This window comes from Podarcis liolepis (genome assembly GCF_965112155.1).
Source record: "Podarcis liolepis genome assembly, chromosome: 8".
Classification (NCBI taxonomy): Eukaryota; Metazoa; Chordata; class Lepidosauria; order Squamata; family Lacertidae; genus Podarcis; species Podarcis liolepis.
Window position 1 is genome coordinate 50,544,529 of NC_139560.1, and position 72,089 is coordinate 50,616,617.

The 72,089-nt window shown below is 42.2% G+C and overlaps 2 protein-coding genes across 3 annotated transcripts; one reads left to right on the plus strand and one right to left on the minus strand.

Annotated features, from left to right (window-relative positions):
* The first annotated feature begins 14,174 nt into the window (after positions 1-14,174).
* On the plus strand, positions 14,175-30,182 carry MC5R (melanocortin 5 receptor). 2 transcript variants are annotated; one of them, XR_014529483.1, is made up of 3 exons: positions 14,214-14,409; positions 15,220-17,749; positions 18,099-30,182. XR_014529483.1 is itself a non-coding variant. In XM_083518810.1 (2 exons), exon 2 carries the CDS (start codon positions 15,306-15,308, stop codon positions 16,281-16,283), a length of 978 nt encoding a protein of 325 aa, XP_083374936.1. In that variant the 5' UTR covers positions 14,175-14,409; positions 15,220-15,305; the 3' UTR covers positions 16,284-30,182. The 2 variants fall into 2 exon arrangements, 1 of the variants encoding a protein (XP_083374936.1); XM_083518810.1 differs by having other exon boundaries at positions 14,175-14,409; positions 15,220-30,182.
* MC2R (melanocortin 2 receptor) lies at positions 28,957-48,474 on the minus strand. Its single transcript, XM_083518811.1, has 2 exons — positions 47,930-48,474; positions 28,957-34,004 (listed from the first exon to the last, which is right to left on the minus strand). Exon 2 carries the CDS (start codon positions 33,896-33,898, stop codon positions 32,909-32,911), a length of 990 nt encoding a protein of 329 aa, XP_083374937.1. The 5' UTR covers positions 33,899-34,004; positions 47,930-48,474; the 3' UTR covers positions 28,957-32,908.
* Between the last annotated feature and the right edge of the window lie 23,615 nt (positions 48,475-72,089).

A 72,089-nucleotide genomic window follows, 5' to 3' on the forward strand; every position in this document is an offset into this window, starting at 1 on the left:
GGTTACTTATTAAACTGGGTTTTTTTTGTTGGGGCGGGGAGCTGTGCCCTTATATCCTTCTCCCCCCCCCCATTTTAAATATGGAAACCTTATGCAAACCTTGGTATTTCCTGAGCAAGTTGATACTTCCCTCTTCTTTCTCAGTGCCCCCATTTTGGTTAAGTAGCTGTTGCCACTCAGCACCTGAGTTTATACTGAGTGAGGGGGTGGTTTAATCATTAGAACAAGCTAGAGGATCGTCTCACACATTTGTAACATACCCTTTCGCCTATTGCGACATTCTGTTTTCCTTGTTGCACAGGAGAAACTAAAAATTAGGGAATCATGGTTTGATTTCAGTTTGTAACTGCCGAAGTAGACTCCGTTAGAACAAAAAGGAGCTCTTCCCCTGGCCCTCCATGATTCTTCCAACTTCTGCATTCACATTAATTCCAGAATACGTATAAAGCCATGTACTGCCACAGGAGCATAGCCAGTAGCCTGCAAGATAGGCCCTTAGCATGCTTTGCTGAGCACTCAGGGAGAAATGGCAGATATATATATGGTCAATGAAGAATATCGTTGCATTGCTATTTCCCTCCATGTTTCTATAGAATTTTCCAGGAGCCTTCCAAAAAACAAACAAAGGAAAATAAGCTAATTTAGTTCACCCTGACCTAGGGACCTGGGATATTGTATAGGCCAGGGGTGTCTCTTTTGCTGCTCTCCAGACGTTGTTTAACTACAGTTCCCATCATCCCTGACCATTAGCCATTCTGTCTGGAAGAGAGTGGAGCTGTAGTGCAACAACATCTGGAGGGCAGCCCATTGGCAGAGGAGAGGCAAAGGGTTTCAGAAAAAAAGTGCTGTCCTCGTCCACTCTTGTGCTCCTGTTCAATTTCTTTGTCTTTTAAAAATCCTAGATGTGGTTTACAGTTTGTCTGGATGCCATTTTTAACCCCTTGACAGAGTGAGCAAGCGTGTGAGGAATGACAATATAGTATGCTTGGATTATCTGAAGGCTTTGTGTTGATGAAAATCAATCATCCCTGGCTTAGGAGAATGAAATAATCATTTGGCAGCACATCAGCCGTTTGTGATGACATCCAGTGTGTACAAGACGTGAAATCAAAGTCTAGGGATAAATGGTCCATTTCAACTGTGGGGAAGGTTAAATAGTGAGCTCCCAAAGGACTTTCACATTTTTTTAAAAAAGTGAAAGAAGTCTTTAGTGTAGTGCCAAGATTTGCACACATGAATTATTCAATCCAATCAATTCCTCTTCCTATTGTGAAGTGTTACAAAAGAATCTTGCAAAATTAGGTGAACAGATAATGGGGGGGGGGGGGAAGAATCATACTTATATATGCCAAATAATATAAGTGCAGTTGATACTGGGCAGCAGAGGCGGTTAGTTGCTTTTAATTTTCTTTTAAATAAATCAATCCCATTCACTGGTGTAGTAGAGTGCTGAGAGTTTTTAGGAGAGCCCTATTCTCACAGAGCTACAGTTGCCAGAATTGTTTAATAATTAGTCCCTCTTCCCAGAATTGGAGCTGGAATAAACTGGAAATGGAATAAAATGGCATGATAATACAGCCACATTTTTGCATTTTTCCATACTTCCGCATCAGTTTGCACTGAAACCAGGAATAATAATAATAATATTTATTTATTTATTTATTTATTTATACATACATACATACATACATACATACCGTGCCCATCTGGCTGGGCTTTCCCAGCCACTCTGGGCAGCTTCCAACAAAATATTAAAATACAGTAATCCATCAAACATTAAAAGCTTCCCTAAACAGGGCTGCCTTCAGATGTCTTCTAAAAGTCTGGTAGTTGCTGTTCTCTTTGACATCTGGTGGGAGGGTTTCCACAGGGCAGGTGCCACCACGAGAAGGCCCTCTGCCTGGTTCCCTGTAACTTGGCTTCTCGCAGTGAGGGAACTGCCAGAAGGCCCTTAGTGTTGGACCTCAGTGTCCTGGCTGAATGATGGGGGTGGAGACGCTCCTTCAGGTATACTGGACCGAGGCCGTTTAGGGCTTTAAAGATTAGCACCAACACTTTGAATTGTGCTTTGAAACGTACTGGGAGCCAATGTAGGTCTTTCAAGACCAGTGTTATGTGGTCTTGGCAGCTGCTCCCAGTCACCAGTCTAGCTGCCTCATTCTGGATTAGTTGTAGTTTCCGGGCCACCTTCAAAGGTAGCCCCACATAGAGCTCATTGAAGTGGTCCAAGCAAGAGATAACTAGAGCATGCACCACTCTGGCGAGGCAGTCTGCAGGCAGGTAGGGTCTCAGCCTGCGTACCAGATGGAGCTGGTAAACAGCTATCCTGGACACAAAATTGACCTGTGCCTCCATGGACAGCTGAAAGTCCAAAATGACTCCCATGCTGCGCACCTGGTCCTTCAGGGGCACAGTTACCCCATTCAAGACCAGGGAGTCCTCCACACCCGCCCACCTCCTGTCCCCCCCATAACAGTACTTCTGTCTTGTCAGGATTCAGCCTCAATCTGTTAGCTGCCATCCATCCTCCAACCGCCTCCAGACACTCACACAGGACTTCACCACCATCACTGGTTCTGATTTGAAAGAGAGGTAGAGCTGGGTATCATCTGAATATTGATGAACACCCAGCCCAATCCCCCTGATGATCTCTCCCAGCGGCTGCATATAGATGTTGAAAAGCATGGGGGAGAGGACAGAACCCTGAGGCACCCTACAAGTGAGAGCCCAGGGGTCTGAACACTCACCCCCTACCACCACTTTCTGAACATGGCCCAGGAACAAGGAGCAGAACCACTGTATAACAGTGCCCCCAGCTCCCAGCCCCTCTAGACAGTCCAGAAGGATGTTATAGTCGATGGTGTCAAAAGCCACTGAGAGATCCAGCAGAACTAGGAAACAGCTCTCACCTTTGTCCCTAGCCCGCCTGAGATCATCGACCAGTGCGACCAAGGCAGTTTCAGTCCCATGATGAGACCTAAATCCCGATTGGAAGGGATCCAAATAGAAGAAAAATGCTTTTCATTTTCCCTGTATTAATGTGACTTCCATTAGCAATGGATCACTTTGAGAGCTGGTGTTAAACTGCAGAAGGTGATAAGACAAAATTAGCTTGACATCCTTTGGGAGAAAAATGATTCCTTCAACTTAGGTTCTTATTAAGCTTATTCTTCTCTATTTGGCAGAAATGAAAAAGAATGCCTAATTTTCATCTCATTCTTTGACGGAAGGTTTATTATTCTGTTCTAATAGAGAATGTGTTCTCTGAAGTGCAAATGACTTAATACTTTTCCTATTGATGAGAAACGTCTGGATACTTTTGCATATGAGCTGTGTGGCACTATTATACTGAAATCAAGATTTTATTGTATCATTTTCTAGGTTTACTATCACATACTCAAGTTTGTCAGCCAATCTGGTTTTTCTTTTTTTCTTCTTAGTTCCCCAGAAAATTTGAGTATTTGATGACACAGCATACACATTAAAATAATTTCACTTGCCACTTTGAGATGTGAATTGAGACCAAGTTCTCTGCTGGTATAATACATACTAAGGGACAATTATTTAATCTTATAGCAAACTGCTGTTCAATTCTATTTTTTTAAAAGCACTCTATAAAGTGCTGTAATTCATGTACTTAGCTTAAAGAGTTCAAATAGCACTGAAGACTTGACTGGTATTGCTCCTGTGCTTATCATGAACTGTTTTCATAAGTGTTCAGGACACGAGGGCCTTTGTTTAAACTGATTGTTGAAGATTACCCTGCAGAATCGAACTGCAGGTCAAACTTTTATTATTACTGTTCTATATTTATGACCTAGAGAAGTGAAATCTGCAGTATCTCCTCTAATTTATTTTAATAACTTCACTCTGCTTCTCTGCAAGAAGCAAGGTAGTTTATGCTGCAATCCTATGTCCATTTAATTGGGACTTCTGAGTAGAAACTTATAGGCAGGGCTTTCTTTCAGCCGGAACTCGCTGGAACTCAGTTCCGGCACCTCTCAGGTGGGTGCCATTGCCATTCTAAGAGAATGAGGGAGGTGTTAACAGTGAGTTCCGGCACCTCTTTTTCTAAAATTGCACCTCTGCACAAAGGAAGGAATTTCAGCAGGTGTAGTTCCCATGTCACCATCTGAAATTCTGTTCCTCTACACAACAGGGACATATTGCAGTCTCCTATGCACACCCATCTGTGAGTATGTCCCATTGAACCCATATGGGGCTTGCTTCTATTTATAGGATTGTGCAGTTACACATTAAAATTATGTGTGCATGTGCATTCATCAACCTTTGTTACTGACTCAAAAATGACAAAATGCTATTATTATTCTGTACCTAGATATTATTCTTGAACACACACACACACACACACACACACACACACACACACACAGCAGGTGGTGAAACTGTGAGTCCCCAGTTGTTGTTGGGCTACAGTTTATATCATCCCTGATCTTTCGCTATGTTGACTGGAGCTGATGGGAGTTTGAGTCTGACAACGTCTGGAGAGCAGCAAGTTCCCTACTCTGATTAGAAATACACCAAAATAGAACTATGTTAAAACACAGTTGTAACAAATGGTGCCAGCAATATATATATATATATATATATATATATATATATATATATATATATATATAAACAGACAGCAGCATGAAGCTAAAGCTTAGCAACAATAGTGTTGAAACAGTGTAGGGCAGTCCAATGCAAAAGAGGACAGAGCTCGTGAAGTTTTAATAATTGTGTAGAAAAGGGACCCTGAGCAGTACTGGGAGTGCATACGTCAAGGAGGCAGTTTGCACTATGTGGGAAGCCGCCACTAGTTCCTTCCTAGTACAAATAGCAGCTTCAGAGGTAGGTTAGGATGTTGGTACCATGGCAAATGGGAAAGGGCTAAACTTTTCTTCCTCACCCTCTGTTGTCCTGATGCTGTTCAGGGACCCCACAGTTGCTATTTGAAAGCCTGCACATTAATTATATTCATTCAGTTAACCTCATACATCCGGTTTATCCTGATGTTTTGACAGCTTTGAGGGAAAACTCTCTACCTGTGTGTTTCTCCTAGTCTGCACACGATTATTTTTTTGTTTCTTAAATCCGCCCCCCCCCAATAAAGTTGATTTCCCTTAATCTGTCTCTTTTTGTGGGGCCGTGCTGACTGCATGGTAATAGCCAATCTTCAGCCTTCACATCTGGCTGTGGCTGGTGTAGAAAACTAATGACTCCAAGCAGTAAAACTTGTCTGAGTTTCAAAACAGGTTTGTCATGGGGAGATGATAAACAAGAGCTCCTATGCCACCTCCTGAGCCCTGGAACTAATTGTGTGGTTCTTTGGTTCAGGGGCTTTATTCTTCTATGTTTTTGGATAGTAAAGGTGATTCCTTTGTTGTAAAAAAGGGTACTTTTAAATGCCCTGTAGGAATCCTATTATTCACAATCAGCCTTTGCCAGACTTCATTCCTTGCCTGTTAGCTCAGTTCTACCCCTGAAATGTAGTGTGTGTTTGGGGTGGCAGTTTAACATTTGTATATTGCTTTCAAAGGAGAAATGACTCCTGTGGAAGCACTTTTTACCAAAACGATGACACATTCCGTGCTAGCAGTTGTTTGCCAATGATGCTTCTGCAGTGGTGACGTGTCCTGAGCTTAGTCAAAAGTAAATTTGTCTAAATATATGCTAAGACACCCAAATACATGGCATTTGAAAATTAGATAATTACCCATGCTTTAGGCTATGAACCCATACAAAGCGGGTGGGGAAACTGAGGGAAAGGCAGAACATTACAACACCTTCCTCAAACTATAAATGAAAATATTTGCCATAGTAGTTGGCTCTGGCCCTTCAAAGATTATAATCAGTCACAGCTGGGGTTGCCAGTAGCCAGGGCTAGTGGGAGATGTCAGAGATAAGCTGAGTCACCTCTGATTTACTTTCACACATTTTTCACTGCCCAATCCTATATAATCTATGCTTAGAGGGCCTAGTGTGAACTCCTCAATTGTTGCTAAGTAACAGCAGAGTTTGTGCCCCCCCCTTTTTTGCACAGCAGCAACCAACAGCAAACAGAACAGGATAATGAACTGTTTCAATGATATTTCTTCATCAGCTGGCAGTAGTATAAAGGAATAAAAATGAAATGCATTACATTAGATACAGTACAATAATTGAAAGGACATGCCTGCATATTCACTACCAAATTATGATACATTAATTATTACATTACCAAGTCAATAGTCCCCAAAGGTACATAAAGTGATCGTGGATCAATTCTCACTCAAAAGTGTAGTAGGCTGATACTGTTAACAGAAACCTGGTAGTATCATAAAGGCTACCAGCAGGTGCAATGAATAAGGAATTTTAAAGGTACAAATCCAGAACGTACAAACAGCAGCCATCTTCCCAAGAAGCTTAAACAAAATGAAGGTTATCCACAGGTAATATAATTGTACAATATCCAGAGGATACAAACAACAGCCATCTTACCAGAAAAAATATTGAACAATTTTAAAACAAAACAGTTATAATCTAGTTCGGTATTCAAACGCCCAGGGTGCAGTGATTTAAACAAGTAAATTAATCTGGTTTCTTGTTGGTGCAATAATTTGATATAGTTTCTCCTCCTCCCAGGTGTTCCCAGACTCACCCATAGGACTGTGTACAGCAGATCTGTGTCCGAGTGATGATGTTTTAGAAAGTTCTCAACCAAAGGAGCCTCCATAACTCGATTCCTAATATGGGATCGATGCTCCCCTATACAGTGGTACCTCTGGATGGGAACGGGATCCGTTCTGGAGCCCCATTCGCATCCTTAGTAGAACGTAACACAAGACTGCTCGTGTTACCACTTCCGTGCATGCGCGTGATGTCATTTTGAGCGTTTGCGCATGCGCGAGCGGCGAAACCCGGAAGTAACGGAACGCAGAGCATAACCTGAAAATGCTCACCTGAAGCACATTTATCCCGAGGTATGACTGTACTGACACTGACAGCCCATGTGGTGGATCCAATGTAAAATAAATTACAAGGGCATCTTATTAAGTACACCACATCTTTGGTCTGACATTACTAAAATTACGGATGGTGAATCTGAAGTTAGAATGAGCATCATAGATCTCTTTCGTCTGTAACACGAAAGGGCAGGAAACACATCTGCTTACAGCACCACCCAGCTCCAGTTCATTCTCAACCAAACTTTGATATAGATATGAACTGTGGAAAGGCTTTCTGCCTCAACTTCAGTGTTTCTTTGTGGTTACATACCATTCTAAGCGTTCCTGTTGATGGAATATTTATTTGACTTCTATTAGTTCGTGACTTCTTGCACGTATTATATGGCTTTTGTTTATGAATTAAGAAGCAATTGATAGTGTTTCATAAATATTGCCAATACAGTGGTACCTTGAGTTACAAACACCTTGGGTTACAATCACTTTGGGTTACAGACTTCGCTAACCTGGAAGTAGTACCTTGGGTTAGTACCCAAGATGAGAACAGAAATCGTGTGCTGGTGGCGCAGCGGCAGCGGGAGGCCCCATTAGCTAAAATGGTTCCTCAGGTTAAAAACAGTTTCAGGTTAAGAACGGACCTCCAGAACAAATTAAGTTCGTAACCAGAGGTACCACTGTATATTATTAGCCCATGTGTTGCCTTTTGTTGATCAAAGTAACAACAGAGGTCAAGAGTACTGGTAGCTGGACCTGATCCAGGCCTGGCCATGGAGACAAGCACCCCACTGTTTCTCATCTACATTCTGCAGTTACACTGTGGAAGGGCCTTTAAAATGCCTTAGGGGCAAGCAATATAAAATCTTCAATTTTTGAAATATTTCAGAAAGGGAGGCAATATAATCTATTACTGTGGGTTCACTAGAACTTGATAAAAAGCATATCTTGCTGAAGTCTACATTGTAGTAGACTTGGAACAAGGACTGAACAGTTAGCTGCTGGGAGTTCTGCTGCTGTTGGTACATGAAACAATATTCCCATATGTCCTAAGATACTTGAAAAGTATGGCTGTGTTTCTGGCTGACTAGTTGGTAGACAGTTTGATATATAGATGTAACAGCTGAGCTATAGCTCACCTTCCACCAGATCATTCCTTCTTTCCCCACCTTAGACATTATTAGTTAGAGTTGTAGTTTTCTCTAGTTTGAGAATAGGGAACCTATGGCCCTCCAGATGAACCCAGCGGTGCTTATGTCTGAATAAATATGCATAGGATTGCACTGTTACTCACTGAAACTGAAATGGTGAAAGTGTGAGCTTCCAGATCTTGTTTTACTGCAATTCCCATAATCCCTTGCCATTGGTCATACAGGTTGGGGTTGATGGGAGTTGGAACCAACAACATCAGGAAAGCTACAAGTTCCCTATCCCTGCTCTAGTTTTTCCATGGAGGCCTAATGACATAGCACTGTTGGTTTCATAATACAGAGAATTGTTTTATTCATTCATCGTTATCACTCATTTTAAAATGGGCGATGGTTTTCTAGGTGACCAGTTTAGAAATGACATAATGTTTGTTGTGATGCCCTTATCGTCAGGCTTACTCTGTTTTCCACTGCTCACGTTGCCTCTCTCTATTAAGATATGGACAGGATGAAATCTTGTTTTCAGCTTTTATTGTACCATGGCTGGGTCTATGCAAAAATAAAGCACCGCAGTGTCTCTGGATACAGCAAAAGGGATACTGAAGTTATTAATTAAGCTAAGCTGAGCTGTAAGGGAATAAACAAATTGTGGAGAAGAATTTATAAAATGGGTAAGATTATGGTAGTTAAACAAGAAAAAGTAAAAAAAAAAAAAAACCTATTAGAGAACCACCCCAACCCTCCTGATCTGTACTTAAAAGAATACATTGTCTACCGTGCTAAAAGACTTTGTACATAATGGGAAAACAGTGTTGCCTGAAGGGGGCTTATTTTCTAGGGCTGCGGATAAGAAAATATGGAGAAACACAGAACAAAAAAAGTACCTGCATTGTACATGAAGAGTTCGAAGGAAACTTCAGGTGGTGGACTTTGTTGTTCTCTGCAGGCGAGAGAATGTGAACTGAAAGTACTGCCCAGTGAAACAAATAATGCTTTCAAAAATCCTTGTTATGCAGCAGTGAAGCTGTGCTAGGTGTAAAAGACCATGAGAACTGTGCTTCATTGTGGCTGCAACCAAGAGGGGCTAGGAGCACAGCTGGATGGATTGCTATTTTGCTTCAGTGCACTTTTCATAATACCAGTTACATCTAAAAAGATGTATAAAGAAAGGATTCCCATTGTGCTATGTCCTCATCTACCAGGCATGAATGACATATGTGCTGAGGGATATGTTCTGCCTGCCTGTTAGCTACTAAACTAGCTTTAAGGTCTTGTTAATTATGTAGGCTTGGGGAGTCAGGCTGCATGATGCCCTGAGCCCTGTCAAATTCTTGGGTTCCTGTATCTGTGTGGGGTAGAAGGTATGAGAGCAAGCTTGCTGAATCAGTCTCTTTGTCTAGCTAATGGTTGTGGCCAGCACCATGATAAGCATCAGAATGAACTAGACTGCAAGAGCTACAACTAAGTGATGGTGTTGTCTGGGCAAATGAGTGTGTCTTCCCCACTCCTCATCTGGCTGGTAGGTGAAGAACAACAGGAGTGTCGTCGTGTATGAGCTGAGCTGGAAGAACAAGTTGAAGCTAGAGAGCCAGGCACATGTTTGCTCTATGCTGGGCCCTGGGGCTCTTAACGGGGAAGCAAGATCTGTTGAGCTAGTAATGCCGTGAGCCCCTCCACTTTCGGCTCAGGTTGCATATATGTGTAAATAAACCATATATCCTAACGCACCACAGTCTCCACATAGGAAACTGAACCCTGGGCAAGTGCCCGGAACCCCTGGAGTCTCTCACCACTCTGAGATTGGGCTAGCGTGTAACAATGCAAAGCCTGGAACAGGTTACCTGAAAGACTGATCAACAAATGGAACACAGTTAGTTTTTCCACAAACCAGGTGATTATCAGTTTATGGTCACATGGATGGGGCTTTTTCATTGGTGGTACTGGTGTGATGGAATGCACTCCCTGCTGATATATGATCTCATTTGTTTTGGCATCTCACTGGCTTTTGACGATGCAACTATTTGCATAGGCCTTCTACTGTAATCCTAGTCTCCTCTTTTAACTGCTGTGTTTTAATGGGATTGTTTTATTGCATATTCTAATTGTGGGTGTTTATTTCAATGTTTGCTTTTTATATTATGTAAACCTCTTAGAAGCCTATTTTGGCATTAAGTGGCAAAAGAACGAATAAACAAACAAACAAAAGGTGGAGGTAATTTGTTCTCAGCCAGTCAGTTTATTAATGCTTGGGCCATAAGCCATTCACGTATAAGATAAATAAATGCAATACAAAACCCAATACTGCATAAAATCACATTGCTGCCTAGAGTCATATATAAAATCTACATCTCTGAAATACTACATAAATTTGTTCTGCCCCCAAAGCTGTGGGAGTAACTATTGCCATTCTACAAATGCACTCCAAGGAGCAGAGATTTTCTTTTTTGGCCATTGTATGTGGAAGTAGTTACATTTTACATAAGAAGGATCCCAGTGGCTGATGAAGGCAAAGAGCATGGCATTTCTCAAACTGGTAATTAAATCCACTCTTTCTTTAAACTTCAGGCTATATAGTTCATGCTCTCTGGAACCACTTTTAATATAATGGCAGGGCCATTTTCCTCTCTAAATTGCTTCTGATTAGCAAGTCATTTTTATATTTCTTAACCTTTAATGTCTTGATATTAATATTCTCCTTTAATAGTTCTTATTTTAAAGAAAGAGAACTTGCTAGGAAATTGAGAGTGTTCACAGTATCCCCACCTTTAAGAGAGACAGCTGGCCTGCATGATCCTTGCTATGGTGTTTTACCATGTGGCCTTTTCTACCTCCATCAATGATTCTGCATGTGTACAAAAGTAAGACATATTTCTGTCTTTAAGCGAAAGTCAAAGTGCATCAGGACAGTAACTGGGGAACCTAGGTGGGGCTATAGTGCAGACTCAGTAGCTGAAGATAGGAGACTTACAGTCCACAGTCTATTAAAGAAACAGGAGGATTACAGGAAAAGATCATCTCATCCTCTGCATATCCAACCAATCGCTGTGCTCTGTAGGAGAGGGCATCCTGCAGACGCTATCCCGTCAGGAGGTCCATTCTGCACATTGCCAGAATCAGGTCTTTAGTGTGACAGCACTATCAGACAGGTGGTTTATTGATTGTCCTTTGCCTGTTGAATATGTTCCTCTTTCAACAAGCTTTCTCAGTGGAGACTTTTATTCCAGCTGGTAACTCTCTCTCTCTCATTGTGTGTGTATGCGTGCGTTGCTTTTATATACAGTATGCAGTTGTTCTGCGCATGCTTTTATTGTATTGTAAAACACTTTGGGATGCCTCATGGGAAGTGATTCATTCATGAAATAAATAAGAACAAAATAGCATTCAAATGAGATCTCCAGTAACTTGAGTTAATCTTTAGAGGAGGGTTAGGATGGAGGAAAATGCTAAATGAGAGGGAGTGATGTACATAGGTTTTGGACGGATGGAAGAGGAGGAGGAGGACTGATATCTTAAAAGGACATGGGAGAGTGGTAGTTTGTTAAGAGTTCTGATCTACAGAGCTACAATTCCCAGCACCCTTAACAAACTACAGTTCCCAGGATTTTCCATGACTGGAGAATCCCCACAGAGTGATATAATAGTGCTTCAAATGTATGGTGTGGACGTGACATTAGTTCTGTGGCGTCCTGCTCACTCCCACATGTTGTAAACAGTTACAGAACAAGATAGCTTCTTTTCAGCAGATGGCAATACCCAACCAGCTTTTTTATAGTGTGCTGTCCAAGGTCCTGACAGACTCTACCATGTCTAAGCCAGGCTCTGCCATACCTGCTTTGGGGTTGGGTTTCAGTCCTCAGTTATGCTTTCTGTGGATGGAGGACGAATTGAAACAGAGAAGAAATCTGTGACTTTTGAAAGATAGTTTGTGAAGCCCTATTGGCATTTCAACAGCTTATTTGTTTCTTTATTATAAAATAGTCACCTAGAAGGGATAAGTGACCAGAGACCAAATTGCAAACATGCGCTGTATTATGGAGAAAGCTAGAGAGTTCCAGAAAGACATCTACTTCTGCTTCATTGACTATGCAAAAGCCTTTGACTGTGTCGACCACAGCAAACTATGGCAAGTTCTTAAAGAAATGGGACTGCCTGATCACCTCATCTGTCTCCTGAGAAATCTCTATGTGGGACAAGAAGCTACAGTTAGAACTGGATATGGAACAACTGATTGGTTCAAAATTGGGAAAGGAGTATGGCAAGGCTGTATATTGTCTCCCTGCTTATTTAACTTATATACAGAATTCATCATGCAAAAGGCTGGGCTGGATGAATCCCAAGCCGGAATTAAGATCGCCGGAAGAAATATCAACAACCTCAGATATGCAGATGACACAACCTTGATGGCAGAAAGTGAGGAGGAATTAAAGAACCTTTTAATGAGGGTGAAAGAGGAGAGCGCAAAATATGGTCTGAAGCTCAACATCAAAAAAACTAAAATCATGGCCACTGGTCCCATCACCTCCTGGCAAATAGAAGGGGAAGAAATGGAGGCAGTGAGAGATTTTACCTTCTTGGGCTCCATGATCACTGCAGATGGTGACAGCAGCCAAGAAATTAAAAGACGCCTGTTCCTTGGGAGAAAGGCGATGGCAAACCTAGACAGCATCTTAAAAAGCAGAGACATCACCTTGCCAACAAAGGTCCGTATAGTGAAAGCCATGGTTTTCCCAGTAGTGATGTATGGAAGTGAAAGCTGGACCATAAAGAAGGCTGATCGCTGAAGAATTGATGCTTTTGAATTATGGTGCTGGAGGAGACTCTTGAGAGTCCCATGGACTGCAAGAAGATCAAACACATCCATTCTTAAGGAAATTAGCCCTGAGTGCTCACTGGAAGGACAAATCGTGAAGCTGAGGCTCCAATACTTTGGCCACCTCATGAGAAGAGAAGACTCCCTGGAAAAGACCCTGATGTTGGGAAAGATTGAGGGCACAAGGAGAAGGGGACGACAGAGGACGAGATGGTTGGACAGTGTTTTCGAAGCTACAAACATGAGTCTGAACAAACAGCGAGAGGCAGTGAAAGACAGGAGTGCCTGGCATGCTCTGGTCCATGGGGTCACGAAGAGTCAGACATGACTAAACGACTAAACAACAACAAGGGATAAGTGATGTTGCATGTACCCCTATAATTGGTGTGTGGTTTCATATTAATCATGATATTTATTCCTTCTCCCTCCCACCATGAGTTTCTTATTTTCAGTTTCAAGTTTGCCTGATTAGAGTGTTGTGGGCTTAGTCCTTCTCACCATCTTGGAGCTGGTTGGCTGTCATTGGTGGAGGGTTGGACCCAAGTCCCAGGTTTATCTGTTGACTGGAATAGGCACATGGCAACTAGGTAACTGAAGCTACCATTCTTGTAAGTATCCAAATGGAAACTAATTACCATCTACATAGGGTTAGACAATATGGTGCCCTCTGGCAGTTGGTGGAATACAGCTCACACCATCCCAAACCATGAGCCATTTTGACTGGGGTTGATGGCAGCTGAAGTCCCACAACATCTGGAGGGCATCACAATGACTGTTCCTAACACAGAACACAAAGAGTCACATCTTACACCTAGGAATGATATAATAAAAAAAATTATCAACATGCTACACATGCATTCCCCTTAAAAAATTTCACTGAGAACAGGTGCAGAGGCTAATGAGCTCTGGTTCAAATTAAGCCTTATACAGTAAGTCCATATCTCCCCCTCAGAGGAAATCAGTGATAGTCTTTTGCTGCAAAAAAGGAACCTCGCTGCTTCTAAAGAATTTTCAGTAAAATGCCAGGTCATATTTCAGTCCGTTTAATATTTGGGAGATTAAATGGAGGCAAAATATTAAAAACAGCATGGGAATTATATCATACAAATAATGTGTAAAGCAGGAAAAAATTGCAGTTTATAAAGATGGGGTGCATCACAAATATCAGCCACTAGGTGATGCTAAAAATTCAAGTCTTTGCATCTTATTGAAGTCTATGAGAAATTGGGTGGTAAGAAGGCGGGGGTGGGGGTGGGGGTGGGCAGAGGAGGAGCTGGAAGCCGAACATTGAAGTCATTAACTCTGAGACTATAAAAAGACAGCTCCACAGTAAGTAATTTATAACAGCCTTGTCTCTTTGGATGTGAATAGTGCTTTTCTACTGTTATGGCACTGGTTCCTGTCAAAAGTGTACAAACACTTGATGCTGAATAGACAGGTGACCAGAAACTTCTGACAGCCGGAAGAACATATGCAGGACCTGAAGAGAAATAGGAAGGAACAGCACTGGGTAAATAGCTACATTTTTTCTTTAATTGTAAATGGAAGCTATTAGGAGCCTTCAAAAAATGTGTTGTATTCATGAAGGGTTTTGATTGCTTGCAACATCTTTCATAATGCAAACATTCAGAAACATCTCATTATTCAGACGGAACAGAAAAACCATACTGCACTTTAACCTTGAAGTAATAGTGATCAACTTAAAAAAATAGCAGCACCAAACCTGCTGTTATAGCAAACCCTTGAATATCAGTATATCTTTGGGGATGTGAGATTTTGCTGCAAGACGGCTGGCTAATGCTACAGTCATTTGCTGTTTGTGTCACAGTACTTGCAAACTTGAGAAGTACAAAGATGAAGGAGAAGCTTTGAAAGCTTAGCTTGTAATTCTTGCAGGAATTCAAACTTTTATGTAAATCTGATTGGCTGGGCTAATGAAATCTGGTCTTATAGCTGTTCTGTTCAGTGGGGTTCTCAAGACTTGTTCAGACTGAACATACTAATTTTCTGCGGAGGTTTGCTCAGTGTATTTATCTTCTCTGGGATATATAGAAATGTGTCAATCGTGAGAAAAATAGGTGGTATAGGAAGAGAGATTTTGCATGGGTATAAGATACGGGGTGGGGGAGTTCATCACCCTATCTCCTTCCCGTTCCTATGTTTTAAATTGCTCCTGTGCTCCTTGTTTTATTTGACTTTGGAAGCAACCCACATCACAACTCTTGGGTCTGCCATTTACATATCTAGTTTCCCCTTTGCATTTCATTCCTTTTGTCACCATCAGCTCTGCTTTATGTCATGCTTTGTGATCGTTTGGCAGGATCTTCCGCCTTTCCGAAGAATGCACCTGCAGGACTGTTTTACAATAAGTCTCCCAGACTGAAAACAGCACCTTCTTCAACCAAGATGAACTCATCTAATCAACCCAGCATTCCAGACCTTAACTTGAGCGCTCTTGGGAGCAACCTGACTGTGCCCACCGTCAAGACCAAGGCATCAACATGTGAGCAAGTGGCCATAGCAACGGAGGTGTTTCTCATACTTGGCATTGTAAGCCTTCTTGAAAACATCCTAGTTATTTGTGCCATAGTTAAGAACAAGAACTTGCACTCTCCTATGTATTTCTTTGTGTGCAGCTTAGCTGTTGCTGACATGCTGGTCAGCGTGTCAAATGCCTGGGAGACCATAACCATATATTTATTAAACAATAGGCATCTAATTATTGAAGATGTTTTTGTACGTCACATAGACAATGTTTTTGATTCGCTGATATGTATATCTGTTGTGGCTTCCATGTGCAGTTTGCTAGCTATTGCAGTAGACAGATATATCACTATCTTTTATGCCCTCCGTTATCACAACATAATGACGGTGAAAAGATCAGGGCTCATAATTGCATGCATTTGGACCTTTTGTACTGGCTGTGGGATCATCTTCATCCTTTATTATGAATCAAAGTACGTTGTCATGTGTCTCATCACAATGTTCTTCACTATGTTGTTCCTCATGGTCTCGCTGTACATACATATGTTCCTTCTGGCTCGTACTCATGTCAAGAGGATAGCAGCCTTGCCAGGATATAATTCCGTTCACCAGAGGACCAGCATGAAAGGTGCCATCACCCTGACTATGCTGCTGGGCATCTTCATTGTCTGCTGGGCTCCATTTTTCCTCCATCTCATCCTGATGATATCCTGCCCTCAGAATCTCTACTGCATTTGCTTCATGTCACACTTCAACATGTACCTCATCCTCATCATGTGCAATTCAGTTATTGATCCCTTGATCTACGCCTTCCGAAGCCAGGAAATGCGAAAGACTTTCAAGGAGATCATCTGCTGCTACAGCATAAGAATGGTCTGCGGACTGCCCAGCAAGTATTAGGGGAAATGTGAATTTGGGTTAAAAGAACAAAACTTCTTAAGAGGCTCTCTAGATGTTGTTGGATTTGAACCTCCCAGCTGAATGGTTAATGGACTGATGGAAACTGTCGTCCAACAACATTTGGATGGTCACATGTTCCCCATCCCTCTTCTAAACATTTTATTGTTCCATATGGAATGCTTGTGATAGTGATCATTTCAGTGCGGGAACCTGAAATTTCTCTCACTGAAATTACTCATTTTGGACAGTTTTCCATGGGCTCCCATAAACATGAGTGGCATCTGTTTACTATAGGAAAGCACTTAGGGTGGAGGAGATAACCCAGCACTGATACTGACACACACACAGACACACACACACACACACACACACACACACACACACTAAATAACTGTGCAAGTGGAACTACTTCTACCCCATTCTCCTTACCCCTAAATTTTCTCGGAGGGTTCCCCCAACATCCTGGAGCAGATTTGAGGGTGGCACAGGGCACACGGGGGGGGGGAGGGAGAGGGAGGGATAGTCCTGTTGTGCAAGTGGAAGTCATTTCACTCACACAATTATTTAGTTAAATATTGACATCTACCTATCTTATCTATGGCATGTGTGTGTATACACACCAGTGTGCAAAGGAGCAGAGTCTATATTTTTTATTTTCCTAACTAGTGACTGTAAATATATTTGTTTCATTCCCTTTGCACTGCATGAAACCCTGGTGAGTTTTAAACCAAACAATGCATTTGTTGGCATTCTTTAGTTCTGATAGGATCTGTCAGGTACAGAGTGAAGAGTTTCCTTCACAGGCTCTGATTAATACTAGGTGACAAATACAATTTGCAAATGCCAGGCTCCACATGCCTCAGCCTCTATGAGGATGGCCAAGAGATATCAAGACAGACCCACACAGCTCTTCATGATTTTAAAAACAAGAACAGCACAACAGATGAATGTAACCAAAATATTTTCTTGCGTGGAATGCAAATTCTGAAGACGTCCATTTTGTTGTGTCTGTTACTTGTCGATAGAAACGTGGCTAAAAAGCCTGCTGTAGAACTGTGATAGAAATAACTAGTCAGAGTAGACCACTGGTGGGTGAAGGAGAATGGATGGTCCAACTCTGTGGCCCAGTCATTTTGGTTTACACAGCCAGCACTGCTGTTGTGTGGCACAGGGAAGCAGGATGGGATAGAAGAAAGTCCAGGAGCAGCTCCGCAAATGGCATCTCAGTGCTGATCATTGGCTTGCAAATAGCAGCGGCTGTGCCTCTTGTGTTGCTGTATCATTAAAAAAGAAAAGTGGGTGGAGCAAGACCTCTGTCTCCAACCTGTCAAGCATAGGAAACAGCTCTAGCTTCTGCAATGTGAATGTATTTTGGTATTATGACAGCTAAATTTCATTTACAGATCAGCTGCTCATCCGGTGCCCACTGACCTGTGCATAGCCCACTTGTTTTGATGAGATAACCTGTGCCCATGTTTACAAATGCACTTGAAGATACGCAAGGACACTTTTCAGTGAGGAAAAATGGTGGACTTTATGAGCCTTTCATATTAAAGATGCGTTAGAAACAGGGATGGTTAGAAACATTGTGGAATTGTAGAGTTGGAAGGGAGCGTGAGGATCATCTAGCCCAACCCCCTGGAATGCAGGAATATTTCATCCAACATGGGGCTCAAACCCACAACCTTAGATTAAGAGTCTCATGCTCTACCAACTGAGCTATCCCATTTGAAAGCCCAAATCAGAAAGAAGACCTGCAAACATGGGGCTCATCATAGGCATATACAATACCGCAAGTCTCTGGTTGCAAAAGAGCTCCAATTTTCTTTTTTGGGAGGATGACAAAGGTCCTATGATGTAGGGACCTTGACCCTATTTGCACGAGCCTATTATTTCCTATTGAGAGTATCAACAATCAGTGTCATTAAAAACTCCTACCATGCTCAGAGTAAATGGGGCATGAATTAAGCACCTTTAAATTTCCGCTGATTTCAGCGGGAGAGTTAAGCATATGCTGAAATCTCTTTTGAATTAAATAGGATTTAATGTTGCCTAGATTAATGTCCTAGGTGTTTTTTTTTAGCACTGCAGGAACTGAATTCCAGAATCTATAGAACACATCCATTTCTTCACCCTGAGTGTGTATTTCAATGTCAAATCAAGAGGATTATTACCTTTGTGATTGTTCCAAGGTCAATACTGAGAAGCATTAAAGCACATTCTCATCTACACAGCAACTACGCAGTCAGCCTTGGGAAGTCATTTTAGAAAAATGCGAAGGAACAGACATACCTGTAGGCTCCATCATTCTCAAGGAACAATTGCTTTTGGAAATTATGCTTTCGGGGAATTGCAGTGTTTAGGAAGGTGAGAGGTGGGTTGATTTCAAGGCATTAGTCTTCCAGAAAATATAGTGGATTTGCAAGATACCTTTTTAAAATTTTTTTTATGTGTGCATTCATACATAAAATGCAGTAACATGCAATTAATAGTTTTCTAACATATACTTGAAATCCTCTTGAGCTTTCAGTACAAAGTATAAATCTCAAGGTTTCAGCAGTGAACTTGTTTTAGGGCAAAGTTTTTTCAGGGCCAAATTTAGTCTTCAGACTGCTTGTTGGTCTTGGAACCAGGAAGCAGTATAGTGTGGTGCTTGATGTATTGGAAAGAGATAATTCTTTTGGTAGGGCTTTTAACTTTGGTTAAAAACTAAGTGATGGAAACTGTGGAAGAAACATGTGCATTATTGAATTGTGCATAAGCAGATTTGCCTTTCTGTTGAATAATATTTTCACGTTTACCTAAATATCTGACTATGCCTTCCATCACTGTGACATTGGGAAAATGATAACATTTTCTTATTTTCATCCCTGCAACATCTATATGAATCAGGGTGTTATCTCATTCTGCTGATGGGACACTGAGGCTAGGGGATTGCGACAGCATAATGTGACAATAACATACTTACTGAACCCATGACAGCATAATGAGGTAATAACTGAAGTAGAATTTGAACTTATATGGATTTCCTTATGCTCAGGTTCAACTACACTAGAATTGTGTAGTGGATTTGAATTTAGATGAATCACTTTCCATGATTTTTTTTTAATGACTGGACTTAGTTAATTCTTACCATACAGTCGTAAGGGTGGCTAAGGGGTCAAAAGTCAGTTAAACCATGTCCTCCTTTGTCCCTTTCCCAAATCTTTCTTTTTTCTACATTTCCCTCCCATATTTCCAATGGAAGGGAAATAAAAGGGTGATATTTACATTATCTCCTGAGCTGGTATAAAATTCTTCTAGGTTGGGGGAGTGGGATGGATCCAGATTCTTTAACTACAAATCTTTCCACAGTCTTCCCCAGCACATCGCCAACTCTTATATCATCTGCTTTTTGACCTTAGTGATTTTGGAGTTCCACAGAAGTTGCCACAGCTGTGGAGGGGTGATGGGGTCGGGCAGAATCTAATACTAGATCTTCCTCTCTCTTTCTTCAGCCCTGGTCATAGGATTGTAGCCTAAAACCTACACAAATGCATTGTGGTAGAGCCCAACACTGATGGTATTAGCAGTCTGAACTGCTGTGCCATGGTGAATTTTGTTCGTAGCATTAAGAATGGAGAGTTGATATTATTTATTGTTATATTGTAAAAAGCACAAGATGCATCCTATTTGTTCCATAAGGAAATCACAGTCTTTAGTGGGCATTCCATTTAAACATGATATAGATAATATTGAAAATTGAAAATTTCAGCTGGATAGTTTAAAAGATTTTGTTGAAATGTACATAATCTCATTTTCTCTGGAATTTTACTTGAAATAAAAATACACGTCTCTGATGTAGTTTTGAAATGGGTTGAAATGGAATTATAGAACTTTCCTGTGCTTGCCTGTGAATGATAGCACATCTCTGTCATTTTTAACAGTACAGTGGTACCTCTGGTTGCGAACAGGATCCATTCCGGAGGCCCATTTACAACGTGAAAGGCCCGCAACCTGAAGCATTGTATCTGTGCAGGTGTGCGGTGTGATTTGGTGCTTGCACGCATGCGCAAAGCGTGATTTAGCGCTTCTGCGCATGCGTGAGCAGCAAAACACAGAAGTAACCCTTTCTGGTACTTGCGGGTTGCCACGGGACGCAACCTGAAAAAATGTAACATGAAGCAAACGTAAAATGAGGTATGACCATATCAGTAAGACCGCAACTGGCCTATTTTAGTAGGCTTGTCATCTAGAGTAAAATCACACATTTTAATTTCTCAGTTTAAATGCATGTATTAACTGCATTTTAAAAATCAATTTTATTCTTGATTGCAAAAGAAATAGGATTGTCTCCAAATTTGTGTGAGTAGAAGGCAGTTCACGCAGAAGGCTTTCCCTTCTGCCCTTCTCCCACGCAGACCCAAAAAGTCACTCGCTGAGGCAGGGAGCATCTACCAAACAGTGCAGGATATTCTCAGGGACTGGCTGGATGACAAGGAGTGGTGCAAGGCCCCTGCTGGCGAACCCCTAGGAAAGCCTCAGAGGAGGAAGGTTCAGAGCACGAGGAATGGTAGTGGGACACTGAGGACAGGTCAGAAGATGAAGGAGGGAGGAGAATGGTGGGCCACTGAAGAAGCAACAGGCTTGGGCAAGAGGGAAGAGCCAAGGGCAGAAAGCTGTTCAGATTCAAAACATGAAGCAAGAGTCCTGTCCCACTGTGTTTATGGCTACGTGAGCAATCACCAGAAGAGGAGGGGTCTTGGGGGCAAGTGTGAAGCAGGAACCACCAGTCTTGGAAACTGTGCTATGGAAGCTGGTCCTGCCTTGAGACTTCTCTGCGTCGTCTGCTGTTTTCTTGAATAAAGAATTAAACTTCCTGCTCGTCTCCATGTTTGAGTGCTGACCTATGTCTGAGCCAGCCCTGACTGATATGTTGTGTCATACAGGGCTGAAGTGGGAGGGTGTCCTAAATTGCCCAAAATCAGGCAGAGAAGTCTCATCCTCACTGTCTCTTTTCCCGATGTCATTCTGGAAGGTTAAATGTACACTGATAGTGTGGAATAAATGCTAAAAATAAAGAAGGGAAGCCATTGTATGCACAGATATCCATGTATGGATGCAGGACAGTGTACTTCGGACCATGTTCATTGTGATTTCAGAAGCACAATTCACTTAACATTAGAAAACATATTGTGAATAAAATGATTGAGCAAGTCCCTGTACGGACAAGTGTATTATTTATTATTTATTTATTTCATAAACTTTATACACCACTAGATTATGAAAACCCTCAAAGTGGTATACAAAAAGATAAAACAAAAGAATCAAGAAAAATTAACAACCATATGCATATTCCTGTACATATTTGTCTAGACTGTATTTACTAGTTATGTGGATATTCCTGTAATGGTAAATTAATGTTCATAATGCAGAAGAGTGAAAATGCACAAACCGTACCTCTGCATTATTTGTAGTATATAACTTGTAGTTTTAGATTGTATGCACACACATTCTATTTATATGCGCACAAAATCCAACTCAAGGTTCTGCACCCTAAAGCCCACTGAATTCAGTAGGTATAAACTAACAACTGTGTGACTCATTATCTGTGTCCATGTGTGTGTTATATTCTCAAACTCCATGGTGTGCAAATATAATTGGAAATTATATTCCTATTTAATGAGGAGGAATATGAAAGGACTAAGTTACAGGTGCCAGGAATAACTTCTCACCTGAAGTGAGGGTTGAAAGTGCCATGTGTGAGCTAATGAGCAAACACATGGCAGGTGCCATTCTCTCTCTCTCTTTTTTAAAAATAATTTTTACTGGAATTTTATTTACAAGATAACATAAACCCCCCCACCACCCAATACACAATCCACCCTCATTAAACGTGAACATAACATACAGTGAGCATAACATACAACAATGCAAACAATGAAATAAAAGACTTCCTTTATCCCGTATCTGGCCTCCTTATTTACTGCTCATAAACTGTTTCCTTTATGAATAATTATTAAGATTTTTCTAATTATAACTTAAATATCCACAAAGTCTCCTGCAGACATTAATTGAAACAAGTCCAGGTATGTATTTTAGGGCACTGTTTTGTGAAGTATTCTCTGCATTTCCCCCATGCTTTTTGAAACTCTTGTCTAGTGTGATCTCTAACTGCCTCTGTTAATCTAGCCAGTTCAGTTTAATCTAATAGTTTGTCTTGTCATTCCTTTTTTGTTGGCATAGTTTCTTTTTTCCAGTTTTTAGCAGTTAGGATCCTTGCCGCTCCTGTGGCATAGAGGAATATTTGCTGATCTTCTCTTGCTATACCTGTGTCCATTATCCCTAGTAGAAAAGCGTCTGTGTTTTTCATAAAGTTATACTTAAACATTTTTTAAAGCTCTTCATATACTGTGTTCCAGAAGCTTTTGATTTTTTCACAGGTCCACCAAACATGTATAAGTGTCCCCTCTGTTTTACCACACCTCCAGCACAGATTTGTTTTTGTCTTATACATTTTAGCTATTTTGGTGGGTGTTAAGTACCATCTATAAAACATCTTGATTAGGTTTTCCCTCAATACTTCACAGGCTGTAAATTTCCAGTTCTTTCTCCATAGTTCTTCCCATGTTGTTAAGTGATTGGTTTTCCCAATATCTAAAGCCCACTTGATCATTACCTCCCTGACCTGTTCATCTTTGACCTCCCACTCCAATAATGTATCATATATTTTTGATATTACCTTGGTTTTGTTTAGTAATAACACTTTTTCTAATAATGAAGGTTCGTTTGAGAAACCTTTTTTCTTATCTGTCCTGAACACTTCATGCAATTGATGGCATTGGATCCAACCCGTAAGGTGTTGTTTAATTTCCTCATAATATTTAATTACCAATTTATTGTCTTTTTCCTTAATCAGATCTTTATCAGATCTTCCATAATTTTTTTTTTATTGTAATTGTTTCTAGAGGTGATGCTCACCATGGTGTTTTCAGTTCTAGGAGATCCTTATATTTTGTCCATGTTTTATATAATGATTTCCTTATCCTTATGACATGGTTCATGCCATTCTCATCCCCCGGAGTTTTTGCACCACAAACCTTTGATGAAAGATGTGCGACGCCTCTTCAGTGACCTTTATCTGAAAATGTCAGTCAGAAAAGAGGGCTGAATGCCTAATGAGGATAACAACAACAACAAGCATCCAGAGAGAGCAACGAAAGGCAATGGAGTAAGAAAGGAAGCAGAACTGAAGAGAGAACTTGATACTACAAGGCATAGAAGCTGGGCTGATATAGACTGCACCTTCAATCATAAAATTAGACACATTGCTGTGCAGGGTGGGGGAATCAAATAACCTAGTCCCCCCCTCAATGTATGCACTGACATTAGTCTAAAAATCCCAGTGATGTGGTAAATTGCAAAGAGACCTGGCCTTACAATGGACCATATGGGCTTCAAAGTGCTGTATTTGATCATGAAAGAGCATGTAAAAGTCAGTGCACAGAATAGGAACACTTTGTACTTCTTTTACTTTGTTTATCCCTCCTAGGTATTTTCAGAAGCAGATGTTTCCATGGGTAACTGATTAAAAAGTAAACAGATCTCAAGGTTATGGTGGGGCAAAGCACACAAGCCCCCCATTTTCCCACAAAAAGGCTTATTTATAGATGGTTGAATCCAGCGCTGCTGTTCCACTCATGTAAGCTTTTCACTTGCACAGTGGAACTTCCCCTGCAGTGCCCCTTTCACCCTCTAAATCTGGTCCAGAGGTTTGGAGAACCACCAACCCTAATCTCAGATGCTGAGTCACCACACTACTGCAAATTATTCCAGCAAGTTGTATTGTGTCCCAGATCAGGTTTTTCTTGTCAGGTTGCAGGAGATGGTGGGGTGGTGGAGGCAAAGGATCAGGCCCCTTTCTTCCCAGGCTGAAGCCCTGATCCCATTGCTGCCTTTTTGAGAAATGAAAAGATGCCGGGAACTCCAAACACAGAAACTCCTATGGCATGTCTAGTTTGACCCTAGAGGTAAAGTTTAATACTGTCACTCGGCAGCCCTAATGGGACAGCTTATCCATGCACAGTTAAAAAAAAAAGCAAAACACCAATAGACACTAACAAAGCAGATACCCATAGGAAAGAAACAATGGATGTGCACATGAGGCTCAGGAGCCCATCAGAGATAATAAATGGGGCAACACTTGGAGCAGCCCCCTATTCTGCCCTTCTCAATGCTCCTATTCTACTGTTCTTGGTGATTTGTTAGAACTAGATGAAAACTTGTGAAAATTACGTTAGAGACTTAAATATGTCTTTAGGATTTTGGCTACTCCTTAGTCAAAACCATACTTCAACACTGTACTTATGTTTGGTGTTCTGCCTCCAAACATTTGCTGGCATCTTTCTGTAATAGCTGATCTCTGATTTCATTTTTTTCAAAATTTATTTTTTAGAATAAAGGTTAGATGTTTTTTATTGTCTAGTTTTACGTATGATTGTTGCAAACTGCTCTGGTTTTTTTAAACGAATAGCGGTATGTAAATACCCTCATAATAAATAAACGAAACATACTGCTAGAAAACAGCAAAATACTGAACTTCACATCTCTTTATGTACATGTTGGTACAACGGTCTTTTTTTTTTAGAAGCTTGGTATCCTAATGAATAATTTCACAGAGCATCTGAAGACATGTTGGGTTGCTTATTGATTGGATAATTATTCTAGTTTCTTTTTTCCTCTGAGAACCTAATTAGCAGATGGATCTCAGGAGACAACAGCTAGCTGCAAGCAAACAAGCGGAGAAGAAGCAGAGGGATTGGCTTAAACTGAAAGATGAAAAGAGTTAATAAAGTCTGGTTCATCTAAATGACAACGTGGGGAGAATGGAAGAAAACTGATTTGGCTAGAATCTGATTTAATAGTTAGTTTCTAATTGATTTTATTTATTTTGTATTTGCTAAGCTTATTGCACACATAAGCTTGTTTCACATAAGCAGTGTAAAAATTGTTGAAATAATTAAGTATATGATAAAAGTTGTGATGAAATCTGGAAAGTGCAGAAATCTGACCTGGGTCTTGCTACCATCATCCATGGCTTGGAAACTTCCCCAGTTGGATCACTGTTACAGTGGTACCTCAGGTTACATATGCTTCAGGTTACATACGCTTCAGGTTACAGACTCCGCTAACCCAGAAATAGTGCTTCAGGTTAAGAACTTTGCTTCAGGATGAGAACAGAAATCGGGCTCCCGCGGTGCGGCAGCAGTGGGAGGCCCCATTAGCTAAAGTGGTGCTTCAGGTTAAGAACAGTTTCAGGTTAAGTACGGACCTCCGGAACGAATTAAGTACTTAACCTGAGGTACCACTGTAATGTATGTAACAAAGAGCTGCCTCTCATCCCAAAGTTGCCCCTGTTTTGAAGCGACAGCACTGGTTTCCATCTCTAGGGCTGCTTGTTACCTTTTGTCATGAACTGGTAGGACAATGGGAAGGAGGAAGAAGATCCCAGCGAGGGGTTTAGCTGGGACTGGGACACACTGGGGCAAGCATGGGATGGGAAAGGAAGTACTCACAGGGTGATGGAGGATGGTGAGGGGATGGGGTTCAGTGCACAGGAACCAGAACAGCAGGACCCATCACCAGAGCCTGGAGGGCCCTGTCCCCATGAACATGGTGGGCTCTGAGGTTTAGAGACTAGTAGGAGACACACTATAGGAGACTGAGACAGGCAAGGGCCCACAGCCCAGCTCCCTAGCTTGCTAGGTGGGGCTCGCTAGCTCTGGGTGGAGGGGTATTATTCCTCAGCTGGAGTAAGCTTGGAACAAATGAGAGTCTCATGCCTCATCAAGCCCAGATGCTGAAATCAGCAAAGTACAAAAGGGAAGCAGAACTGAGGGGCTGTGTCTGCTCAGCTGCCCATGTTGGTGGCCCTTGGCTTGGATCTCTAGGGGACTGTGCTTCAGGTTAACTCTGGACTGTATCCTGACAGCTGGATTTCAGTGTTGGCTACTTGGATTAACCCTGGACTGTGTTTCCTGGACTTTGGCTGTATGGATTGACCCCCGGACTTCAAACTTTGGACTTGACATACTGACTTGCTGCCATGTAGGCCAGGGGTTCAGGACACCTTTAAAATGTATATGTATTATACATGGAAATTTAGGAATAAATACTATAATTGGAATGAAACTATAACTTTCCATGCTGGGGAGGACTGTGACCCAATGCTCAATGTTCTTGCTCAGTCTGCTGTCCATGCTGTCCCCCTGCCTTATGGTTCTTTACTAAACTGGACTTGGACCACCCTTTAAATTAAACAAAGACTCCTTCAAATGGAGGGCTGCCCTCTGATAGACTTGCAAATGGAGAGCTGTCCTCTGTACAGCAGGACACATGGCCACTCTAGCTCAAGAGTCCATATTACTTTGGCTGCATACACACCATACTTTTATTCCTGGGAACTGCAGTTTATCCCCCACAGAACTACTATTATCAGCACCCATAACAAACTACAGCTTCAAGGAATCTTTTGGGGGTGTTGTGTGCTTTAAATTTGTGGTGTGTATGCGGTCAGAGAAGTCAGCTCAGTGAGTGAAGCTTTTCCTGTGATGGTGCCTTGTTGTGGCTTGCTTTGAAAATGCACAGGTTTAAGAGCTTAAGGTAATAGCATGCTTAATAGCTGCTTTGGGGTAGTGTGGGAGAGCCTGGCAAAGTTGGCATGATAATTAACCACATTGTTAGTGCCATTATGTGGTATCCTGGAGTGATGTGAGATGGAATCCTCCACAGTAACCATGGTAGCCCTGCCATTTCGAATGGAACATGTCACCTTAGAGATCCACTCAGCTAAGAATGAAGACTGTTTAGATTTGTAGCACTGAGCTGTTCGAATTTAAAAAAGGGTGCTGGATGATACCAGCAACCTCACAACTTTCACCTAGCCTGACCACCACCACCTTTATTGTATGTAGCATACAACTTTTGTTATCGAACAGAAATGGCAAACTTTGCTTCAGCGTCGAGAAAATAGCTTACAAAAGCACACAAAGCTCAAGTGACAGCTCCGTCGGTCCCAACAATTCACAAGTAAGCCACTGTTGCCAAGGATGCAGGACTGAGGGCTTTTGTCTCTGGCTGAGGGCGTGTTTAGGGCTGAACGTATGTTGAGAATAGCTGGAAATCCTACAGCACGGTGAATGCTAAAGCTAAGGAGATAAGTACAGGCATTTGTATTCTACAGGTAGGTTCGCAAACAAAAGCCTCAAATGGCAGTGAGGGCTTCAATCTTATTTGTGGAGGCGTAAGTTCTCCATTAGGAACCACTGCTTCTTATAAAACCAACAAAGAAAAGAAAGAAAAAGAAAGCAATTTTGTGCCATCATTTTTGAACAGCTCCCCCCCCCCCATGTTTCAGTGTTGCTCAGGCAGTTATACAAACAGATGAAGGGGATGGAGGCGTGTGTGTGCAGGTCCAGGCCCAGGCCCAGGCCCCAATATCCCCTACGTACATGGCCTGGCACCACTTCAGACCTTCATTCTCTCAGTGCAGAGATCCAAAGTGGAACCAGTGTGTGTATGTGTGGACTCAGAGGGAAGGGCTGTGTCCCTCACCAGTTTAAGCCTTCATGCCATTGCTCAGATGTTACAAAATGCATATATTAACCCATGTATGAAAGTAAAAAAAAATAAATGTGGAAAATCTGACCACATTCACGCTATACTTTTAAAGCACTATGATATCACTTTAATCTGGCATGGTCTCCCTTCCCCCTCAAAGAAATCTGGGAGCTGTAGTTTAAGAGTTCTGAGAACTGTTAGGAGGACCCTGATGCTCAGAAGTCTTCCTTTGGATGTAAACAATTACAACATTTTGCTATAAGGAATTATTGGAAGTCTGTTGGGTGTTTAGGGACATACTGCCTCCATTCAGATGTAAGAGAGAACGGGCATGATTTATTTATACTATTATTTCCAGTCTTCATTCTTAGATGGTAACCTATCCAAGGATGAACTTAAAGCAGTCAGTTTATAGAGCAGGCTCTATGGAGTTATGGAAGGTGATAGACTTTATTAGCAAGGACTAAATAGACAAAGTTCCTTTAGGCTCAGCCAACAGAGTTCTGTCGCCTGGATGCTCTATGGATGTCATGATGGCCACAGGATGTAGTGATGGCCACTGACTTGGAAGACCTTAGGATAGGACAAGTTCATGGAAGATAAGGCTGTCAGTGGTTACCAGTCAAGATGGCTATGTTTAGCCTTCACTGCCAGCGGCCTCTGAATGCCAGTTGCTGAGGAACACAAGTGGGGAGAGTACTATTGCATCATGTCCTACTTGTGGGCTTTCCATTGACATCTGGTTGGCCACTAGGAGAATGGGATGCTAGGCTAGATGGAACTTTGGCTAATTCAGCAGGGCTTTTCTTATGTCTTTACACAAGAGGATGGCAAGACTAGTCGGAGGAACCTAAGTGTACCTGCTACAGAAATTAATGGAATGCTGATAGCCACACTTGGTCACACAATTTGGATGCACAGCGCCTATGTGAACAGGTCCACAAGTCTATAGTTTCATTTTATCTAATTGCAATTCTTTGTCTGTCACTTAGTTAATTACTTTGATTGGTGTACTCCTGCTTGAAGCCAGGCAGAGGTTAATTACTTTGAGTCGTCCATAATGAATTTCCAGAACTGAGTGTAAAGACAATTTAATTATGCAATCCATGAGGCACAGTCAATAATTACTGAAAGACTCACAAAATTATGGTCATGGTACATAAAACTCACACGGCCTGAACCTTCAGGTACAACCTGGATGCTTTCATAATTAATTGCTATCAACATTCGGTGCAAAATTCCTCCTTTAAGGAGCCGAGAAGTGGTTTCTGTGGTGCACTAGAATAAAGTGGAGGATTTGATATTTGGTAAATAAGGCCATCATTCATAACCTTCAGTAAAGGTTGCTGTCAAAGTCATCAAGCAGCAGCTTGTTCACCTTTTTCATTTCCACCCTTAGAATGCAACAGAAGTTTTCATTTAGATATTAAAAGATTCTCTTCATCACAGCAAGGAATGAATTGGGGAACCCATAGCTGCCTGAGTTTTTACATTTGCCATGAGGATCAGCATACCTATGGGCAAGTTATTCCAACCCCTACCCAGAGTCCTGTCTATTAGGAATCATCTGAGAGTGTTCACTCTCACATAGCTTAATGTCACTATGTGACGGTCCTGATTTCGCAAGGTTAGTTATAGACAGAGGTGAGAAATTTGCTTAAAGTATGCAGATTGCTAAAGTGAATGAAATGCCTGAACTTGCTTTTACTTTGCGATCTACAGCAGATTCTTTCTCTCTCTTTTTGCTCTGACTCATCAGTGACTTCTAATTTTCCAAGTCAATTATATTGACCTCTCCTCATGAGCCATTTCAGATTTCTACACTCTTTTCTTTCTTTCGTTCTTCTTTTCTGATTTCTAACAAAACCTTAACTAGTTCACATCTCTTTCTATATAATAGGAGCAGCATGACATGGAAAGATAATAGGAGCTGGCTTATTTTGAACAAACATTGTCTCTTTCATCCTTTCAGTGTCATGTAATCCTCCTACTCTGTGCAGAAAGTATTTACTGCAGCCATTTGTGGATTCATTGAACTATGGTGTGCTTTTTAATTACTTGTTTTGTAAATCATCCTCTGTAATGACTTATGACGAATTGTTCCAAAGCAGTCAACATGATCAGTGGGAATGGTGTGGAAGCACCTTCCATACTGGGAATGGCAAAGGTACTAAAGGTTGCATTTAACTAATTTTAACCCAGAAATTAATGGATGCAAGCAATGGGCATTAATTTCAATGGGTCTGCTCTGAGCAAAAGTTCTTTGAAAACAACACTAGAAGTCTTTCATTTTTAGAAATGAGATGACTATCAGGCTGCACAGAGGTTTTATTATGCATTGTGTGTGGAAGAAGGTGCCTGGAGAAGTTCTTCACTGATTCTCATAAAAGCAGAATTTGGGGTCAGTCAACAAAACAGGTTAGCAGTAGTAGATTGAGGGCTGACAAAGGAAGCACTTATTTCCACAAGGCTTAACAAATGTATGGGATTCATTGCCAGAAGATGTGAGGAACGATTACTGTCTTAGATTATTGTAAAGGTTTATTAGGTGGATTCCTGCTTGTGGGCTTCTCAGATGCATGTGGTTGGCCACTCTGGGAAAGAGGGTTCTGAAATGGATTGATCCAGCAAAGCTGTTTTTAATTGAAACAATAATTACACGTATTCCAAGTAGGCATTAAAAAGAAAGATAATTACAAAGATCCAAATAAACGTCAGCATACATTAAAGCAAGGGTAGTCAACATGGTTGCTTTCAGATGCTGTTGGACTCTAACTCTCATCCTCCTTGACTCTTGACCATGCTGACTGGGGCTGATGGACTCCAACAACATCTGGAGGCTACACTTCCATTAAAGTGTATGAGGTGAGAGAAGCCTTGGAAGAGGTAAGCACAGAACATTCTGGAACAGAAAATCACAGTATGTGCTATTCACATTCATAGCAGGAGAACACCTCAGCCTGCAAACATGGGGATATGAGTTCCGTGATTTGCTGGTTGGCACTGACTTCTCTTCCCTGGCATCTTTGCTGGGATCAGCTACTGGGATATGTGGTTACCATGGCATCAGGTCTGAAAACATCAACAAGGACCTGACTAAGCTAAACGTGTCAGATTAGAAGCAATCTTTCAGGAGTGACACTCTAGATATGTGGTGATACGCCAGAAGAACAACACAGGAGATTTGACATCACATACAGTACACCTCAGGAAAGGTACCCATGTTAGTCTGTTGCAGCAAGAGTCACATGGCACTTTAAAGACTAGTCAATGTATATTGGCATAAACTCTTTCTTGGAGCACAGCCCCCATCATCTGATGTACGAAATGCTGTCCTCAGTTGGTAGCTATCTATATCTATACAGATATTGAGGGAAATTATACAAACAGTGGGGTTAAAAAAAAAAAGCACAGCGACCATTCACAACAGTAGTACAGTAGTTGGTGGCAAGTACTGTGCCTATTTCCCTAAGTTGAATGCTGCTAGACAAAATGCTAAGTTCACAGTGGATGTTCCTGCGTACACTGTCAGAAGTAGAACTTTCATACAAGTTTAGAATACGGAGTTCAATATTCAAATGTCTGACATTACAGATGATTTCAGAAATGCCTAAAATTAACCATGTTTTTAGATCCTGCTGTTGAAGTAGTGTAACTAATTGTAATTAATAGAAATCACATTAATGCGTTTTATAACAAGACAGAGCTTTTGATGACTAACAGCTGTCTTCAACTAAAAAACATTTGTTCCCTGGATGATTAAGTCTAAATTCATTTCTATCTTTTCTACTGAATCTTTTCAATCAATGAACTTCCACCATTTTCTCATTGTTGCCTATTTTAGTTTAAAACTTAACTAAAATATCTTTATATCTATGTGCTCACTTCAGTAGCACACACACTAAAATTGAAACAATACAGATCTATCTAACATTAGAGTATGCAGTGTAGGTGTGTATATGTGAAATCTATGGTCTGGACTAAGGACTCAGCCATGTATAGATGCACACATTCCCTCCTCCTCTCCTTCCCTCAGTCCACACACATGACTTAACACTTCCTGGTTTGTCAAGCTATACTTTGCCATGATGAATAAACTGGCATACTGTGGTTTGAACAATCCTTCCAAATCAAGTTTGCAAATCAGAATCCAATCGTGCGCACACATGACTAATTTCTGATCCCCCCCAAACTGTATCCAAGCTAGCCTCTCCTGAACATGGTGCCCTCTGAACATCTTGAAATGCAGCCCCATCCAGTATGACTAAGGGTCAGAGATGGTGGGAGCTGTAGTTCAAAACATCTGGAGGCAACGAGGTTAGGGAAACACGATCTAAGTCATGTCTGTCACCACTTTATTCACCCTCTTCCTAAACTGAATCTCCTATGAAGATACCCCCCCCCCCAAAGTTGCTGTGTTAGCCTAGCAGCAAAAAGATAATGGTGGTGCTTTGGAGACTAATTGATTCATTATGACCTGAGATTCTGTAGGCAGCAGTGTATTCCAGCAAGGCTGATTCACATGTGGTCTAGAAGCATAATTCAGCCACCTGGCAGGGAACTGAAGAGAACCTGTGGTTCACATGCTGTGCATATAGCTTCTAATAAAAACCAGTGTCTATGTGAGAGAGAATGCATAAGCCCACAGTTCACTGCTGTACCCCACTGTGTGGCAAAGTAGCCCTCAGATGTCAACATCACATTATTTTTGAGATACTTAACTTAATCCATTCCGGGAATCCTTTTCATTCCCGAAACGGTGTGAAAACCAAGTTGCAGCTTCTGATTGGCTGCAGGAGCTCCCTGCCTTCAATCAGAAGTCATGGAAGCTGCGTCGGATGTTCGGCTTCCAAAAAACGTTCGCAAACCGGAGCACTCACTCCCGGGTTTGTGGCGTTCAGGAGCTGATTTGTTTGGGAGTCAAGCTGTTTGAATACCAAGGTACCACTGTACTACAAGACAAAGCAAATGGTTCTATGGCAGTGCAGCTCTGGTTGCTCTGCATGCTGTTTTTGAGGTTCCAGTGGCTAAGTCCAGCTTGGCTTCCGGCAGCAGAACAATCTCTTAAATGTACTTCTCAGCTCTGGACTTCGAAATGCATAAATCATGGGGTCAATCACAGCATTGCACATGATCAGTATACCATTCACGTGAAAAATGGACGCATAGCAAATGCAATAAGGGTTTTGTGGGCAAAATGCCATCAGAAGCATATGAAGGACAAAAGGGGCCCAGCAGCAGAGAAAAACCCCAAGTAAGACAGTTAAAGTAATGACTCCTTTCATGTTAGCTCTCTGGTGAACCGAGCTGGTAGGCTGCAAAGCAATCTTCTTGGCATGAGAGCGTGCAAGCAGGAACATATGAATATAGAGGCTGAGGATAAAAATGAGCATGAAACACAGGAAGACAGAGAAGGACACAACAGTAGCTGTTTCATGGGAGAAAATGACCACTGCGATGCCACTCCCAGCGCAGAATGCCCAAATGACCACCAAGATCACTAAAGTACGTTTCATTGTCATGATGTTATGGTACCGCAGTGCGTAGAAGATGGTTATATATCTATCAGCTGCAATGGCTGACAGACTGAAAATGGATCCCAGTAAAGATAGAATAAACATGAAATCTAAAATATCATCCATTGTTTTTTCCAAGGCTCCCTGACACGTTAGGTATCTCATCTTGCAGAAGATGATGAAGACGATGTTCTCCAGAGTCTTGTACAAACTCCCCAGCATGTCTGAAACAGCTAAGCTGCAAATGAAAATATACATGGGTGAATGCAGGTTCCTATTCCTCCCCACTGCTATGAGCACCAGCAGGTTTTCCAGTACTCCTAGAGCAGCAATGGTGAAGAAGATTTCTTCTGGCACAATGACTTTTGCACAGTCGGAGGTGTTCATTGAGAGCTCACTGTTGTTTTCCGCTGGAGGAGCATTTGTCTGTCCCAGAAGCCTTGTTGTTTCAGAACCTCGGTCGATCTTCATTGTTGCAACCTTTGGTGAGGGAAGATGCATGAGGTTGAACCCACATATATTTCAGTACTCACTGTGGCTTGACCTTCTGCAACAGCCAATGTGTCCAGCTGAGCATCTTGTTATGGTGATATCATTCGAAGTAAACCTGGAAAAATGGTTAACCAATAAGGAATGAGAAACACCAAAATGAAATAGACAGAAAACTTAGACTGAGTTCACATATATTGACTAGAAAATGTAAGCATTCTGCAAATATTGTTCTTGGCTGCTACTGGGAGTTGCCTGCTCCCTAATCCATGTATGACTCAAGCTTGAGAAGAAGCAACAGAACCCACATAGCTCAGAGCATTATGGTTGGCTTGGCTCACTCTGCTGAAATCCTAGCTGTTGCTGTGAGGTGTACAGTGCCCTGATCAGATATTCATCTGGGACGTGTGAGAGCAAAACTGTGTAAAGGAATAAATATAGAGGAGTAAAAATATTTTCCGAGTAATTGAGGCATTGTGCTCTAGCCCACGTCAGTAAGATGGAAAAAGCCACAAAAGCTGGTCTAGGGGAAAATGCATCAAAACACGGCATTTAATAAGATATGATAAGATCGATAGAGGATATATGTGGATTGTGGCTAACGTCATGTGTTCACTGCTTCCTAAACTAGCAGGGGGAAGCACAGTGGATACAGAGCAAACTATCTGGCAAACCAGGGGTAGCCAAAGTGTGCATTCCAGATGTTGCTGGAGTCCCATTCCCATCAGCACATGGCCACTGTTAAGGGATTGTGGGAGTTGTAGTCCAGCAACTTCTGGAAGGCACCGTACATACGTACATAATATATTGTTACAACTAGCCAACTATTCCGTTGTTAGGGAGATGGTTAATAGATAATAGTTAGGGAGATGGTTAATAGAATAGTCAGCCAATGTCTCTTGAGGTAAGGGATGGTGAACCTGTTTTCCTTCAGATGTTGTGAGACTCCCATATAACTCCCAGCAACATTTGGTAGGCCAGAGGTTTCCCATACCTGGGAACGAATTGTTTGGAGATGATCCAATAAGATGGAGATCTTATCTTCACTTTCCACTGTCCACACATTGTGAAGAAACATTCATAGAGAAGAACCTGCTATCTGTGTTGAACCTGATAAATGCTAGGAGAAGCCTAAGCAGGCTCCCCTCTAGGACATGGCATGCACATTGGCTCTTCCAACATGTAGACGATGGGCTAGTAGGGATGCAATGTTGGGAGGACAGGACCGGGGACCATGGCCCTACTCTGCCCTCATGCTGTTAGTTGATTGTGTGTGAATCTCTCTCTCTCTCTGTCTCTCTGTACACATGTGTATGTATACATATTAGTATATTGCATATGTGTGAATATCTATCACCTCACTATTATAGTGATCGTTTACTGGAGAAAGTTACCATAAAGCAAATTTATTATTTTCTTTCTTTAATAATGAAGCTTTCTCAGATGCTGCAATTTGAAAAAACACCAGAAATTAGCCTGCTAATATAAACCTCACCCCATCACAGAGCAGTTACAAGAAACACCATGGAAGATTGACAGGCAAATGTCATTTCTCACATGATCTTACTAACCCAATTTCAGGGATAAAAAAAATCCTTATGCAAATGTGTTAAAACTTCATATCCTGAGACTTATGATATTGATTTAATGAAAAGAAGAAAATATTTGCATTAGGCATAAGTAAACTGCACAGGAAGAAATGGCCAATTCTGCATGTAGGTGGAAGCAGATTTTAAAGCCACGCAGAGCCTGATTCTGTGCATGTTCAGTCAGAAATAAGTTTTACTGATCTTGATGGTGCTCCCTACAATGAAACTCTAGGGCAAGTTTATATGATCATAAGTCTGCAGTCTGAGGCTCAAAAAGGTTGGATGAAAATGTTTTCCCTTTCCCTTCCTGGCAAGCTTCAGCATCTTTTTATAATCCTGGCACTTCTTACATGGCTGATGATATTATTAGAAGCAAATTATATGAACAAACATTGGAGCTGCTACAGAAATTAATACAATATTTATTGCTACACAAACCTCCAGTGTTCCTTGTTTACATTTGCTGGATATCAAATCTGTAAATATTGATGTCTGCAATTTAACGATGCCATCTGGCTGATCACTTGCAAAACCTTCATTAGGAGCAAATTGTACATTACATGCAAACTTGTGTAACAAAGTCTATGGCCAATTTCAGGGATTTTGTTGTTTGTTTCAAAAGCAACTTTGAGAGAAAATGTGCTTTCCCCTTTCCATAGAGAAATGGCAGGGGAGAAGGTGTTGAACCCATTGCCACCATTTGTCTGGGCAAAACTCGAATTGTTCAATACTGGAATCCTAGGGGGCAGGGAGACAGTGGAGATGGGATTAAGGTGGAAAAGAGCAGCCAGGGAAAAGATAATGTATCGTTCTCCCTGCTGCTTCCACCTGCGAAAAGTGTCCCTCCCTCAGGTAATAGAATAATTGATTTAGGTATAGTATTTCTTAGTTCCACAACAACTACTGTTCTCTGGCTGATGCACAGTATACGGTAATGAAAACAGCAGGAAAACCATAACATTTAAAATGCAATTTTAAAAAGTGGTAGGAAAACAAATCAATATAAAACAGAGAAAACAGAAACCATGTCAGCAGCAAATAATCACAGGAATAAAACAGGGGTAAAAAAGATGAGATTTAAAGGGACGTGGGTGGCGCTGCAGGTTAAACCACAGAGCCTAGGACTTGCCAATCAGAAGGTCAGCGGTTCGAATCTCTGCGACGGGGTGAGCTCCCGTTGCTTGGTCCCTGCTCCTGCCGACCTAGCAGTTCGAAAACACTTCAAAGTGCGAGTAGATAAATAGGTACCACTTCAGCGGGAAGGTAAACGGCGTTTCCATACGCTGCTCTGGTTCGCCAGAAGTGGCTTAGTCATGCTGGCCACATGACCCGTAAGCTGTACACCGGCTCCCTCGGCCAATAAAGCCGCAACCCCAGAGTTGGCCACGACTGGACCTAATGGTCAGGGGTCCCTTGGCATTCTTCTTACCTTTACCTTTTAAGAATAACGGGACTTCACCTTGCAGCAAAATCACATGAAAGAAGCTTCTTTGGCAGCGGCGGAGCATATGCCTGCGCTGCCCAGGGAGGATCTGCTCCTGAGGGACGCGGGGCACGGAGGGTGCCCTCCCAGGTGTGGGATAGCTGCTCGGGTGCACAGAGCAGCACACACGCCCTGCAGCCTGGGGCGGAGCCAGCTGGGGCAGAACGCTTCGCGGGGCCTCTGAGGAGTCTGCCTGCCTCCTCCCAGTCAGCCGCCCTACAGATGAGGGGGAGGTGGCGGGTGGACCGTTTGGGGCAGTGCGGAGCCTGAGGGCACCGAAGCCAGCGAGTCACTCCCAGAAGAGAAGCGTGGCTCGGGCGCACTGAGTGCCGCCCGGCATTTTGTCACCTGCCTCCTCCAGCCGGGAGCATGGGGCAAAGGTGCACTGCCTGCCCGTGACTCCCAAGCCTCCCCCACTCAGGAGTCAGGGGAGGTTTGGGAATCCCATCCTGAGCTGTCAAAATGAAGGGGGAAGACTGCCAGCAAAGAGGCGCAGCTCCCCCTTCCCTGGCAGCTTGGGGATGGTAGGCTTGGGAGTTGTGGGGCGGTGCGCTGAATGTCACCTCCCCCCCAGGGATGACACCCAGGGCAGGCCCCCTTGCTCCGCCACTGCTCTGCTCTCCAGCATATAAGAAGAATGCCAAGGTGGGGAGCTGGGAAGGAGGAGCAGAACTTTGTTCGCTGGGAGCTCCAGCTTCCACTCCAGGGCTAAAATCTCACCCAACACTGTGCAATCACATTGCTTGAAGGATGTGCTGGTGGAGAGAGGAGTAAACAGCTGTGTGCTGTTTTCTGTGTCTCTCTTTACCAGCAGTTTGTCTTGCGTGTGCCAGTAAGTCATGTGGGACAAATGTATCAAATCAAAAACTTGGGGCACTCACCCTGCTACTGCAGAAACCAGCCCCAGACAAGCAGGCAGATGTTGGCAGGCAGACAAGGGGGAAACAGATCACTGAATCAGGCCCAAATCAGATTGTGGGAAGGGGGTGGTGGCTTGCACAACACTAGAAACAATGCCTCTTGCTTGCCAGGTTGGAAGACAGAGATATGTGTGTTTGTGTAGAAATCCCTGAGTCTTGCATGTCTGGAATGTGCCCTTATACGAAGGTGAGACCCACATTTGTTGCTCTGACCACTTTTCCTCTGTTCAACTCTGCATTTTGCCTCCAGCGCCAACCACTACTAGAATGCAGTCCCCAGAAGATTGTTCATAAGATAATCTGAAAATGGCACCTCACTCCTCTTTAATAGGCTATTTTGCCTTGGGGCACATGGAGACACGTACTGCTCATGTACTAGTTTATTGGGCTCCATGATCTCATGAATTAAAAAAGCCAACAGGCAAAGAAATACAAGAAGCAGAGCTGCCACTTTTGAGACACTTAATATAAGTATCCCATGAGATTCCCTATCTATCGCTCAGTTTTAATACAGACTAGAAATGAGGTTCAATAAGTTAAGAGGTCAATAAATCCTGAAAATAAGACACTGGGCTATGTGTGAAAATGGAAAGGCACTTGTCCCCTGAGGCCATGTCAGTTCAAGTGACTCAGAAAAGGTTTAGGACTATAAAGGCAGCAATGTACTTTAAATCACATTACTCTGAAAGCTGTTTATTTGAATGAAACCAGCTAAAGCTGCTGTTCAACAAGGTTAAAAAAGCATACCCACAGGCAAACAAATTAATAAAGCATTGCTCTCTTCCCCTCCAACACTACTGGGGCTCTGTCAGTCAGAATCAGCATAGCCAATGGTCAGAGATGTCGGGGGAGATATATAGTCCAACAACACCTGGAGGACCAGATATTTCCCCATCCCTGATCCACATACTTGAGTGAATAACACCTTACTACTGATACATTACCCACCACAAACATCAGAACTGGGGTAGGATTCTGGGACTATGGTAGGAGTCACACTTATGGCCTTGATCTGGCTTGGTTCACTCCCTATTTACATTTTTTAAATGAGCACATTCATTGCTTTCGCATAATTTATGCCATGCTTCGCTCATATAGTTCTATCCCAAAAATGTATTCAGAAAGTAGAACTTACAGAAAACTCTGAGAACATTTTAAACAGTTGATTCCCCCCACCAGCTTTATGTTTTAATTTTCCTAAGTCCTTGCAATTTGCTTCTAGATAATGTGTCATTTCATTGATCTTTTAGTCTCTTCTCATGGTTGGTGGTGCCTGTTGTCAGTTTTTGTTCTTTAGACCTCTAGGCACAGGCTAGATAATGTACGGCTATAATTATGATCTGCACAGTTAGGTGTGAATGATATATTGCAAAATGACTACCTATTGATTACTTTCTCTGCCTTTTCTAGGTATTGCAAAATAACTACAGTAAAGTACTCAACAATGCCAAGGGGATAGATTTACATTGTGAAATATTTCACAAAGATCATATTCTAGTAATATAGTTATAATTATGCTGCATTTAAGAATTGCTTCTTCCTCCATTAGTACTGTATCATTCATAACATCACCAGAAACACTTGTCCCCATTGACATTGGAGTAAATTGCTCAGCTTGAAAATTTCAGACATGAACCTTCTTCTCACACTTGAATCATCACCAAAACAGCTGGATGCCTGCATCTGAGAAGGTGCAGGACTTTTGTCATTAGATTTCAGTGGAATTTTGATCACTTCCTATTCTGTTATGAATATAACAGGGCTGGAATAATAACTCAGCTTGGAGGTGACTTGCAGAAGTTGCTTCTGATTGCTCCCATGCAGTGCTGCTTAAAGCACAAGTCAGGCTTTTGAAAATGGCAGCTGAGCTTCCTTTGTCCTAGACTGCAGAGTTAATAGCAGCAATAGATACCTGCATTGCTTTAATTTAATTTCCCCAATATTTCCCATGTAGAATTTGAGACATGCATCTTAAAAGCCTTATTTGAACACACCACACCAATTTTCCAGTGTTCATAATTAAGTAGCTTTTGTACTGATGTGCTCATTGATGACACAACACTCCTCAAAAATCTCATTTCCTAGCCCAAATGAGTTATACTTTAATGCATACTTAATCTCATGAGTCCATCCCACTACCCATAGATTTGTAGCTTATTCAGAAACATATAATAGAGAGCAAATCTGAGTCACTAATTACCTTCTCAGCCTTGGACCTAGTATCTGGCATATCTGAACTTGCCAGCATTACATTGTTTGAATGGCAGAGACATTATCCTGGCAGGACCCAGTTATTCTAATAGGAGCCAGAAAAAGTCTGGATACTGTGACAAAGTGGCAGTAATTTGCCCCAGGTTATCAAGAAAGATCCTTTGGTCAAAATAATGAATTGAATTCAATGCTACTATCATTTCAAATGGAGTCAAGATGAACCCCTGGTATATGCATTACATTGTGGTATGGAAGTTGGAGCAGTAGCATATTGAAACAATTCAGAGCTATCCATTATGTTCCACAAACAGCTGTGTTCATGAATAAGGGGCATGATGTGAAAACAAGAGGGATTGCTGGGGAAAAAAGGAATAGCTGGCAAGCCTGTTACTTATGTGTGGAAATATCAAGTGGGTTTCACACAGATTTTCATGAAGAACAGTTTGTGAACAGTATGGGACACTAGCCTTGCATGAAAGGGAGGGAGGCTCATTTTTGATGGTGATATACTACCTGACAATGTTTATTCCAAGGACATATATTTGCCAGCAAAGGATTTTGGGGGCCCTGGGGCACAGACCATTAGCAACAAAATGGTGGGTTGTGTAAACTGAAAGTACTCTGAAGTGCATTTGATCTATATGGGTGATTCATGTGAAGTGAAAAATGCTGCTGCTGTTTGGATAGTGGGGCCTTTGTAAAGCTCAAGTCAGCAACTACCCAACGTTGCTACTCTTTGGAGCAAAGGAATCCCTGAAAGGAACGCAAATAGTGTTTCAGGAAAGGGGAGGAGTTAACTACTTCCCATCTTAGCCAGGACTTCCAGAAACATCTGTGTCTGTCATGTCCCCTCACTGCACTGAGCTTCATCTCAGATCAGCACAGTGCCTAGAAACTGGAGGCAGCAGGATCCACATGCCTGCTAAACTTCCATCATTTCATTTTAGGAATATCCTTCAACCCTCTGGTTGTAATAAATTAGAACAGTGTGTCCTTGATGTTGAGCCATGAGTTCATGTGGAACATTCTCTGCTGTACATAAATAATAATCACAGGGAAATCAGTATAGTAAATTAGCTCATTGTTTGAACACCACACAGATTTGCTGTTTGAGAGAGAATTCATTCAGTGAATCTAAGTTGCTGGGAGGTATCTGAAGGGTATTGCTGATTAGTTTCATGCTGTGGTTCGTCAGCTATCACAAATGCTTTGTTTAGTTAGCTTGCTGTTCTTTCAAGGAAAGAATATGCTGAAAATATATTCTTAATCATTTTTTAAAAAATCAAGTTATCTATTCTTAAGGCTGCTTTGAATGTACTCTGCTTGCCACCCTCTGTTAAAATAACGTGGAATGCCTTCCTAAAATGCCACATGCTAGTCAGCCATTCATACAACCATTCCCCTTAAAATATGTAATCAAATCTTTTCTTTTTTAAAAACCAGACTGCTAAGCATTTCAAAAAGGCAAATTAGAAGTTTAGAACTTTCATTGCTATTCACACACAGCTACAGTTCTTAGCACCCTAACAAGCTACAGTTCCAAGGATTTTTTTTGAGGGAAGTAATATGCCTTCAAATAGTGTGTTATGCAGCCATGGTAGCTATTAAGTCTCCATGAAAAACCACAAACATCTTTGCAGTGTTTAACAAAATCTTCCCATCACAAATATATCATCAGTGAGAAAGCATTTCCGCCTTGGAAGTTGCAAGAAGACTGAATTTTGGCTTTTTAAATGTCACTTAATGTTGTCTGTGTGAGCATAGCCGGCCCAGGTGGAATTACTGGAATCACATCTTTAACCTTTTCCTACAGAGAGCAATAAGAATGCTTAGAGTTGAGTATTTTAAAATGCCAAGCTGTGAGATATATATATATATATATATATATATATATATATGAGAGAGATGTTTACTGGTGGAAATAGAATATAAATGTAACATCAAAAATTGCAGTTCCGGAGCTGAGGAAACCCAAATTCTTAGTAAAGAATAAGTTATGCAAGCACAACAAGTGTATACTACTTTCCTGCATTCATAGTTAGCATGATTGCCACTTATCTGAATCTGACAGTAAATACCTTAAGAAGCAGGACTTGTTAATAGTTTGTATTATAAGTAGCACAGAAGAGGAATGAGCATGAAGTGGGGACATCTAATATTTCTGGAAATACCGTATTTTTTGCACCATAACACTCACTTTTTTCCTCCTAGAAAGTAAGGGGAAATGTCTGTGCGTGTTATGGAGCGAATGCCTGTGGGTGGCGGTGGGGATCTGCTGCAGTCGTGAGCAGAGGATCCATGGTTCCCCTTCTTTCCCTCCTCCGTGGTTACAAAGCATGGATCCACATGGATCCTCAGGATTTTTGCATTGGGCTACTCCAAACTCACTGTCAGATCACATGTCTGTGGCCACAGCATGAACCACAAAAATCATATATCCACTATTTCGTTTAGAATATTTTTTTCTTGTTTTCCTCCTCTAAAAACTATGTGCGTGTTATGGTCTGGTGCGTGTTATAGAGCGAAAAATACGGTAGTTAACCGGGTAATAATATGCATACAACAACCGTGTAAATCATTAGTGTATGTGGGAGGGTAGTAACATGTCTTGCTTCACTATCTTGGTCCTCTGCAGCCTTCTTCCCACCTCCCCAAAGTTCACCAGGACATTGGCAACTGGCAACGCCAGAATTCCCACAGCAGCTATCTCTTAAATCTGGAAAGCAGAGAGGACATTGTGAGGAGCATCTGTTAGAGCTCTGCACCAGGAAACACACATCCTGTTTAGTTGCTCTCTCCACTAAGGGGTTTTATGCCACATGGGGAACCTGCTTGAGCAAAACGGACTCCTCCCTGCAGACATTCAACCCCCAACACTTGAGGGGCTGCAGGAATGGGGGCAGGAACGTGCAATAGGGATTGAGCCAACAAACAAATTCATCCCTGCATTCTGCTTTGCATGATGGCAATTGTGTATGTGAGTGATAGACAGAGGGAGAGGGAAAATGAATGACTAAATAGGACTACAGCAGATGATGTGAGGACCTTTGGCTTGCTGAAACTGCAACTAGGTTATGATCAACTCCTTGATAAAGGGCTGTTAATGCAGGCCTTTAGCAATGTGTCCTAGTCCAAAGAAAGAGGAGAAGAAAGTTACATAAGAACCTAAGACGAGACAGCTGGCTGAGACTAATGGCCCATCTGGTCCAGTATCCTGTTCTCACAGTGGTCAACCAAAGGCCAGCGAGAAACCTGCAAGCAGGACATAAGTGCAAGAGCACTCTCCTTTCCTGTGGTTTCCAGCAGTTGGTATTCAGAAGCATTTTGCATCCTCTGACTTTGGAAGCAGGGCATAGATAGCAGCCACTAAAAGCTTTATCTTCCATGAATTTGTCCATTCCTCTTTTAAAGCCATCCAGATTGATGGCCATCCCTGTCTCCCGTGGGAACGACTTCTATAGTTTCACTATGCACTGCATGTATAAGTGTTTTCTTTTATCTGTCTCGAGTTCTCCAACATCCCACTTTGTTGGATGTCCACATGTTCTATTATTCTCTGTTTCTCCATGCTGTGAATAGTTTTATAAACTTCTATCATGTCATCTTTAACTTGACTTTAAATTAAAAGGTCCTAATTGTTGCAACCTTTCCTCAAAGGGAAGTCATTCCATCCCCTTGATCATTTTGGCTGCCTTTCCCAAACCTTCTCCAACTCTACAATATCCTTTCTGAGGTGAGCCAACCAGAACTGCATACGGTATTCCAAATGTGGTTGCAATATAGATTTGTATAATGGTTTTGTGATATCAGCAGTTTTATTTTCCATTCATTTCCTAATGATTCCTCACATGGAATTTGCCCTTTTTTTGGGTAGCTGTCACACAATGGGTCAAAATCTTCTTCAAGTTATCTGTTGTGACCCCAAGGTCTTGTTAGTCATTTAATTTCAGTGAAATTAAGATATTTTTTTTGTGTTCCAATGTGCACCATGTCACACATGTTTACAAGCTGAACCTATAATCTACGGGAAGCGTTAGTTTTATATGTGTAATTTTCTTATAGCTTGTGAAACCAAGTGGACTCTGGTTCACAAAAGTGTATGTATGCTATAATAAATCTATTAGATGTTAAGTTGCCACAAGGCTATTCGTCATTTGGACTCAACAGGCTAACTGAGCTACCTCTGTGGATGCTATTTATGAAGAAGCAATCAAATACTCAACCCTGAAACCGCGGCCTTAAATGGTAGAATCCAGGGGGTAAATTATATCTTTTGATTTATTGAATGCATTAACTAACTGCCTCTAAGTTCACAGTCACAAAGTAGTATGAAAGAGAAAAATACTCAGTAGTGAGGCTACTGGAGTCGGTTTTCTGCCTCACCGTGTAATATCAGGTGCCTGATTAGAAGGGTGGTACAAGTCATTCTCATTTTCATCTAAAAGAGGATTTCACCGTTATGATACAGATTTTTTTCTCTCTCCTCCAAACCTACTACTGAACAAGAAGTCAAAGCAATGAGTATCTCTGCTCACCAGAGAACAAAGTTTCTGACTTCAGATCATGAGGGAATCATATAACTTCATAGAATAGTGGCCCCACATTCCAGTCTGCCTCCCCTCTCTTTCAAAATTGTTTGATCTGCAACTTTTAAGTACTTGAAGGTGATGTGAAGAACTCTCTGCACCAGGGGCGCCGACTTATAAAAAATATTGGGGGGGCCCATACCGGGGTCCTGCCGCTGGTTCGCTCGGGTAGCCGGGAGAACGCAGTTCGAGGTGGCGGTGTTGGGGAGAGACCCTCGCTCAGGGCGCCACTAGACTTGGCGGCCGGCGGCCTATCTGGGGGGTTTTGGAGCGTATTTCGGCGGAGCGATTGGGGAGGAGGGGGCTTGTTGCCGGATTCTTCAGCTGGGCCGGAGATCCGCTGCTGGGGGGTCCCTGGGCCGAGTTGTGAGCACAGCCTGCTGAAGGGAGATCCAGCCGATTGCGCGACAGGGACGGCCGGGGCTCTCCGGCTAGGGCGCGCGGCTGGCTGGCTGGCGAGGGAGCAGGTGGGGAGGAGGCGGGGGTCCTCACTCTCTTAGGAAACGCACCCGCGCGCCCGATTGCCACGAAGTCCGAAGGGTGTGTGTGTGGAATTAAAAAGCAAAAACGAGATACGGGCAGGGCAGGCAAAGAGTTTTCTGCAAGAGGATGGAGGGCAGGTTGAAGAGAAAATCACTCAGGATGAGACAGTCAAATCAGCCATGATAAAATGGGCTCAGGATATTGGGTATAACATCATGTTTGAGGACTGGGAAAGGTTATGGACCACCGGAATGAAATTCACGGCATGTAATGCCTTGAAGGAAAATATTATGAAAATGATTTATAGGTGGTACATGACCCCAGTCAAGCTTGCAAAAATATATCACCTGTCTGATAATAAATGTTGGAAATGTAAGGAGGCTGAAGGGACATTCTTTCACCTCTGGTGGACTTGTCCAAAAGTGAAGGCCTTCTGGGAAATGATCTATAATGAGTTAAAAAAGGTATTTAAGTATACCTTTCCCAAGAAACCAGAGGCCTTCCTCTTGGGCATTGTTGGCCAGAAAGTGTTAAAGAAGGATAGAACTTTCTTTATGTATGCAACTACAGCAGCAAGAATACTTATCGCAAAATATTGGAAGACACAAGATTTGCCCACACTGGAAGAGTGGCAGACGCAATTGATGGACTACATGGAACTGGCTGAAATGACTGGCAGAATCCGAGATTTGGGAGAAGAAACAACGGAAGAGGACTGGAAAAAATTTAAGGACTATTTACAAAAACAATATAAGTTGTATGAATGTTAAAAATTTACACGATTCGGAAACTATAGCTTCAGCAATTAGATTTGGGAAACAGGAAATTATATTTTAAGTAAGAAAAGGTCAAAATCTAAGGTAATACTATGTTTAATTTAAGATATAAGTAACTGATGAAAAGTATGTTAAATTTAGAGGTATAGTATTTGAAAAGTACAAAATAAGGTACGAAACAAGGTAATAATTTGCTGATATCTTTATTATAAAGAATGCAGGGTAAGGGAGATGCGAGGAAGTCCAGTTAGTTATATAAAAAATGTGTTGAATGGTTGGTTTTCTTTTCTTCTTTTTCTTTTTTTCTTTTTCTTGTTCTTTTACTTTTTTCTTCAGTGTATGTTTCTAACTTTGTATTTGAAAACTTAATAAAATATTTATAAAAAAAGAAGAAGAGAAAATCCTTTCGCTTTTCTGGGGCTCAGGGAAGTCTCAGAGCCGGAGGTTGGGGAAGGGACCCCCTTTGCTCTGCCCTCTTCTCCCGTCTTAGATTTGCATGGGGGTCCCTGCCCGAGCTTGCCTGGCCACCGGGCCACACAAGGGCCGCGCTCTACGCGGCGCGCCTTGCTAGCCGCGCAGCTGTCCTCCGCGGCTGCGGAGCGGCCCTGCGCAGGTGCCCAGCCCCTCTGGGCGCCCACTGCGCTGCCAATGACAAGCGGGCGACGTCGCGGGCGGGGAAGGCGTCGCTTTCTTTCCCGATCCTTCATCCTCCCAGTCTTCCAGCCCTTTTTTGGGTTGGAAGCTCGTCTCGTTCGCCCTTCTCCTTTCTTCACCCTGCGCGCAATTTTCCTCCCTCGTCTCCCTCCCCATTTCTCCTTCCTTCCTTCCTGACTGACTGACGGGCTCGGGCTCAGGCTCGGGCTCCGGGTCGGGCTCAGGCTCGGGCTCCGGGTCGGGGTCGGGCTCGGGCTCCGGGTCGGGCTCAGGCTCAGGCTCAGGCTCGGGCTCCGGGTCGGGCTCAGGCTCAGGCTCGGGCTCGGGCTTCGGGTAGGGCTCGGGCTCGGGCTCGGGCTCGGGCAGCCACAGCGTCGGCGGTGTTGGCGCCCTATAAAAGCCGCGGACGCGCCCACCGCCGCCCGAGATTATTGGGGGGGCTGAGCCCCCCCAAACGAATTTTTGAGGGGGCTCGGGCCCCCTCAAGCCCCATGGAGTCGGCGCCTATGCTCTGCACGTTCCCAAGGGGATTGTAGCTTCCAAGGCATTATGCCACCTCGTTTCCAGCCTGCCTTCTGCCCGTACATAAATCATTGACATTTAGGAGACCCACAAGGAACAAGGGGAGCAGAGTTGTAGGGTTATGGAGTAGGGAGATTGGTTGCAGCAATGAGCAGCTCAAGGAAATAAATGTAAAAGAGTTTCAATAATGTTGCCATTTTCTGGTTTAGTTCAATCACATACTGTAAAGTTAAGGTTGTGCAATGAAAATTGGTTTGCAGTTCTTGTGCCGTAATCCCACTACCCTGTCCTCCCCAAATTGGACTTTCTGTGATAAGGAAAGTGATGGAAAAAATGTGCGAAAATGTTGTTTGATGCAGCATCAGCTAACCTCATCACAAACAAATTGAACACTCAACAAATAGCTATTAAAGCTGTTGTCTAATCTCCCTGCAGTGAGATTAGAATGAATGCTTTATAAACAGGTTATCTGGAATCAACTCCATAGAGTTGGGTCGATGGTTCAGCACTGTCTCTGTTGCACTGCAGAAATTATTGCTTAGTATAATTCTCCAGAAATCTTAGGAATCATTTTGTAAATGAAGGCAGGCTCAGACCCTACATGTAGAGCAATGCAAATTGTACACTTCATGTGATACCAGTTTCACACAGAGAAGTGAGCTGGCTAGCCAGAAGGTCTGCAAAAAGATTCAGATGCCCAGCTCCATGTGGACCCAATTGCAGAAAGGCCAAGAAAGTAAATGGAGAGAGGAAACAATCATTTCAAAGAGAAGCGTGGGGAGAAACACAATAAATATTTCAATTGAGATTTATACATACCTTCCAGTGATCGCAGCACAGATTTCACAAAGGACAGGGAAATGTCTGTAACAGGACTTGCTGGAAAAAGGAATTTGTGAAACGTTCACAGAGGTGAAGAGTCCTTATCTCAAACTCTTCTACAATTCAGTACTTTTTCTCCCAAGCAAAAGAAGCAACACATAGGTCAGCATGATGGCAACTGCTAGAAGGGAAATTGTTTGTAAAAAGTGAACAGTTCCCTTGCGCAAGAAATAGATGAGAACATCTAAATCAGAGAGAAAGGCAATGGTTGTGTTATTGCAGCCTTGAAGAAACGTCATTTAAAAATAATTCATCTGCTTTGTGCCAAACAACTCTATGGAGTCAAAGAAAATAGAAATCTAATTAAGACCAGCCTGGCATGGAGATAAAGAAGGGGCAAAGTTTCACTTGCTTTGTGTCAGTGTGTATGACCAGGAGGAAGACAAGTCCCAGGCGCCTTTCGATGTGACACAGCAGCTGCGTCTCCACACGACTTGCTGCCATTGCTGGGGCTCTTCTTGTTCAGTATCCCAATGGCCAGTGGGAGACATCATGTTCTCTCCCACCAGCCATGGGATTTGAATCAGGCCCACCTGCAAATTTGACCAATTGTGGGGGGCCCTGGGGGTGGAGCTGACTAGAAACTCCTGTTGCCCCCTCAACGGGCAGTGCAGTTGGTTTCGGATCGCCCATCCTCCCTCTTTTGCATGTTTAGATCCACCCAGAGGAAATTGTGTGGGTCTGTGGTGTGGGAGTATCAGTTGCTGCATTCAGGGCCAGGGAGGAATTTTTCCTCCAGACAAACTGAGCCTGTCTGGTTGTTGTTGTTTTTTTTTTGGGGGGGGGTGTTGCTTTTTTGTTTGCTACCTCATAGCACAACTTTGGGCAGACAAGGAATTGGGCATGAGCCTTAGTCATGGGTGGAGGGGGTGGGTTTGTAAGCCACTGCTTTTCCACGTCCAAGGAAATGGGGTATCCATTTTCAGGGTCCTAGGGGAGGTGCTTCTGTCTGAGTGTGGATCTAGACACAGGTTAAAAACACTGTAAGTCAGAAATTAAATCGTTACAACAATAGGGGGGGAAAAGTCTATGTAAAAATCCATATAAACTCCTTTTTGCTCTCTGGTGTTAGATGTTTATAACGCATTCAAAACATATTATTGTGACGAATGTAGCTGAGTCCCAGATGCACAGACGGGCCACAGCACTCCCCAAGCTGGCAATCCTGATGATTGTTCCCATTTGATGTATGTCATAGGACAATCCTAACTGAGGATCGACCCCAATGCTAGCCAGCCAGCCAGCCAGCAGATGGGCTGGTCATTCCAGGATACACTCAATGCCTAAGCCCACTTATATTTGTAATCAATAAAAATTGTGGCCTGTTAGGTTCCAATAACATTGCACAGTGGCTATTTTGCTTCCACACCCCCAGCTTCATGGGTGGCAGGCTCCCTGGGCTTGGGCATGCAAGCAGAAAAGGTAACAACTCAAAGTTTAATCAAACTACAAAGAAAAATCCTTTTAGCTGGTTCATGTGATGTACTAAGCCAGTCCTTATGTGGAGGCTCACATACTTGTTGTGAAGCTTGCTGGAGTGGATTGGGGTGGGGGTGGGCTAAAAAGGCCCACCGTTGTTATCTCTCCATTTGAAAAGTGATTTCATCTTACAGATAAAAGTGCTTTGCCTCTAATGCTTTTGCACAAAGCCTCCCACGTTTTTGTTCACCCAGCAAATATTTTAATTCATTTCTGTTCAGCTCTTCAATAATCATGCTTCTGTTAAAAAGCTTCCAAAGATAGCTTTCTCCTCTGATAGCAACATTATTTTGAGCTTCTTATTTATTTTATTCACAGCTCACTCCGTTCCCAAGGAGCCTCTGTTCAACTTCCAGGAGTTTCTTATCCAGCCATTAACAGGGCCAAATTGGCTTTGGCAGTAGAACAGTAGCATACGTACCTTCAGACCAGGAATGGAGGGATATGTAAATGTCTGTTCTCCCTGTTTTTCATTTTTCCAATCATAAATTCAGTTCTCCTCATTTCAGCAACAGTTTGCAAATTGCCTTAAAAATCATTTTAAAAAATGCTAAAAATCTGTCAGCATTTTAGTGCAGATTTCTCCAAAAAGCACATTTTTGCAATCATTTTCTTATAATGTGCATTTTTGTATGATATTTTCACCAGTGTGGTCATTTTTATGCATATTTCAGCATAATGGTAAACACTGCTTGATTAAAGAAATGAATCACAAAATTCAGAGAAGTGCGAATTTTGAAAGATGACTGTGTTTTGGTTTTCATATTTTGAAAAAGGTAGATTTGATTGCTTCGGCTTTAAATGAGAATTGAATAAATTTTCTTCTTCATCCCTACTTCAGACTCATCTCTTGACACAAGAGTTAAAACAATGTTAAACCAGGCTTGGTAAAGAAGTGCTGGAAGTCTGAGAGGGTGTTTAACCTTTTCCCACAATGAATGTCCTTCCTAGATCTATCCAACTATAGCTTGGTTGTTGTTGTTTTTTACCTGCAGCAAATAGCATCTTCTGGGAAAAGGTTGAATACCCCCCTCCCTGCAGCATGGTTGATTTGGGTTAAGAAAGAACATGCTTTGTGATAAACACACAAAAAGAAAAATGCTTTAATGTAGTTTGATCCAAAGATATTTTTCCTCCACATTTTAAAAAGTGGTCCATAATTTATTTTTCAATACTGGTGGGTGAGGTAGGAATTATGTGCATCATTACCACCATCTTCCTATGTATCCCTCAATCTTTCAGTTATTTTTTTTCCTATTTACTTGTTAATTTAGTCAGCTGTGCCTTATATAGTTTGCACATCCTGGCAACTGATTCTTACTTCAACTACACTTAAGGTCAGCAGGCTGACTTAGGGCAGGCCATGTGGTATATACACAGCTCTATCCTCCTAGCATCTTGCTGCTGCTCTCCACCCCACCAGTGGTTGTCATCAGAGGCAGACAGCTCACTTTGCCTAACGGCAGAGCTAGGCCTGGATGCTGAGCACAGATTGGTTGTTGCCCTCTCTATGGGCTACCTCTACCAATCTCTTTCTCTCATTCTGTGGCCTTCATTCATGGAGTTTACTTGACCCCCTGGTCATGAGTTGACCACAGATATTGAGCAGTAACTCCCTACCACACAGACCACATTTAGATGGCACGCTTGGAAGAAGAGAAGACTATATTTGAGGGTTTGGACTTTTTGATGCTCAGATGAAAGAAAGGCATGCAAAGTTAGGTTTTGTATGATGTTTGATGTGCCATGACACTTGGGGATCTTAGCTAATGTACTGCAACCAGGGGGTAAGTCAAAGCAGATACATACTCATATGAAAGGAGAAAGGGTGGCAAATAGGGAGGGGGAAAGAAACCTTACCAAGATGAATAAGTCCCCCACAGTGGCAAACATCAAAGTGCTGAAGATTGGTTTATTTTGGGGGGAGGAGTTTTCCAGTAAATGTTTGCAGTGCCTGGTGTGATTTGAGTAACTGCTCTCTATCAGATGCAAAGATACCTTTTTTATTATTATATTAGAGCACTGTAGTTGCTTTGAGGATGAAAGAATTGCTCAGATCAGACTTAGAAAAGATCATTGCCTCTGATGAAGAGCAATTGCTTGAAATGTACCAAGTGGAGTGTGCTTCAAAGAAACCAATCTTTAGCAATGTTGGGATCACTACCTCTCTTTCTTCCTTCTTTTTGGCACTGTTTAGTAAAATAAGAGCAACCATGACATATCTACAGATCATGTTGGGTGTGATTTACTACTAGGAAAATACACAGTTCAGAGAGTGTCATTAACAACAGCTTTAGAGAGATGAAAAACCAAGACTGATAGTGGACTGATAACCCTGTGACCTTCCTAAGTGAGCAGAGATTTGAACCTATGTTTTCTCATCTATACATGAAATGTGAATAGAAATTTATCACCATTTTTTTTTAAAAAAAGTTTGATCATTTTTTGTTTTTAAAAATGATGCCTCAGGCACAGATATGTACAACACCAATGGGTTTTATTTGGATATGAAGTTCCACTTTTATTCCTGTTTATAGGAGTCAAGCCAATTTAGAAAGGAATATGCAAGAAACACATACTTGCTATTGTCCTAGTGAAGCAATGAGAAAGTGGTCTTTGGGGGAGTGTGCTGAACACAGAAAACAAGTTTTATTGTTCACCATTTGGTGCCACAAATAATATAATAAAATCCAAGAGCAGTGAGATAGTGAGATGCCTACCTCTCTTTTAAATCAGAACCAGTGAAGGCGGTGAAGGTCCTGTGTGAGTGTCTGGAGGCGGTTGGAGGATGGATGGCGGCTAACAGATTGGGGTTGAATCCTGACAAGACAGAAGTACTGTTTTGGGGGGACAGGAGGCGGGCAGGTGTGGAGGATTCCCTGGTCCTGAATGGGGTAACTGTGCCCCTGAAGGACCAGGTGCGCAGCCTGGGAGTCATTTTGGACTCACAGCTGTCCATGGAGGCACAGGTCAAATCTGTGTCCAGGGCAGCTGTTTACCAGCTCCATCTGGTACGTAGGCTGAGACCCTATCTGCCTGTGGACTGTCTCGCCAGAGTGGTGCATGCTCTGGTTATCTCCCGCTTGGACTACTGCAATGCGCTCTACGTGGGGCTACCTTTGAAGGTGACTCGGAAACTACAACTAATCCAGAATGCGGCAGCTAGATTGGTGACTGGGGGCGGCCGCCGAGACCATATAACACCGGTCTTGAAAGACCTACATTGGCTCCCAGTACGTTTCCGAGCACTATTCAAAGTGTTGGTGCTGACCTTTAAAGCCCTAAATGGCCTCGGTCCAGTATACCTGAAGGAGCGTCTCCACCCCCATCATTCTGCCCGGACGCTGAGGTCCAGCGCCGAGGGCCTTCTGGCGGTTCCCTCATTGCGAGAAGCAAAGCTACAGGGAACCAGGCAGAGGGCCTTCTCGGTAGTGGTGCCCGCCCTGTGGAACGCCCTTCCAGCAGATGTCAAAGCGATAAACAACTACCTGACATTCAGAAGACATCTTAAGGCAGCCCTGTTCAGGGAAGTTTTTAACGTGTGATATTTTACTGTATTTCTGGTTTCTATGGAAGCCGCCCAGAGTGGCTGGGGAGGCCCAGCCAGATGGGCGGGGTATAAATAATAAATTATTATTATTATTATTATTATTATTATTATTATTATGCAGTGCTAACAAGCTCTTACAAGGTGAACAATAACAGTATAAAAGTGCCTCTTTGTAGATTTTAGTGTGGGCCTTTGTTGTTGGCGTCCACCTGTCTCAAGATACAATGGAAGAGTGTGCCTTTGTGGGTGAAATCAAACCCTTGGAGAGTTACAGTGCCTGTTGTGGCTGTACAGACCAATACAGGAGAGACATGCTTTGTTGCAGCTGGGGCAGATGAAGGTGGCTGTTTGTGCTACTGCAGATGCTCCACACATTTCTTTTTTTCTGCACTTCTCCCAGCAGTAATTCCTTCTCTGGTCACTGTTTTGGCGTATGATTTCATCTAGCAATTAGCAGAGCAATTGCACATGTCTACTAAGAAATAGGTCCGACTGAGTTCAATGGAATGTGCTTCCAGCTACATTGTGTACAGAACTGCAGCCTTAACTGTGTGTTCTTGGGTATCATTGGATGAAGAAAACATTGATTTTTGATTAATCAGGCAACCTAAAAGTGGAATTTTGTTAAAACTTTTGGAGCTGGGATCAAAAGGTTTATATGGACAGCTCTGCATGCACAATGGGATTTCTGAGGTCCTATTTAAAAAGTCACTTTCTCTGGTCAACAGGCCATTTTAACAACTTGAGGATACTTTTTAAAGGCTATCTGATACAAGGAGTAGCAGTAGCCTAAAGGTGTCAGGGTTTTACCAGTCTGAGGGCTGCACAATTTCTTGGAGACCACACAACAGCGGGAGAAGAGTGGGCAGAATACATATTTCATCAAGGGCATATTCCAGCTATTGAAAACACTCCAGGAAGACATGAGGGGTGTGGCCTGGGGGAAGAAAGTGTGACCAAAGAAGCTGTGTGGCTTGGGGAGAGTCCCAAATGACTGACAGAGGCCTGGAGGACTGCATTTGGCTTAAGGGTCTGAGGTTGCCCACCACTGCCTAAAGTTAATTTGGTAAACAGAGCTGTGACAGCCAAACAAAGCTGATTGGTTAAAATACAAATGGACTTTGTAAACTCACTGGCCTGGGTTTGCCAACCAAACAGCAGGGATGTTTGCTTCCTATCTTTGAGAGAAAGAGGGTTTTTTGGTTCCACAACTGCCAACCTCGTGGAAAATTCTGGACATATAGCCTCTGTGGTATACTTTGTATACTTAGTATACCGTATTTTTTGCTCTATAAGACTCACTTTTTCCCTCCTAAAAAGTAAGGGGAAATGTGTGTGCGTCTTATGGAGTGAATGCAGGCTGCGCAGCTATCCCAGAAGCCAGAACAGCAAGAGGGATCACTGCTTTCGCTGTGCAGTGATCTCTCTTGCTGTTCTGGCTTCTGAGATTCAGAATATATTTTTTCTTGTTTTCCTCCTCCAAAAACTAGGCGCGTCTTGTGGTCTGGTGTGTCTTATAGAGCGAAAAATACGGTACTTAAATTGGTTAGAGAAAAACCAAACAGAAAACTGCCATGTCTCCTAAGCAGATAATATTCATGCAGCTCAAAAGGCATGTGGGCTGCATAATTAAAGATTTTGGATTATTTATGATCCTGGGTTGTATAAAGGCTCTATTTAGTTGCAAACCAATTTTAATTGCTTTTGTTAGTGACCTGCAGGGACCTGCAAAGAACCTTGTTAATAAGCTGATTTATCAACACATATACGGAGCCTGAATTCAGTAATCATCGCTCAACAGACGCAATTATAATAACCATTATGATTCATGTTTGTTCTAAAAAATGGTAATAAAAAAGATGAATTTCAAAAAGAGCATGATTTAAATCAATTATTTAAATGTGCCTTTTTCTGTGTGACTTTAATGATTAAGTCAGTGATTTAAATTGTCTTGTTTTAAATCAAATCACACTGCAAGTACCTTTTGACCTAATACAAATATTGAAAGGCTGAAGGCTGTCATTTCCCCAAACAATCTGTATCCCTCTGTTAGAAGTACTTTTAGAAAGTGCTGTTGTAGGATGTGGCTGAGTTGTGTGTTGGAAATTAAAGAATAGTTTTATATAAATCATGAACTCTTTTGCATAATAGCAGTAATAATGTGCACTCCTGACTCCCAACAGGGATAATTTTCAAGAATTATTCCAGTTTCCCTCCTTGTTCGTGGACCACCCATGACTTATGTGGTTGGAAGGATCAAACAGCTCTTTGCATTAGACCTGTCTCTCCATTTAATGCTGCTATCTGAAACCGAAGTACTTTAGAAAGTTTACTTGGAAAGAGAAATTTTTAATAAGCAACGTGATATTGAAGTGCAATGTAATATTTTAGAGCTCATCATTATTAATTGTCAGGGTGTTACTGTGTATTACTCTTCTAAAGCTCTGCAAAATTATAGCCTTGCTTTGTGACTGATTAGTTAATCTCTTTCTGTGAGTCATATTTGACGTGGGGAAGGATTATACAACCGCATATACAAGGCTGATGTCAAGCACAGACCTTTCCCCAAGTTGCTTTCTTCAATAAAGCCTGACTCGGTGGTAAGCATCATTGAAATGAGAGGCGTTTTACTTGGGGTACCGGTATATAGAATGAAAAAGAACCCACAAGTCTTTGATATTCTAACCTAATCACTCCCATGTGATCCCTAGAGAAGAAATGCTGTGAAGTGTCTTCACTTCAAAGTATACGGTTGTAGTTGGTTGCTTTTACTGGGCAGCTGTTATGCTAGGATGCCCACATTTCCACAGGAACATGTTACATATGGGCATATCTCAAACCATACCACAGTCTGAGGCACCAAAGTGGGAATCTCATTACTGACACACATTGTAGCTATACATTCAAGGGACTGTAAGCATGTCCCCTAAATAGGCAGAGGAGGAGAATATGCCAAGATGCTGGCTCACTATTCTAGCTAAATTTGCCTAAGCTTAGGGATACAGGTGGCGCTGTGGGTTAAACCCCAGAGCTGAGGACTTGCCGATCAGAAAGTTGGCGGTTGGAATCCCCATGACGGGGTGAGCTCCCGTTGCTCGGTCCCTGCTCCTGACAAACTAGCAGTTCGAAAGCACGTCAAAGTGCATGTAGATAAATAGGTACCACTCCAGTGGAAAGGTAAACGGCGTTTCCGTGTGCTGCTCTGGTTTGCCAGAAGCGGCTTAGTCATGCTGGCCACATGACCTGGAAGCTGTACGTCGGCTCCCTCAGCCAATAAAGCGAGAGGAGTGCCACAACCCCAGAGTCGGTCACAACTGGACCTAATGGTCAGGGGTCCCTTTACCTTTACCCTTAAACTGCATACATACATTAAAATAATTTAAAGCAACCCCCCCTTGAATCCTGGGAACTAGTTTATTCCTCACAGAATTGCAATTCCCAGCACTCTTAACACTTGACAGTTCCTAGGATTCTTTGTGTGTGAGAGATTGAAATGTATTTTGTGTATGCAGCCTTAAACTATGCTATCCTGGGTAACCAGGGCTGCACCTGAATTTAGGATTTTTTTTGTAGTTATGCAGGATTTGGCAGTGTAGCTCCTTGAAGAAAGGGCGGGAAGGAAAAGAAATAAATTTATCTTGTTTGCTTCCATTGTTTCTGGGTATTTCACAATTTTCTTCTACTCTGTATATTTCTATAGCCTCATGTTTTGAGAGGGCAACCACAGCTCATATATTTGATAAAGCTTCTGTTAACCAATTTGCTTTGCCACTTTCCCTCTATCAACTTCCCACTGCTTCAGGTGTTCCACAAATCCAGTGTAAATTCTTCCTTCCTCTTCAAATGCATTTAAAATATATTCAGCCTTTGAAATCTATGCAGGTCAGGTCCATACCGCTCAACAAATATGTTAGCAACTATCTTTTCAGAATGTATGACACTGCCAATAAGCATAGCTGTCAACGTTTCCCTTTTTTTAAGGGAAATTCTCTTATTCCGAATAGGATTCCTCACAAGAAAAGGGAAAAGTTGACAGCTATGCCAATAAGTAGGGATGCCATATGTCCAGGAAATCCAGGACATGTTCTCTTTTGGGGTCCCAACATGCCCATCCAGGGGGATTTTACATTTTAAAGGGAATGTCCAGATTTTGGGGTTTATTAACAATTATTTAATGGCTTTGGGTTTCTTCCCCCTCAGGCGTAGTCTCTGGTTATGAGTGTGCAGCCATCAGAGGAAGGTACATAAGCTGGAGAAGGGGTGGTGGTCCCCAGTTGCTGCAACTGCTCCATAGAGCATGGATCTGGGAATAGCTGCCCAGACACTAGACTGGTGTGCATAGGAATCCAGAGCTGTAGAAGCAACTCTTTGAAAATAAAGAGTTAACTCTCTGGCATGTGCACTCCCCAGCTTGTGCGCCAGGATGTGGGATTTGGAGGAAGAGTGACAACATCCAGCTAACTAGGTGTGTGATTCCTGCCTGGTGAAAAGGTAAAGATAAAGGACCCCTGGATGGTTAAGTCCAGTCAAAGGTGATTATGGGATTGCGGCGCTCACTGGTGGACGAAGATGAGGGTGGGGTGAGCGGTCCGCCCCAGGTGCCATCATGGCTGGCCCCACGCCTGGACGCTCAGTGCTTGCCGTGCACCCCAGGACACTTGCTGCTCGCTGCGCATGCCCGATGCGTGCCACGGCCCCTGGAATGCATGCCAGCCACGCCCCTGGATGTACACCACTCCCGGTGCCAGAGCTGGCGGCGCTCATCTCACTTTCAGTCCAAAGGAGCTGGCGTTTGTCCACAGACAGCTTTCTGGTTCATGTGGCCAGCACGACTAAACTGATTCTGGTGCAATGGAACACCGTGACAGAAACCAGAGTGCATGGAAATGCCATTTACCTTCCTGCCACAACGGTACCTATTTATCTACTGGTGTGCTTTCAAACTGCTAGGTTGGCAGGAGCTAGGACAGAGCAATGAGAGCTCACCCCGTTGCGGGGATTCGAACTGCCAGCCTTCTGATCAGCAAGCCCAAGAGACTCAGTGGTTTAGACCACAGCACCACCCGTGTCTCTATATCCTGCCTGGGGCAACACCTATAACCCATCACATATATAGGGATTCACTTTTTAGCAGCCACACCTGGGAACAGGAGAATCTACCAGTTTCACTTTCTCTTAATTTATCATTTTTCCAATCTTAAGTTCAGTTATCCACATTTCCACATCAGATTTTTTTTTTAAAGTATTGTTTTGGAAATTGTGAATTTTGTAGATTTCCATTTAAATGCAAACTGAATCAAATTTCTCCCCCATCACGAACTGCACCCCAGTGATGCTTCAGCAACTCAAAGCACGATCTGCCTCTAAAATTCATACTTCTGAATTGCTTCTAGCTGCCTCTCTGTCCCATTGTTCAAAGTATATCTTCCCATACTATCTATTAGTCACAACCCTGCTCTCTGCTGCCTGGAGGTATGCAAGGTTGTTTATACACCACGCAGTACACATTAGCCAGCCAGAGGGGTCATCAGCAGTAGTCTGAAGGAGGCAGTCTTTCTCATGTATAGTATCAGCGAAAGTTCCCATCCTCATGTCCGGATTTCCATGCATGAGTAAGGCAGATTAATGCCATTCACACATTGACAGGAGAATGTACCTAAAGCATGCAGTAGTACTGAGGGGCCAGGGCACCACAATGTGTTCTCAGTTGCCCGTTTGTAAACTCAAGCTGAATGCCTGAAGATCAACTACCATTCCAGTGCTGGCTTTCTACCAGTATTTCCATTGAAGTAAGACGCAGTAACATGAATCCCACCTTCTAGAATACAACCTAATTATTGCCTTGCATATGCACTGACTCCTGCCTTTTTAGGCTCTTCCAAGTCTTTATTTTGATTCAGGTTTGGATGACACAAATGATTTTCTGTGGTTGCTACAGAATAAAGGGCAACCCTTTTGAATGTGGAGGCTAATATTTAATTTCTCAATATCAAAGAGCTGAAAAACCTCTGGGAAAGCATGCTATTCACTAAGATGTTAAAAACTCCACGGGAGTGGAGAAGGAAGAAATGTAAAGCCAGAATCATCTTCCCACAAAATATCAGCTTGATTCCGAATGGTTATTATCCTTACCTTTTCTTCTTATCCACATGACTTCCATTTTATACCCATTTTATATCTCTATTTGGTTTTTTGTCGTCAAAATACACTGCAGACGTCTGATCTCCCTGGAGACCTAGAGATGTGACGATAGACTGCTCTGCCTCCTTTCTTTTAGCAAATGTTTTGTGCCACTGGGGAAGAGGTAATTCTGTATTGATTTGTTTTGGATGTTTGTATGTGATGCCAATAAAAGGTTTGATGATTTTTTTTTATACCCATGTTTGATTTTCCACTCTTATGGAAGAAATAATATTTTCATGGCTGTGCATGATCTGCTCACAGAGGAACTAATATGGGAAAGGTAATGGTCATTACTAGTGTACACTTTGTACACTTTTGTAAATCTCTGCACATTCAATTGTAAATCTAAGAACATCTAAATAGCCTTTGCCTGCTGCTCCACTTGACTTCTTGCAGCAGACTTGTGTAGGTTAGATGCCTAACTGAGACAAGATTTAGTCATTAGTCTTTATCTTGTCTACATTTGTAAGTGACCAGTTGTAGGTGGCTAGAGCATTCATTATGACTGAAGCAGCTCTCCGTGGAGAAAATTGTCCTATCTGCATGGTGAGTCACTGCCCTGCATGCTACTATTTCTGGGTGGAGTGATTCAAAGCACTCTGCACATTGCAACTGTGATGCAGTGAATTCACTTGTTTGTGGAAGAAGCTATGTTCACAGCTATTTGATTAGCCATATGAGGGATGGGAAGCTGCAATCGATTTCTGATGCGAATTGCTTCTGGACAGGAGCTGCAGTTGCTTGGACAGTGTTCTACACAATTCAAAATCATTTTAAAGGCCTTGATTCACACACTGAAAAACATTCCAAAATCTGCATTAAGGGAATACATTTTATTTGGCCAGCTGAAATGTTTACCACATAGTGTGCTGTCGTTTTAGTCCTCTAGAAGTCTTTGTCAAGCCAGCTGGGGAACTGGGAGGAGCAATTAGCCACGGTTGGACCTATGCATGGCGTCTGCATTTAGCCACAGTCTTAAGAAAGAATGTGCGAGGAAGTAGGATATGTTCAAAAGAGGCTCTGTCAGGTGCTTTGCAGGTTTCAGGCTGTATGAAGGTCTATTGTGAGGCAGAAAATAAAAATGTTTTAGAAATATAAAATCAAGCTGCTACACAGATCTGTCTCCATATTTAACGTGTAGGGTGAGAATTTACTTACTTTTGCACACATCCCTGTGCAAATGTCACAATTCTTTGTCAGATGATAGGCCAGAATGACCTTCTGGTATTTTCCAATCCTTTGATTTCAGAGCTCAAAATGGGTATTCTTAGGTACACAAGACCCATGTTATGTAGGACAGTGTGCATTCCAATGCCAGCATCTTGAACTGTGTTTTAGGATAGACTTCCCTTCCTCTTTGGAGTGTTGTGAAAGTTTGGCATCCTTGGGCCTCTCTTCTTTTCACTTCTTTATTTTATTCATGTTCATTCTATTTTGCTCTTGTGTTTCTTTCAACGTAAATCGTTCTATCTCTGTAGGGAGTCAATGCTCATCCAGATGCTTTGATGTCTTGAATTTGAAAGATTGACAAAACTGGCAGGTATATCAACGCTGCCTTTCAGTGACAAATGAATCATTCTGTAGCTATTACAAAATGACTGAAGAAGGCCGTATATTGTTCTCCCTAATTCTTAACAGAATGTTGATAACAGATGCGCTAATAGTTCCACTCTTGGCTTCAAGGCCATTTCTTTGCATGTTCTTAAAGGATGCCTTTGATGAGTTGAAAACTCTTTTTACTGCTTATATGTTTATGCACCAAGTACAGTGACAGAAACAAAGTTGGCACAGGATTCCAAGGACAAAAAAAAGTATTGTTCTATAAACCTTTGCATAAGTGTTTAAGAAGGATTCTTGGTGACAAAAGTTCTAGGTCATTGATGAATAACTTTCACTATATACCACTTTTTAAAAAACCATGCATACCAACGCTTCCCAAGATATATTGAAACTAATGTCCCCATTAAAATGTTTGCAATATATATTTCAAAGAAAAACTGAGTTAACTTTCTAAATGTATAATTGTTACCATTGCTGCTTTCAGGGCCAAATGCCTTTGTGTTTAATATGGGATCAATTTAAAGTTTGTCTTTCCATTATTATTCAACAGCTGCAACAGCTTTTCTTGAGGCAGACAAATGGTGGAGTCATTGGAACTGACACTTGACCCAAATGGAAGGGAGATCCTTGCTTGAGAGAGGATTGCTGTCACCAACCCCCCCCCCAAGCCATTTTTAAATTGGTCAGAACAACTTAACTTTAATTGGAGGGAGGAACTGAAAATTGTCCTCTGTAGAAATGAAAAATCACGGGAGACGAGAGAGGCAGGTGTAGCTAGGCGTCTGTCCAGGGCGGACCCTGGGAGCCTGTTTTATTGAATATTACAAGCATTGCCAAAGGTGTGCCTGTGGCTGATTGGTTGATACATACACACAGAAACTTGTGATTGGTTAACATAAGTACTAAGGCGGGAATTACATGTGAAAGGTGGGGATTACATGTGATCATTTATCATTGATGGAGAGAAGGCTGAGAATCGGAGCCAGAACTAACAGGCATGAAGCCTCCTAACTGAATTGTAACTAGGGATTAATTGGCACAAACAATATAACAATCAAGTTCTATAGAGATGGTCAGCTAGGCATGGAGAGCAAGTACAGTTTGTTTTCCATGAGCTTGGGATGTCTGTTACTTAATGATTGATCATAGCATGTTAACAATGTAATCAGGTTCTGTAGTCAGCTAGGCGTGAAGAGCAGGTTCGCACAGTGTATGCAAAAGCAGGGAAAAACCTAGAGCAAGACTTCTCAGAAAGCAAGAGAAAAGGAGGAGCAAAACTTCCCCAAAATGGAGCAGTTTTATGCAGAAAGAGACTAACAGTTATGTGCAGAAAGAAGACTTCCCTTTATCTCCCCCTTTCTTTTCTTGTTTGCGAGGCATTCTGGGTAAATAAAGCAAAAATATTTCAGGATTAGTGGTGTGCCAACAAATGCCCAAAATAAGTTCGCCAGGGTCGATGGGACAAAAATATTTCGGGATACGTGGTTTGCCAACGCATGCCCAAAATAAGTCCGTCCAGGATCGATGGGACAAGAATACTTCGGGATACGTGGTTTGCCAACGCATGCCCAAAATAAGCCCGTCCACATCTCACCTTAGGTTTACTGTTGGTGTTGCCATTTCGCAAAGTAGGCGGCGAGAAGTTTATTAGGTGGTTGAGGGGGAGAGAGAAGCCGAGAGAAAAGGCTTATGAGGCCAGGAACGCATTGAAGGAAGCAACATAACAAAATTAAGATGCATGTAATGACAAGGGCATATTGAAAGAGAGTACGAAGCCAAGTAAGATTATGTAGCCAAGCAGTAAGCCACTGGGTGCAAGAACCCCAGAGGCCAGAAAATCTAACGTCTTGTGTAATGTGGTGTGTAAGATTTTGCAGTCCATAATGATTCACATCCATAATGATGAAGCATCAGCAAATAGTGATAAGCAGAACGATTTTGTAAAAGTCCATAGTGAAAAGTCCATAGTGAAATTCACTCTGTTCTTTATTCAAAAGGTGAGAAGCTTGTGAAGTAAAATTCAGGGCTTTTTCTTCCATAGTGAATTTCACTCTGTTATTTATTCAAAAAGTGAAGAGCTTCTGAAGTAAAATTCAGGGCTTCTTCTGCAGAACAAGCTAAAGAATTAATGTTCGTATGATTCGGTACAGCCAATCCAGGGACTCCTAGGAGAGAAACAACTAAAGAGATATATTCAGACCTACTGAAAAAGGAGACAAAAGCATCACAATCGTTAGTCAATTTCACAGAGCGGCGATATCAAGAGTGGGATAAAGGATCCAGAACACCAGGAATAACCTAGATTCCTTCTTTGGCCGCAGAAAATTTGGGTAAAATTAAGCCTGCGACTTTAGGAGGTAATTGGGTGGTCATAAGCACAATTTCACCGGGTAAAACAGTGTCTTTGGTTTTTTGATTAATTAAGTCGATGGTAAAATCAGAGCGTGTATCCTTTGAGATGGTTTTAATAGTGGGGACTAACGGCGCGGGGGGGGGGGCTCCCTATTTGTCCTGGCCCGGGAGTGGGGCCCCTAAGGAGTTTCCCGAACTCCTGCACTGATTTGCCCAATGATAGCCTTTACCGCACTTTGGGCATTTCTTGGAAGGTTTAGCCTTATTGGCATCACCATTCCTGTTTGGACCCCCGCCAGGGGCTCTGCATTGTTTAGCAAAATGACCTGGGCGATTGCAGTTGAAGCAGTTGCTATTCCCTCCAGCATTCCTGTTACATAGGAGGATTTGAGACCAGAATCAACAATGGCCCTTCTTAATTCTCGCATTACAGAATAAGGAAGGGTTTCATATAGCACCTGTTGTTGTGCTGTGCCTGGGTTTACATAAGAAATGGGGAAAGCAGATGGGGTTGAGCTGGAGACAGGGAAAGCTGATGGGGTTGAGCTGGAGACAGGGAAAGCTGATGGCATTTCACCAGCCCACTCAGATTCTTCCTCTAAGGAAAGGAGACCTTTTTGCCTGGCTTGAGAAAGTGCAACACGAACAGCTCCTGTGAAACAGGCAGGAGCTGAGGCAGGCAAGGGAGGGGTGGAAGGAGGGAGGGAAGAAAGAGGGGGGGAAGTGGATGTGGGCTGAGAAACAGCTTCTGAAGAAGCAGGTGCTTGCAAAGGAAACACAGGAGGGAGGGAAGGGGGGGTGGGGGTGGTGGTTGTGGGCTGAGGGACAGCTCCTGTATGAGCAGATGCAGGAAGGGGGGAAGGGGGAATGGGTGTGGGCTGAGGCATAGGTCCTGGAGATGCAGACACAGGCAAAGGAGACATAGGAGGGAGGGAATGGGGAATGGGTGAGGTGGAAGCAGGCAAAGGAGGGAGGGATTGGCAGGATTGTGCAGGAGGCAAAAGCTTGGGGTAAGGAGGGGGATTGTCTGCAATAGTTAGAAGTGCAGGAGCCGTGGGAGACGCCTGAGAGGCCAGGGGCCCTAAGTTTGCCACGGCAACTGCGCATTTCTGCCAAGTTAGCAGACAGTGGATAGGAGCCCTGGCTTCTGCAAAAAGAGTTTTTCCAATCTTTTGCCAAGCCTCTACCCCCAAGGAGCCTGCCTCGGGGTACCAGGGACATCGGAATGCGATCTCACCTAGCAGTTGTTCAATTTCCTTTAAAGAAACATGAGCACCTGCACCTCTCTGTCTGACTAAATGAAGCAGTTCAGTAGCATGCACTTTCTGGGACTTTGTAAGCTCCCCCCCCATACTCACGGTGTAGCCGGCTAAGACTTCTCCAGTCGAGTGAAGTATGAGGCTGGCTGACTGCTTCGGCTGCGCAAGGGATCTGGCACGTCGGGGTCACCAGATGTAGAAATGAAAAATCACGGGAGACGAGAGAGGCAGGTGTAGCTAGGCGTCTGTCCAGGGCGGACCCTGGGAGCCTGTTTTATTGAATATTACAAGCATTGCCAAAGGTGTGCCTGTGGCTGATTGGTTGATACATACACACAGAAACTTGTGATTGGTTAACATAAGTACTAAGGCGGGAATTACATGTGAAAGGTGGGGATTACATGTGATCATTTATCATTGATGGAGAGAAGGCTGAGAATCGGAGCCAGAACTAACAGGCATGAAGCCTCCTAACTGAATTGTAACTAGGGATTAATTGGCACAAACAATATAACAATCAAGTTCTATAGAGATGGTCAGCTAGGCATGGAGAGCAAGTACAGTTTGTTTTCCATGAGCTTGGGATGTCTGTTACTTAATGATTGATCATAGCATGTTAACAATGTAATCAGGTTCTGTAGTCAGCTAGGCGTGAAGAGCAGGTTCGCACAGTGTATGCAAAAGCAGGGAAAAACCTAGAGCAAGACTTCTCAGAAAGCAAGAGAAAAGGAGGAGCAAAACTTCCCCAAAATGGAGCAGTTTTATGCAGAAAGAGACTAACAGTTATGTGCAGAAAGAAGACTTCCCTTTAGTCCTCAAGTAGCTAACAATTTTATCCAACATGGGCATTGCATTTTTTGTTCTTTACTCTGGCAATTTCTCCTCCTGTATGGGTAATGGCAATGGATAAAGAGAACATATCATTTCTGGGTTGTTATTTTTTAAATTTCTCCTAGAACCTCTTGAACCTCTAAATATGAAATTTATCCCAAGTGCCTTATCTCCTATGTGACAATTGTACCATAATATGCATTTACATTTGCTGTGAGGCACACTCTGGTCTAACAGCCCGTTGCTAGAGGACTGCAGATTTCCATGCACTTTCATTGAATGAGCAGCAGCTATTGAGTGAAAATGGCTTGGGCACCCTAGTTTCATAGGATGGTTAATAAATAAATATTTATTAAAAGTTGGTTAATAAATGCACTAATAAATATACATTCATTGGGAAACGTTTTTCACTAATTATACAATTTGAGTTCATTCCTCACCAGATGTTGCTGTGTTACAGTGCTTACCAGCTGACACCAGAAAGTTAGTGTCATAAATATGGTAGTTATATTCTTCTCATATGAGAAATTCTAAGGGTGAGGCCCCACGGTTTACCTTCCTGGCATTCATATCTTTTGTTCTCAGATCAAAGAAGATGTTTCTTTCCACATCTCTCTTCTAAACAGACCCAAAAGCCATTAATTGCCTGCCACCTCTTCCCTTCTCCAAAGGACACCAGAGTTTTATAGAAAATAAGCAAAATCAAGAAGAACATTCTCTCTTCTCACACTTTTCAGAGGCATTTGCACTTTAAACAACCTCCTGTAGCACCTGCAGTTCAATCTCTGCCCCAGGAAGAGATAGGGAGGAGGCAGTCTCTTGGAAACCAATTAATGAGCTGTTTTGGCAAAGCTACAGGAGGGCAGGGGCACTTTATATCTCACTGAAGGGAAAGCGCTGGCTGATTGAAAGCCACAACTTGCTTCCCAATGCGGCTTGCTTTCTAGACTGTTGCCTGTCCCAGATGTGTCATGCTTGCTCACCTTTGCCTTGCTGTGGAGACTCAGCATTGCAACATAGCAGTGAAGATAAAGCACTCTATCAAGTGTGATGAGGACTCCCACTTATGGTTTCACTTTTCATTTTCTTAGCAGCACTCAAGAGGCCAAATTTGGAAGTTCTTACTCTCTTCTGCCCCCTGCCCCCCACTAAAGAATGACTCCCTGCCCCCAATGCCACTCACATCTCTAATTGAGGAAAAGAAACACTTTACTTCCATCACTTTACCTCAGCCGGAGAGGGATCAGCTTACTCAAGTAAGCAGGGTCATCTCAATGCTTGATTTTATTGACTTTTATTATATCATTTTGCACTGGTTAGAAAATAAGCATTGTCTTTAAAGAACACTTTTGCTCAAATCCAAAATAACAGAATTATGTCTTAAAGTGAAAATCTGCACCCACTTATTTGGAAGTAAACTTGGCTAAAGTCAACGAGACTTCCTTCTGGGTCTCGTTGCAATCTTTATGTTTACCTTGCTGAGCTCATTTTGGTCATAACAAAAGCAGGATACAACTTGTTATTGTTTTTATTATATAAAAGAAACTGTGCTAAGCTTTTCTTTAATTTTTTATTGCTTAGAAGTGTCAGGCATATAACTGTGATGGAGTGAAGGAGGATTTATTTGTCCAGCTTCAAAGGATTCCGGATAAGGTGAATAAATTCTTCCTTCTAAATGTAATGATGCTTTCATTATCCTGGAACATTGGCGGTTAATTGTGCACACCATTTTGTAGAAATGTATTTCTTTTGAACTTCATTGAATGCCATCTAGTTTTTGTGGGTGTTTTTTTTTTTGCATTTCCACATTTTTTCATTGGTCCATAGCCACATTCATTATTTCCACTGTGGCATTTATTGACTGGCTTCTTTATGTGCCTTAATTCTTAGTAAAAGCAGTCATTTTGATGACAGCATGAACAACGTTGGTATTAAGCAAAAGAATAACAAGAGTGAATCCTGCAGAAAAGGAATATGCTTCTGCAGTGTCCTGATGATGTGCCAGTCAAATTGATACTTTGGAATGTCACATTTAGTACATTGAGAGCAAAATAAAATGGGCAAAATAAACCAGGGAGCTAAAATAATGTATGTTGATTACTGAGAGTCTGTCTTCAGCACTCTTTGTATTGTGTTGCCCTAGCAGTATATTAGTCCCAATATTTACAGAACCACGTCAGGATAATAATGCTTCTTCTGTAAAATACTGGGTGGTAGGTGAATCAAATAGGCGTTGTGCTTCATCCTTTTAGCTTTCTTGCTTTCCAAATTGCACCCAAATCTCAGATTTAAGAAAACTCTGTTTAGGCTTGGATAATAATGAAAGATGTTGCTCTGTATTAAGCTAAGTTGGTGGCAGATGCAAAATACTGCTGGTTGACTGTGTTTTGAATACGGGTTGACTCTATGTCATGCTCAGTCTTTCCTAATATTTGTGCGCACATGCATATGATGCTTATCTCTTTCCCCATGAGTATTCTTCACATTTCACTGCCCAGAGTTGAATAGTCAAGCAACCACACTGTGTAGCTTTCTTAGTAAGAAAAAAGGCAACAGCAAACATAAATGTTAAATCATTATTTACCTGAATTTCCCTAAAGAAGGACCAGCATGGTCCAAAACACATTGGAATAATGTGCTTTTGTATTTTTTCTCCTGCTTCCAATATCTGAGTAGTAACCAACTGTTGTGGAAGGTTGTAGGAGTTGTAACTAAGGTAGACAAGAAGGCCATGCTAAAGTGAAGAATATGACTATTTTTTGTATTTTTTGATGTCCTCAAAGTAGCTGTAGTAAGTTGTGGGTAACGCTCACTTTGGGAGCATTGTGTCCTTTTTATATATCATGCAACTTCTTACTTATTTAGGAAAACCACTCATGAAACTACTTTTTGCCCTGTGGAGGATGAAATACATTCACCCTTTGGGCATTTTTACTCAGCTCCTAGGACATGGCCTGGTCAGTTTATGGCTACTGTAAATGAGGCTATCTTCTCATATGCTCTAAGAAAAGGAATAATCCTTGGAGTGGGCTGGAGGGGGATTCCATAATTTGGAGGCCATGAACAGGAAAGCCCAGTCTCTCATTTAACACCTTTGAATACCAGTTGATGGGAATCGCAGGTGAGAGACTGCTGTTGTATTCAGATCCTATTTGCAGGTTTCTCATAGGCATCTGGTAGTCACTGTGAGGACAAGTTTCTGGATGAGATGGGTTCTTAGCTTTATCCAGAAGGGCCCTTATTGTGTTCATAATACAGAGAAGGACCAGAGTATCTGCTTTAGTAATAGAGCATCTGCTTTGCATATACAGTGGCACCTCGGGTTACATACGCTTCAGGTTACATATGCTTCAGGTTACTGTCTCTGCTAACCCAGAAATAGTACCTCGGATTAAGAACTTTGGTGCAGTGGCAGCAGGAGGCCCCATTAGCTAAAGTGCTGCTTCAGGTTAAGAACAGTTTCAGGTGGACCTCCGGAACAAATTAAGTACTTAACCCGCGGTACCACTGTAGAAGGTTCTAGGTTCAGTCCCAGGCATTTCCAGGTAGGCTGCAAGAACCTGTCTCCAGTTCTGGAAAGTAATCCTGGTGATTGTAGAAAGTATTGAGCTATTGTATTGACTGGGGGTCTGACTCAGGATAAGGCAGCATTCAATGTTCCTATCTCAGTGCCAAGATCCATCCCTATTTCTCTTTTTCTTTAAAAAAAAGTCTAGTTTATTCCTCTTATGACTTTCTGTTTCCAGTTCATTCCAGCAGTAGGGTTATATAAAATGAATTCTCTTCTGCAAAAGAAGTTACTGTACATACTATGGAATAAACAGTGTCAAAACTGTGTCATGTTTTACTTCAAGATTACTAAAATAACTTGACACTTTCTGAGGCAATGCATATGAAAACACATTTTGAAAAGCCAGAGCTTTAATTGTTCCACACAGTTCCATTTACCAACAGAGCAACTGTTCTGTTTGCCCATAGAAATGTTTATTGTGTGGTGACATACATGAGTTGTAAATATACAGCACTTAACAGCTGCTTTTATTACAGCCTGTTCTATAAATATTGCATTCATTCAGTGGTTCATTCTCTCTCTACCTGTTGATGCTTCAGAGGCTTATGAAGTTTTGCAGTTTTATAATAGTGGGTTTAAATTGCAGCTAAGTTCTGCTTTCTTTGTTTCTAGGTGTGCAGTTTAGATCTTTATGGACTTGTGCATGCAAGAGGACCAGTGTTCCTTTAATTAAGGGAGATATCTTTTTTTGGATGGATGCCTTGAATGGAGGAAGAGTGAACAGTCGTACGTAATTTCATTGTGTGACTGTAGGGAGGTTGTCTCCTCATATGCTTCAGCCCAAACACTGGCATCCAGCACTGAGGGCCTTCTGGCGGTTCCCTCACTGCGAGAAGTGATGTCTAGTCAAATGTACATCACATTGATCTAAATAGGACTTACTGCCATGCAGACACATTTGAGCTGCCTGGTAGGTCGGTTGCTTTCATATTTTTTTTTTGTGTACTTTTGCACCAAAACAAACTCTTGATCCCTTCTTTCCAACATTTCACAATATTACCCTTCTGTGTTATTTATCTGGCTGTTTCTTATGGCAAAACAACAATTCCTCTCTGTTGAATACCATTATTTTCATCTTTCACTCACCTGATTTTCTCTGCCTTAGCTCATCACATGTATCTTGTCATCTCTTTAGTATTAGTTTTACCAGCAGGAAGCACTATTATTTCCCATCTAGCCGTGCTTGTATACATTAATGAATAATAATGGTGATGATTACAATAAATCTCAAGGATTCTCCCAACCAGAGCACTTTCAATTAATCTGTGATTGCTAAGATAAATGCATAAATTCAAATATATGCTTCAACACCCCTTACATTTGATGAGTATGGATTGCAAAGCACATATACGTGCATATGTGTTCTACTGAAGTTTTTGGAACTTAGGCTAAAGTAAAAAGATTTTAGCATGTGTCTGTAAAGGACAGTTTATGTGTATATTAAGAAACTACTGTTGTGATCGTTCATCACTATACGTTCATAAATATGAAGTTCAGTTGTCTAAAGCATGTGCAGGCAGGTTTTGTTTTGTGGGCCAGTGCACAATATTCTCCTACAAATCTACTGGAGGAAATCTATCCGGAAGAGGAAATTAGCCAGCACCAGACACGTTTTACAATAATTACATATAATTATCCACTTGACTGATAAGCTCATTTCAGTTTAATTCTGCTCCATGCAAAGGCTATTGTGCTAAGCATTTTTTGTTAATAAGTTGCACCTCCTATTTGTCAGTATGTGGTTGTTTTCCAACTGAGAAAGTAACAACTACCTTCTGCTGCATATCTAAATGTGATGAAGATGTCCCGAAGGAAGTGTTGTATGTCGTGTAGCATGTGTTGATCTGTTAATTAGAATTTGGAGTGGCAATACCGATTTTGCATAGTTTGAGGGCAATGACTTCATGCAGCGTACATGGTTGTGAAAAAAGTCCCTTTTTGATGCATAGCTGCTGATAATAAAAAAGGCCTACCTGCTGCCACAATGACAAACTGATAGAATAATACCACACACAGCAAGCATTTGGAATAATTACACAAGGTAGATCTCCAAGTAATTATCACTCTTTCCTTCATGCTGGAAATCACCTGTCTGAGGTGTTTGACCAATGCAAAAGTTATTCAAAGTGTTGGTGCTGACCTTTAAAGCCCTAAACGGCCTCGGTCCTGTATACCTGAAGGAGCGTCTCCACCCCCATCGTTCAGCCCGGACAATGAGATCTAGCGCCAAGGGCCTTCTGGTGGTTCCCTCATTGTGAGAAGTAAGGTTACAGGGAACCAGACAGAGGGCCTTCTTGGTAGTGGCGTCCACCCTGTGGAACATCCTCCCTTCAGATGTGAAGGAAATAAGTAGCTATCCAATAATAATAATAATAATAATAATAATAATAATAATAATAATAATAATTTCTTATTTATACCCCGCCCATCTGGCTGGGTTTTCCCAGCCACTCTGGGCGGCTTCCAAAAGAATATTAAAATATTAGAATATTAAAATATAAAATATTAAAATACTTCAGATGTCTTTAAAAGACATCTGAAGGCAGCCCTGTTCAGGGAAGTTTTAAATATTTAATGATGTATTGTTTTTAATACTTGATTGGGAGCCGCCCAGAGTGGCTGGGGAAACTCAGTCAGATGGGCGGGGTATAAATAATAAATAACAACAACAACAATAATAATAATTACCTCCCTTATAAAGACATTTTTTTTCTTTTCCTAATGCCCACTTGAAGCGATACTCAACAAGCCTAAGATCATGAAAATAGAATGTCAGATGCAGATTATCATGGGACAGTGTAAATTGGAGCACCCATTGTCATCCCACCACGAATCCTTTTCCCTTGCTGGTGTCTCCCACCACTCCTCTGTGTCCAGCCGGACCATGACACCAGAGGACTGAATGTCCCCAGGCTCTGGCCATGATGAAAAAGCCATATTCCCCTTGTACTCTGCCTCAGGGCCCTTATCTGTAAGGGATGAGACAGCAGAGATGGCTAGGAAGTTCCTGAGTTTGGAGCTAGCTGTTGATGAAGCACTACTTCAGATTTATCCTGGTGAATCATTTGCTGGACAGCTCCTCTGCTATCCGGAGCACCTTGATTCCTGAACAGCTCCCTGGCTTCATTGAGGAGCCAGAAGTTTGAGCCACAGAGTAATGGTGATGGGAATGGAATCACAGAAATGTGTAATGCCCACAGCTTATTGCTAGGGTACCGCAAAGTTTGCATGCAGAAGGTCCAGGGTTCAACCCCTGGCATAGTCAAAAAGCTTCACTGAAAACAGCACTGAGAAAGACCTCTGTCTGAGGCT

Bases quoted from the DNA above. Each gene is read 5' to 3' on its own strand.
- MC2R (XM_083518811.1), bottom strand. From the start codon at position 33,898: ATGCATCTTCCCTCACCAAAGGTTGCAACAATGAAGATCGACCGAGGT.
- MC5R (XM_083518810.1), top strand. From the start codon at position 15,306: ATGAACTCATCTAATCAACCCAGCATTCCAGACCTTAACTTGAGCGCT.